The 70,684-nt window shown below is 49.3% G+C and overlaps 2 protein-coding genes across 3 annotated transcripts; one reads left to right on the forward strand and one right to left on the reverse strand.

Annotated features, from left to right (window-relative positions):
• The first annotated feature begins 8,828 nt into the window (after positions 1-8,828).
• On the forward strand, positions 8,829-39,621 carry TCF7 (transcription factor 7). Its single transcript, XM_042983925.1, is given in 13 exon segments — positions 8,829-9,166; positions 9,342-9,408; positions 9,912-10,036; positions 31,763-31,874; positions 32,715-32,805; positions 35,626-35,745; positions 36,351-36,513; positions 36,612-36,719; positions 37,245-37,293; positions 38,089-38,161; positions 39,270-39,438; positions 39,440-39,493; positions 39,495-39,621. Coding segments are annotated over 13 exon segments (1,500 nt in total). The 5' UTR covers positions 8,829-8,914; the 3' UTR covers positions 39,612-39,621.
• Positions 39,622-47,453: 7,832 nt separating this feature from the next.
• On the reverse strand, positions 47,454-63,544 carry SKP1 (S-phase kinase associated protein 1). 2 transcript variants are annotated; one of them, XM_042983932.1, is made up of 6 exons: positions 63,351-63,544; positions 60,375-60,471; positions 54,624-54,697; positions 50,642-50,785; positions 49,046-49,186; positions 47,454-48,350 (listed from the first exon to the last, which is right to left on the reverse strand). In XM_042983932.1, exons 2-6 carry the CDS (start codon positions 60,469-60,471, stop codon positions 48,315-48,317), a joined length of 492 nt encoding a protein of 163 aa, XP_042839866.1. In that variant the 5' UTR covers positions 63,351-63,544; the 3' UTR covers positions 47,454-48,314. The 2 variants fall into 2 exon arrangements, with proteins under 2 accessions (XP_042839866.1, XP_042839872.1); XM_042983938.1 differs by lacking the exon at positions 63,351-63,544 and adding an exon at positions 63,093-63,111.
• Between the last annotated feature and the right edge of the window lie 7,140 nt (positions 63,545-70,684).

Here is a 70,684-nt window from a genome sequence, read left to right on the forward strand (position 1 = left end):
ACTTCATTAGCATTTTGTAAAGGCTAAACAAGACGATTGCTGTAAATCTCCGTGCATATAACTAGGCTAGGCATACATGAGTTGCTCAATTAATTTTTACCGTTTAACAAATATTTACATGGTACTTAATATGGACCACAAACTATTTCAAGTACTTTACAAACAATAACTCGCTTAATCTTTACAAGAACCTAGTGAGATAGGTATTATTATCATTCCATCTTACAGATAAGAAAACTGAAGTGTGCGCACAGGCACACACACGAAAACTGAAGCACAGAGAGGTTAAGTGACTCGCCCAAAATCACAGAGCTAGCTAGTAGCAGAGCGGAAACTGAAACCCAGGCTCTCCTCTCCTCTGCTTCTTCCCATCTTTCTCCTTCCAGCCCATGGTTTTAGAAGTTGAAGCAAGTGAGGGAAAACTTATTTAAGAACAAGCCCCCTCCTCATCACCAATCTCTGTCTTCCTAGACCTCAGTAGGCCTAGGGGGAGCCTTGGCACAGATTGGGCTCAGGCTCCGTGCTGTCAGCCACTAGCATTAAGTTGCCTCCTGCAAAAAGTGATGTTGTTATTACCCTCCCTTGAGATCAGACCCCTACAACAACACTCCCCTGCAGCCTCCAGCCTCCAGCCTCCAGCCTCCAGCCTCCAGCCCCAATTTGGAGCCGGAGATGTCCAAGCTCTGCTCTCACATTCACCTCAGAGGCTGCCATAGCTTGGATGCCTGCTGTGGGCTCCACCGAGCCAAGTGAGGACCAAAGCTACATGGAAGTATAAGGGACTGACCACAGCCTCGGAGGAGCCTCAAGGGTAGAAACCCTCCTCAGCAGCTTCTCTCCCTTGGGAACTCCCAGCCTCTGCTCACACACCTCTGGTGACAGGGAGCTCACTGCCTCTGTTGGCAGCCTGAGCAGGCCACGGTTGGCCAGCTGTGACTGGTAGACGTGTTTCCTCAAGCTGAGATGAAATCTCTCCATGTAATTTCCTCCCATTAGTCCTGTCTCTGCCCTCAGGCCGCGCAGGCCAGCCGGCTCCCTCCAGCCTGTAGACATCTGGAGATGGCCATCTTTTGGCAGGAGGAGCCTCCTCTGGAGCTGAACACTAGGCAGCTTCAGGCTGGCCTCAGAAGGCAAGGTTCCTGGTGCCTTCCCCCACCCTGGTCCCCACTTTCTCACACATAGCAAGACTGTAGGGTTGAGGGACAGTCCCTTCTAAGGGTCTGGTCCTAAGCACAGCACTTCTGGGTGGGAGCGATAATAATAAATGACATTGCACACCACTTAGAAAGTACCTACTCTTCACTAGATCCTGTGCTGAGTAGTCTGCAAGCAAGAACTCATCCCATCTTCCCGGCACTTTGACTCAAGTATTATTATTGCCCCCACTGAACAGATGAGCAAACAAGGGCTCTAAGAGGGAGGTGACTGGCTCAAGTTCCCAACCACAATGAGAAGGTGGAGGATCCCAAGCTTACACACAGGCTGTGAGCCTCAAGTCCAGCTCTTGACTACCAGACGACAAAGACAGATAGCAGTGGAAAAACAGGAGACTCACTCCCAGGAAACAGAGATGGAAAAACTCAAGAGAAGTTGAAAGACTCCAATTCTAAAGATGATGGGACTCTGGAAGGGATAGAGATCCCTGTGGACAGGAGCAGGTGGGAAAGTTTGCCAAATGAGGGAGAGACCAGAAACGAGCCCTGAAAAAATGAAGCATCCAGCCCCTTTGGAATTCCCAAAGAACAAACCAATAGGAATAGCCACCTCCCCCTGCCAGCCGCCTCCCCTCCCCACCACCCGCCCCCCCCCCCCAGCTTGAGGAACCAAGTTGGGTTGGACCTTTCCACAACAGCTCCACCTCATGAGCAGCAAGCATTTATTAAGCACCACAGCATGCTTGGTCCATGTGAGCCCTCAGCAAGGACACAGATGAAGGGTTCATGATCTCAAGAAGCTGAGAATGAACCCAGTAGGGCAGGAGTGAAGCCCGGTTAGAGTGTGATGACCAGTGTGGGACTCCACTATGGCTAATTTCTTCCATATCGGGGACACAAGTTGGAGTCTGTTTTGGATAGGGAGTGCTCTTCCCTGCCTTCTGAAACCAGGGATACCAGCATTCCCCAAAAGACTTCCAGAGGAGGGGGGCACATGGGTGCCTCAGTTGGTTAAGCATCCCACTCTTGATCTCGGCTCAGGTCATGGTCTCACTGTTCGTGGAATTGAGCCCCACGTTGGGCTCTGTGCTGACAGCATGGAGCCTACTTGGGATTCTCTCTATTCTCTCTCTGCCCCTCCCCCCACTCTCAAAATAAATTTAAAAACTTAAAATATATACATTTTTGAAAAGACTTCCAGAGGAATTAAGTTCTTGGGAAAATTATACATCAAAAAATAGTTTTATGGTTAAATCAGTTTGGGAGACACTTGGCTAAAGGAGGCTAGGCAGGACATTGCTGGTGCATGGCCTCTCAGAATCTTTACTGGCTGTGCACATTGGGACTGGCAGTGACTGAGGATCTGGCGTAGGCTCTCCTCAAGTCCTCCATGCCCACCGTGTCCCTTCGGTCTTTCTAGCAACACCCCAGGTTCTAGGAATAAAGGGGGTACTCTCCAAGTGGAAGATGGCAGATTATGCTCCCAGGAGTGTGTTCTACAAGAGAGGACAACCAAGGAGAGCTAGTGTCTGGGGAGGGGCTACTTGGGAGGAATTGTCCCAGGTGGCGGGGGTGGGGAGACCATGAGACCTGGAACATGAAGATGTGACATTCTGGGTAAGGCGCCAATAGATGGCCAAACTCTCCCCCAGAATCCTGGCTCACCTAAGCTCCAGAGACCCTATGGGGTCAAAGTCCATCATAACCCAGCATATGCTACCGCCTTGCTTTATCAAGGCTATGTCCTCTTTTATTTTTTTTTTTAAGTAGGCTCTACACCCAACATGGGGCCTGAATTTACAACCCCCAGATCAAGAGTCACAGGCTCCACCAACTGAACCAGCCAGGTACCCTAGCCCTGTTCTCTTTAATTCTACTTGCCTCCTAGCTTGACCTTCCTCCTCCAGGAAGCCCTCCCTGACTGCCAGGTATGTGGCAAGACATATACACAATAGCCATATTTCTGAGCCCCTGGCTCCTAGAAACTCTGTCTGGCTTGATGTCTCCCACAAGAATTCCTTGAAAGCAGGTACTCAGCCTAGTGCCTCCTCTCCGGATTTTAAGTGATCGTTGCTGTGAATGATTCAACCATCCATCCATCCATCCATCCATCCAGTCCAAAAGTTTCCAAGCACTGCAATTTGTCAGCTCTGTAACAGGCCCAGGGAATAAGCAACAAAGCCCTTACAACCCTGTCTCAAAACTAGATATCTAATGGTATTTTCCTAGTAAGACATTCCTATGTCACTGTGGCTAGGGCTGTTCCTACAATCCAAACACAAGTTAATATGGATACATTCCTCTGTGAAACTGCAGGCAACTCCCACATGGACACTGGGCCTCAGTGTCCCCCACTTCCTGCTGCATTTGTGAGGCTGCTTTTCTCGCCTCTGGTCTCATTGTTGTGGGCTCCTCACTGCATCCCTGAAACTAGGTAAGGGGCACTGAGCCCAGAGAAGGCAGAGGACTTACCAGAGTTCACCCAGCAGGTCAGGGGGTGGTACAGTGACCAGGACACAGACCTCCCACTACCAAGCTCTTTGAAGACCCATTCACTGATGGCACAGAGCCTGGCATATGACAGCCACTCCTGGCTTGCCTTTGCTGCTGACACATTGGCGCCTCTGAGTCCAGACCCTTTCCTGTGGAAACCCAGGATGATTTATTCCTCCTGGTGAGTGAATACCATCGCCACTCGCTGGGAACAGTGGCTGGCACACTGTGGGACATTAGCCTGCAGGAAACTGCCGTAACAAGCCCTCTAAAGCTGAGGGGCAGCTCTCTGTAATCGCACCACCACCCCTCAAGCCAATTTCACCAAACTTCCCTGGGGTGTCATCAGGATTAGCTAATATCCAGGTTTATCATTAAATTTTTTTCATTAAATTTTTATTTTAAGAGCAATTCTCAGTTATTGCATAAAGTCTAGGGATTGGGGTGGGGGGAGAACCCAGGGAAGGTTATAAAGAAGGAAGAAATGACCCCAAACCCTTCTTGCTTCATTTTATTTTATTTTTAAAAATGATTTTTATTTTATTTTTAAAAATTTATTTATTTAAGTAATCTCTCCACCCAACGTGGGGCTTGAACTCAAGATCCCAAGATTAAGAGTCGCATGCTCTACCAACTAAGGCAGCCGGGTGCCCCCTTGCTTAATTTTCTTTTCTTTTTCTTTCTCTCTCTTTTTTTTAAGATTTTATTTTTACATAACCTCTGCACCCAACGTGGGGCTCCCACTTACAACCCTGAGATCCAAAGTTGCAGGCTCTACCAACTGAGCCAGTAAGATACCCCCTTGCTTCATTTTAAAGGCAGCTGCCTAGTACCTGATCCAGAGCAGTCGCACCACAGAATTGTGTGTTTTTGCCATTCTGCAGGCCACAGCCACCTACCTAAGAACACACACACACACACACACAAACACACACACAAACACAAACATACAGTGAAACTACACAGTTTCCAGAGAGCAAACTGTGTTTCTAGTAACAAACCACAGTCTGCCTCTAGGACGTGTGGCCAGGCTTTGCCCTGAGAGAGGAGGCTTGCACGGAAAGTGTTCCCGCCCAGAGCCAGCAGCCAGGCCTCCAGGCTGCACTCGGTAAGCCCCAGCAGGATGCCAGGAGGGCTGGCAGGCAGGAAAACACGCTGCTCCGAACCTCTCCCCGTTGTAATTGACCAAACCCATCTGGGGCTCCTTTGAGTTGTTTTCTGGAAACACCACATTTCAAGGGTCTCCCTGTTAGAAAAGGTCATAGAGTTCACACAGGCCTTTCATGTTAAGGAACTTAAAAGAAAAGGAAAGGAAAAGTACATTTTTAGCCTTAGCTGTGATGAGGTGGGCCCGGGCCATGAGAACACTTAGATGACTTACATGACGTTACATGAAGAGCCAATTAGCCTAACAACTTCCGAAAACTGTCTAGCTCAAGAGCACCCATTTATTAGAGTGCATGGAATGTGCCCGGCCTTGTACTCAGCTCTTTTCCAGGGTGCGGAAATCATCTCAATCTCACTCAGTGCGTGGCAGCCTTGGATGTGATACTCATTTTACCCAAGAGGAAGCTGAGGCCCAGAGAAGGTCAGTGATTTGTCTGAAATCCCCTAGCTGGTAAAGAGTAGGGCAGGGAAACTCAGATAGGCCTGCCTAAATCCAAGCTGGCGCTCTTGTACTCAGACCCTCAACCCTTGTGAGCTCTGACTTTGTCCTATCTCCAGCCTCTGAGGAGAGCACACGTCCACCTGGTTTGATTGCATGAAGATGAAGACTCATGCTATCTTCAGCTCTGACCTGAACATCATGAGTCCAGAAGAGTCTGGGTCCTCCCTCCAGAAGACTCTGGCCCTCCTCCGGAAACTCCCTGGTCACCCCCAGAGGGGCAGCCGCAGCAGAGCTCACCCCCCATTCTGTGGAAGAAGCCCATAGTCACTGTGTGTGGGCCCAGAGGAGAGATGGTACAGACTGAAGTGTGATTCAAGGGAGATGCTCTGGGCCCTCCTACCTAGCAAAGGGCTTGAGCCATCTTATATGGACCAAGCAGGGAGATTCCCCAAACCTCATGCACCATGAGCCACCCAGAAAGCCAGGACTCTATTAGTAGCAGTTCATTCATCAGCATTTGCAGAAACCACAGAGCAGATAAGAACCGCACCCCCCCCCCCCCCGCCCCGGGACTTTAGAGGTCATGACAGAACACTAGAGTGTGGTAGTTAGAGTGTGGGCTCAGGATCCTGTCACTGTCAAGGTTTGGAATTCTGATACTCTCACTTCCAAGCTCTGAGATCCTAGGTGGCTTATTCAACCTGTCTGAGCTTTGCTTTCCTTGTTCATGAATGAGGATAATAGCTCCTATGTCATAGGATTTGTATGATGATTAAATGAGATAATGTGTGTGATGCTCTTGACATGATGCCTGACACACAGCAATCACTCAGTAAGATGAAGTCATTGAGAAGATGATAATAATGATGATGATGATGCAATCAGTGCCAACCAGACAAGGGGCTGCTGAGGGCCACACCTGCCTTCTTCCCTTTGTGGACAAGCCTGAACTCCTTTAACTCTCTACTGCTCTGAGCCCTAGAGAGCCTTCCAGGTCCAGATGAAGTCGGCCTCCTCCAGGAAGCCCACCTCACCACCCCAGCCACATTGATTTCACCATATCTGAGCTCCTTCTGCCCATGGTCTGTGTAGATGAATCACCAACAAGCTTGGCTCTAATAACTTCTCAGCTTCTCAAGCAGTGACCCCTGGAGAACAGGACCCCCTCCACTGTCTCTCCCCTCTCCACAGCTTGAGTCCGGATTAGGTACACACACACTCGATTCTCCCTAGAAGGCATTCAACCTAATTTCAGTGTAGCTGTAGATGTCTGATACTCAGCTGGTTTGTCCCTGCCTTACTTCTCCTCCTCACTTCCCTATTCTCCCCGCTCTCCTGCCTCCTCCCCTGGTTCCACACCACAGGGCAAGAGGTTAAAGCCATGACCTTGTACAGCAGTGGTTCCCAGACTTTGGGATTTCACAGCTCTATAAAATGTCCAAAGAGATCTGGGGTGGGGGAGCGAATAGAACGGCCAAGTATTTCTTTTGCCAAATAAGAACATTTTAAAAAATCAATTTTCACAATTATTTTAGCAAAGAAAAGCTGTTTTTTACACCAAGAAAGCAGAAAATCCATAATCTCTGATTAAAAGTTAATACTTTAAGCTGAAAAAATTCAGCCTTATTGAGAAAAACAAACCACCTCACTGTTGCCCTGACTTCTCTCCTTTCTCCATGGACTGGAGATAACAACCCCCACTGTTCTATGTTCACTCATGGGTCTGGGGACCTTTTTGTCCTGGAGGAGGCTCCTGCTAAGCTGGGATCACTCTCAAACGCAAGAGGACCCCCAAAGCCTTTGAGTTGGGCAGATTCATCTTCCCATACAGCTTTCCCAAAGGAGGCTCATCCAAGCCAGATCCTATAATCTCAGAAGCTGAAGTGGGGGGAGGGGGGGGGCATGGGCCCCTCCTCCTGTACCCTTTCCCCTCCCTACTGGGCTAAGACTTGCTGGAGCCTCCCCCCAACCCCCACCGCCCAATGGGGACAACGTGAGACAGTAGCAAGCTCATATCCAGAAACGGAGACTGGGGGAACATAATGGGCAGGACCTTCTCCACATCTCCGTCGCCAAACTGAGCACTAGGAACCCCCAGCCCCCAACTCCCGGAAGGGAGGAAAAGTGGGCACTCCAGTCGTGAGGTAGGAGGCCGAGCCGCCCCGCTGAGCGGGCGCAGATAGAATCTGAACGCCGAAAAGGACGGCCCTGGCTCTTTGATCCGCAGCCAGCCAGGCTGGGCCTGGACCGGGAGGGGCGGGGCGGCCCTCTTCCGGCCCCGCTTTGCGCTGCTGCCAGGGGTCTTGTGGGGCTCTGAGCGGGAGAGGCGTCCAAGACACCGTCCCTCCCTAATACTCTCTGCCCCTGTGCCCTCGGGAGAGGTGGGAAAGTCGACACTGAATCCAACTCAGAAACCTGCTGGGGGCTGCGGTTCACTGCACAACGATCCTAAAGGATCTATGTTTTAACCAGATACAGTGGCCGAGCCAAGGCCAAGCGTCCTGTGGAGGCCCGAGTGGACATGACCCCGGGTGCCTTGTAGATGCGATGGAAGCCGGCACACGTTCCCGCGCTCCTCTGGCTCTAATAGAGCCTGCTGCTTGGATCTTGCGAGAGTCCGCCTGCGTCAGGCTCGGGGTCAATTGGCCCCATGGGAATACGACTTCCCGTGTTGAGTTGCTTCGGACGACCCACCCCTCGTCGGAATCCCGCGGCCCACGTGGCTGCCCAATGCCTCGCATCCCTGCGCTGCAGATTCTAGGCGTGGAACTTAGTTTGGAGGGAGGGAGGGGTGGGGGGCTGAAAGATCGGCACCGGGTTTGGGGGATCCTTCCTCCTCGTCCTCTTGGCTGTTCCACGCCTCAGAGATGCCACAGGGCTGAGAAGCACGTCACAGGGTGTAATGCATTAGCACCGCATGCAACAGGCGCTCAGTAAACGTGTGAGGGGCATAATGCTTGTGTTCGCACTGTATGTGGGCAGCCTGGAAGGAAGTGCCAGATTGGTTTAGGGTTGCAGAATAGGGCAGAGAATGGGACTTTGAGGAACCTTAACCCTGCCAGCCGGTGTTGGAGAACAGCTTCGAACAGCCTTCAACCTCTAGAAGTCCCCATTTTCAAGCCCTTGACGTACTGGCCGACGCAATTCACACCTTGGCTTGCGTTCCAGGTCACCCCCACGGCCTAGGTGGAGAAACCTGGGCGCAGAGCGGGGAATCCCATATTGTAGGTGAGGAAGCAAGGTCAAGAGTCTCGTTCAGGGTCCCCGCGTTTCAGAAGGGTGAAGCCTGTCGGACGCCTCACAGCTACGCCCGCGAGAGCTAGCCCTTTAAGATTGCGCGCGCCGGTCGCGTCCCGGCCTCTCCGAGGAGAGGAGGGGCGGGGCGGATGGCCACGCCCCCGGCCGGGCCCGCCCCCGGCGTCCCCGCCCCGCCCCCCGCACTGAGCCGGCGGCGCCTTTGATGTTCGGACCCGCCAGCTCCCGGAGCCGCTCAGCCTGGCGCCCGCGCCCCGCGCCCGCAGCCCGCCCAGGCGGAGTCAGCCCGCGCTCCGCCCGCCGCGCTTCGGGCTCGGAGGTCCGGACTCCGGGCTCGCCGCCTGCCGGGCCGGCTCCGCGCCCCGCACTCCCGCGCCCCGCGCCCCCGCGGGCGGAGCGCACCATGCCGCAGTTGGACTCGGGCGGGGGCGGCGCGGGCGGGGGCGACGACCTCGGCGCGCCCGACGAGCTGCTGGCCTTCCAGGACGAGGGCGAGGAGCAGGACGACAAGAGCCGCGACAGCGCCGCGGGCCCCGAGCGCGACCTGGCCGAGCTCAAGTCGTCGCTGGTCAATGAGTCCGAGGGCGCGGCGGGCGGCGCGGGGGTCCCTGGGGCCGGTGCCGGGGCCCGCGGCGAGGCGGAGGTCGGGGCCGAGGTGAGCGCCGGCCCTCGCCCTGCGCCTCTCGCTCGCCAGCCGCCCCCCCGTGCCCTGCTGGCCCCGCCCCGCCCTCCCGGTCCCCTGGGGTACCCATCCCTCAGACCCCTCCTGCCCCGGGCCGCGAGCCCCGCGCCCCTCACGCCCCTCACGCCCCCTCTGGATCTCCCCGCAGGCTCTCGGGCGGGAACACGCTTCGCAGAGACTTTTCCCCGACAAACTTCCAGAGTCTCTGGAAGACGGTGAGTTACCGCTCGGTTCCCCTCCAGCCGCTAAGGCCCCGGTGGGAAAGGGGGTGGCACGGAGGACGAGGGTGGCGGGGGGGGGTGCACCCCGCACGGCAACTAAAGGAGGCGGCAAAACCGGGGGGTGGGGTGGGGGCGGGTTTCCCGGGCGCCGCCGGGCTCGAGTCACTTCCGGTGCCCTGACCTTTATAGGAGTAAACAGACCCCCGCCATCTCCGCCTCCCCTCCTGCCCAGGTGACTGACTAATCCCCAGTCTTGAGGAGAAAGCGTTGGCCCAGGTTCCTTGGCCGGCGGGCGGGCTGGGGGTCAAGTAGGGGCCGCCCAGGGGAGGCCTGGACGCGGGGTCCTTCGTCGGAACTCGGTACCGAGGCACTCCCGGCGCTTTTTTTCTCAAGTCCCACTTGAACGGGACCCCTCGGCAATTCTTACTCTGGAGAGCAGACCCCTCCGGCCCTGACAGCCCCGGCGGGCGCGTCTGACCCAGCTGTGGTTTTTCCAGGCCTGAAGGCCCCGGAGTGCGCCAGCGGCATGTACAAAGACACCGTCTACTCGGCCTTCAATCTGCTCATGCACTACCCACCCCCTTCGGGAGCAGGGCAGCACCCCCAGCCGCAGCCCCCACTGGTAAGTGGCCCCGGCATCCCGCAGGCCTTGTGCCTGCTACCTCCTTGACCAGGTAGGTGAGGCATGGGCAACAAGTGTCTTGTGCCTAGAACAAAATAGATAAGTGAGAACTCTTTTCTGGTGTCTTTTCCCATATACACCCAGTGGGATGGGAAGCAGGAGAACTTTGCTGAAGGAAGGAGAGACCGCCCTAGGCACCCCCTTCCCTCCAGCTGTTGGCCTTTGTCCTCCCAGCTTGCTCACAAGCAGGTGCAGGCCCTGTCCTGATGCTAGGTAATGCCAGGGTAGAGTCTTTTCCGAGAATTTTTGAGCTGACACCATTCCCTCCCCTCCTGAGGTGCTGGTGTTCTGGTGTGGTCTGAACTGTGAGCTTTGCAGTTGGCCTTTTCCCGGAGCCTGAGCCCCAAGCCTGGGTGTTTGGAGGAATGGGCAGAAATGCTGGTGTGCTTCAGAGCTCCCGGCTGTGCAGGACAAACAGACTCAACTCGCTCTGTCCTTCTTGCCATGAATGCACTATTGCCAGAGAAAGACCACAAATGCAATGTGTAGAAAGTAGGTTTTTATGAGGCTGGTTTGCTTTCCTATGCACCAGGAAGGGCCTGCAGAGGTGTTTCAAATCAGTGGTGTGGGTAAGGGACCTGTTGAATGATTTTGCTAATTAAATATATTTAAGCGCTTTGAAAGATTCCATGATCGTTACAAACCATGCTTTTCTGCCTCATTGGTACAGATGACCTGAAAGGTAGAAGAGCCTATTCTGAGTGCATTGGAGCAGTACAGCTGCACTTAAAAAAAAAAAAAAAAAATTGAGATTAGTGTTTCAGACTGTCCTCAGCTGGCCTAAATCAGGGGTGAGATTAGAGGTCCTACAGTACACTAAATGTTTGGGGGCTTGGGGCTGCAAGTGGAGGCCTCGTGCAGGAGGGGCCGGCAGGTAGGAGGCTCACATGGCTAGTGGGGGTCACCCTGAGGGAGGAGGGTGACTGCTGGGCCATTTCAGATCAGAAGTGAGGAGAGTTGGTTCTGAAAGCTGTTTTGATGCCAGAGCCGGTGGGAGGTGAGAAGACAGATTCTTCTCCCCAGAAACCCAGAATGGAAAACCTGGTAAACTGTTGACTCTAGAAATGAGCTCCTTGGCCCTTGGACTCACCATTTTCTCAAATGCAGAAGGAGCGTGATGGTTGAATGGTCTCTCTGCTCTAGGGTGGCTCCGTCTCTGAGGTGTTTGCTTCCTTCACGTCTGTGAGGGAGGCGGTTGCCCTTTGACCTCACCATCTCAGGCAACACCTCTTCCTAGAGACCTCCACCCTGCACCAGCAGATGCTTAACATAGATTCTTTTTGGGTCTCCTACAACAGGTAAACTCTTAGGTTTTGGGGCCAACTTGACATAACACAGCACTGCCAAACCACCGGCAGGTGAATTGCTTGGACAGGGCGCTGTGGTCACTGTGACAACCATGACTAGACAAAAGACCTAAGACCAAGAACAGTCCTAGGAGGGCAGGCTGCCCTCCAGCCTCTTGTGATTCCACAGTGCTTCAGGAAGGCGGTTGGATTTCTGTGTTCCTTTCATGGCCTGCGTGAGTGCAAGAGACCCCAGAGTGGGAGGGCCCCCTTCTCTGTAAGGGTGTGGTGATGGGACCATTTGGTCTCCTTTAGCTCACACTGGTCAGAGTGTAGGCGGACGGATGGCCAACTCCAGCAATCAGGATTCTTGGTGGGGGGGGGCGGGGAGAGGGGGCTGCTGAAGCAGGCACATCACTCTTCCCCTAGCCTGGGTCATTTGTTTTTTCAACCTCGGCATCTTTCTTTAGCTATAGCAGATGCTTTTCTGTGTGTTATACCCTCTCGTGTAGAGGTAAGTCCCCTTGTCCTCCTCCCCACCCAGCTCAGCCTCCCACTGCCTGGCTTCCGGGAACACGGGAGGAGGAAGACAAGGTCTGGAGATGACTTTCTTTGTGCTGGTATCAGCTGTTCCATGGGGCTGGGAACAAGGACAGAGGCATGGGCCTAAGTTGGGGTCACACTGGGTGAGGAAGATGTACATGAATACAAGGGAGGAGCCTCTTTTAAGCAAACCTGATAGTTAAAAATGAATAGCAAATAGAAGTAATTGTTGGTGTTACCCAAAAAGTTGTTGGACATTTAAATTAGGGCTGGTTTTAAAAGCAAAATTGATTGACTCCATGTTTTGGGAACACATTTATCAGAAAAGATACCCTTACAGTGGGGCAGGAGTCCATTGTAGGGGCCCTGAGGAAGAACTGCCTTGGGAGGTTTCTTCCCAAGCTCTGCTTTCCTGAGCCCATGGGACAGATGACACGCTGCCCAGCCCCTGCCCTTGAGCCTTAGAACTAGGCCCCCTCCCAGCTTTGCCCCCTCTGAGGGAATCCAGGTGGTCACCAGTTGTGCCAAAGAGCTTTTAAGGCCAGTTGCTTAACCTCCCCAGACAGTGGGAAGAGCCCATGCCGGGGTCGTCCTCTGCGCATGAGTGAGTAGCTACCATGTGGGATGCCTCAAAGCATGCAGACTCAAACCTTGCCAGGAGCGATGGACCAAATGACCACCTCACAGCCAACTGCCAGTGGGGAGAGGGGGATCTTTTACCTAAAAGGGTGCTTCTTTTTAGTACATGGCTTCTTGTGAATTCTTGTGAATTCTCCTTTTGGGAAAGGAGAATTGGTCAAAGTTTATTTCATGGCTGATGTTTGGCAGGCATCTAATGTAGGCTTGTAGACAGATCCTGGCCTAGACCAGTAGCCACGGCTTGTTTTTGTTTTGTTGGCTTTGTTCTGCTCTGAGATTGGGAGGGGGAAGTGGGAGGGCCAACTCTGGGCCTGGCTTTAAGGGAATTCTGGGATGAGTAAGGCTTCGCTCCCTAGGGAAACTCAGATTCTTGAATGTGCGTGACTGCCAGTCTGGTGCAAATCCTCTTCTCAAAAAGGATAGGAAGCCCCGTTGTTCTTGTGGCCCCTTCCATGGCTCCACTTGGAGTCTTGGGCCTGGAAGATTGCTGAGCCTTTTGCCATTTAGGTGAAGTGTCCAGAATAGGCAAATGTATAGAGATGGAACATAGATGAGTGGTTGCTAGGGACTGAGGAAAGGGGGGAATGGGGAGTGGCCGCTAATGGCTATAGCGTTTCTCTTTGAGGTAATGAATGTGTTCTGGAATTAGATAGTGGTGCAAGTTATACAACCTTGTGAATATGCTAAAAGCCACTGAACTGTATACTTTAAAACGCTGAATTTTATGATATACAAATTGGATGTCAATTGAAAAAACAAAAAAACAGCTGAGCCTTTTGGCTCTTGCAGGGACTGGGGGCTGTTCCCCTGTGCCTGACCTCCACGGCCATCCTGGTGTCTGTGCATGCCCCAAGCCAGGGGTCAGGCATCCGTTCCAATGTTGGGGAGCCCAGTGGAGGCAGTGGACTCTTGCTTGGACTCCTGACCGTGGAGCTCACATTTCTGGACTCCAGGGTTTGGGGTTAGATGAAAGCTGTGCTAATGAGCCCTGGGGGGATTAGGAGGTGCAGGTTTGAGCAAGACTTGAGCAGGGGAAGGAAGTGCTGCTGACCCATGGCCACTATGTCCAGTGAAGCTCTGCAGAGATACACTCAGCCAGCCCTCTATAGCCTCAGAGAGAGGGAGCCAGTGGGCCTTGCTGGGGAGGGTTAGTGATGGTTGATCACCAGCCCGGATTGGAGTGAAGCCTGTTAGGAGGAGTCTGGCACCAGGCTGGGCACCACATAGGTCACAGCCAGCCTTTCTGTCTCTGGGAATGCCTCACTGAGTAGAAGAGACAGATGAACAGACTGGAACCAGGCCCTGGTCAGAGGAGTGCTGTCTCAGAAGGCCCTGCTGGGGCATCTTGGGTGGAGCCGGCCCTGACGTGGGCGGTGGGCTGTGGAGAAGGATCTGCCGGGCAGCTTTCTGAAGGTGCAGAGTTGGCCACCAGATAAGGACAGGGTACTTGGGCTCCCTTCCAAACATGCCAGATCTCCCACTTCTCTACCTCAGTTGCCACCCTAAAACCCATACTGTCGCCGTCACTCACCCAGAAGGCGGTAATGGCTGCTTCCAGCCTCTCTCTGCCTCGACCTTGGCCCCCACCTGAACCCATGCCCTCACCCCCAGTCCAGGTTCCACATAGCAGCCAGGCATCAATCAGATCTCATTTCTTGCCTGATGAGACCCTGTAGTGGCTTCCCATTGCTCTTGGAGTAAAATCCAAACCTCACACCACAGCCTGAGTGCCTGGGTGGTCGGCCTCTGCTGACAGCCCCTCCTTCTCATCGCCATACTCTATCTCCATAGATAGCTTTAGTGTCCTGGCCTGTTTTATTTTATTTTATTTTTTTTTAAATTTTTTTTTTAACGTTTATTTATTTTTGAGACAGAGAGAGACAGAGCGTGAACGGGGGAGGGTCAGAGAGAGAGGGAGACACAGAATCTGAAACAGGCTCCAGGCTCTGAGCAGTCAGCACAGAGCCCGACGCGGGGCTCGAACTCACATACCGCGAGATCGTGACCTGAGCCGAAGTCGGGCGCTTAACCGACTGAGCCACCCAGGCGCCCCTGTCCTGGCCTGTTTTATACCCGTCAGGTTCTTTCCCACCTCAGGACCTTTGCACTTGTTTCCTCAGCTTGGAACTCTCTTCCCTAGCTCTCATGTAGCTGCCACCTCCTCATTCCTCATTTGGGGCCTAATTCAAATATCACTTTACCAGAGACACCCCCTGTGAATATCCAGGTGAGACCTCTCTCATCCTCCCAGGCATCAGCTGCCTTGCCCACCTTGGCAGGTCTTCAGGCCGTGGTGGTTGGCATTGCTTTATGATGTACTCGCTAGTTATGCTTAGACCAAAGGCAGCCCATCTGCCAAAAGTATCTCTCAGCCTTAGTTTCCTCATTTGCACAATGGGGGTGGCGAGTCCTCTTCCCAGAGTTGGAGTGTAGACTGGAAGCAGCAGTGCCAGGGAAGTGCCCATGAAGGTGCCAGTGTGTCCGGGGCTTGAGAGGTAGCGGTTTGGTTGTGAGCGGTCCCTTCTTGCTCTCCTGGCTCCTCTGGGTTAGTGGTGGCTCACTGGTAGGCCGGACATAGACTCATGTCTGGAGGGCCGTATCTCTACTTTGGGCCACAAAGCTCCAGGAGTCTGAACCCTGGGGGCCGGCTCTGGGGCGGGGACTTAGGTATACAGGCCCATTGCTTGCTGCCCTACCTCATCTAGGGATTCTTGGGAGGGGAAGTACCATTCTTGGAGCCGGGATGGGAGCTCTCACTACTCACTCTGTCCTGAGATCCTCTCCTGCCACCTCTAGAGATTTATCTGAAAGAGGTCCCCCCTCCCACAGCCATGTGAAAGCCCTTTATGTAAGATGTCTGGGGCTTAAGCTGTTTTGTCAGAAAAATAGGGAAAAGACCCATTTGTTTCTTAGCCTCCATGCCTCGCTCAGACCTTTTCTCACACGGTCAGCCCTGCATGCTCCCCCTCATGTCTTGACCCAGTGTTTCCCTTTCCCCTGGTGTGGGGGTGCATGTTTGCAGGCCCTCAGACGGTGCCCACATATAGCATCTGTGTCATCCCTCCTGTAGCTTATAGTTTGCTCAGAGCTTGCCTTCATTACAGCAGGAACGATGATGTGTACAAATCATTTCTTAGTTATTTTTTGATTTTTTTCCTAGAGCAGTACATTTCAAGAGAGTTATGGGGTCAAAAAGGAAGAGGAATCAGGGGCACCTGGCTGGCTCAGTTGGTAAAGCATGCAACTCTTGATCTCAGGGTTGTGAGTTCGAGTCCCACCCTGGGGGTAGAGATTACATAAAAAAATAAAATCTTAAAAAAAAAAAATGTAGCAAGAACCATAGCATTTTGCTCCTCTCTCTGTACCCCAGTTTGCAGCTTGTTCCTTGCAGTGCCTAAGTGTGCAAACCCCAACATGGAGTTTCTTCTTTGTTGTTGTTCGTTTAATAGGTTCATGGTGGGCAGTGGGACTTCAGAGTTCTTTTGACTTGCATTCCTTCCTGACTTGGAAGGCTGTGTGGTATTGGCTGTGGTGTTTGGAAAATCTGCAGTCGCACCCAAGGTGCGACTACCTTCAGGGCGCCCTTTTGCTGCCTTTCAGGTCCAAGACAGCAGCACCAAGGAGGCTCATCCCAGAGACTCTCGCCCCACTCTATCCCCAGGGGCTGGAGTTAGAAGACTGCCTGCCCACTCCTCTAGCTCAGCGGGGCGTAGGGACTGACCCAACCCTAGGTGACCAACCTAGGCCCAGGAATTCTTCATCCCACTGTACCTGGGTCTCACCACGCCAGTTTCCATAGCCAACAAATGGGGATGTTCCTACCAGCTCTGCCTACCTCCCCACGTGCCCCAAGACAGGTGTGAGTGGGGTTGAAGAGGGGAGGGCTTGGTGGTACCTTCCCTGAGACTAGCAGCTCGTGGCCTCTTGGTCTCACAAGACCATACCCCACCCCTTGTCTGTGCAGGAAAAGCGGTTTAGCTGAGCTCTGAGAAGGGGCTGCAGGGGCCCTGGTTGCAAGTCAAATGCCTGCGGAGGTCAGGCTGGATTAGGGTGGGTACAGCTGCATGAAGGGATAGGGGGATGCCACCGCCTCCCTGTGAGCCTCCTCAGGCAGCTGTGATCCTGAAGCCATAGTCACACTCTCTCATGCCTTGTGACTGGCTGCTTCCTGCCGCTGTGTACAAACAAGACTCTGGTGGAGGAAACAGGTGTTTTATCAGGTCACAGGGCTCCCCCTTCCCCAACGGTATAGTGCACAGATCTTTGGGTTACTACTCTCCTTCTACTGGTGGGGACAGGAAGGCCAGGTCAGGGAAGAGATCTATCCAAGGCCAATTAGAGACATGGAGAGGGAGGGCATTGTCTGGAAGTTCCACCCTCGAACACCGTATCTGCCACTCTTTGGCCGAGAGGCCCTGAGTAAGTTACTTAACCGCCGGGAGGCTGAGTTTCCCCATCTAGAAATGAGGAGAATGAGGGTTCTGACCTCCTTGGGTTCCTGGGGCATGGAAGGAGGCACTCACTGTATATGGGTTCCTGCTATGTGGCAGATGTTGTCAGTGCAAGCACTGGAGTGAACAGCTCTTGCAGAGGGTGCCGTGCCGGGTGGGTGGAGCACTTCTGAAGCCCCCACGTTTGCTCTTCCTCAGCTCAGCAGCCAGCCCCCCTGCAGCAATGTGGAGCACAGCTGTCCAGCCTTTCTGGCCTCATGGCCTCAGCTGGCTGGTGACAGAGTGCCTGCTGTATCTAGAACCCTGGTTCCAGACCCCTACTGGAGTTTCTGGGCCCCTGCATGCTTGGCCTTGGCTTAGCAAGAGGGGTGGCAGTCTCTACCCTCCCAGAGGATCTCAGTCCCAATGAGGTAGAGATGCCCTCCGGGGCATTCACAGCTGGCTTTGAGGTTCTGCCCAAGTTGGATGAAGGGCAGTGAGGAGGGAGAGGCCAGTGGTGGGTAACCCGGAAGGCTTTTTGAGAGGTCACGGTTGCAGCTGGCCGGGACCTGCATAGGTGAAGTGAGAGAACGCTCTGCGGGGCAGGGTCAGAGCAGAGCAGATCAGGAATCAGTATGTTCTTGGTCATTGGAAGGGTGGCCCAAAGCCCAGGGTCTGTGAAGACTACAAGGTGAGGCTGGAGAAGAGCCAGCAGGGAGGACCCAGCAGGTGACCTTGATATGCAGGCAGCTCTGGTCCCAGAGCCTAGGAGTGGCTGGTAGGCACATGCGTGTGTTGGCAGAATGAAGAGCCAGGTGGTGACCATTGGCGCATGGTTTGAGTTGGGCATGGAGGGGGAGGCAGGCAGAGCTAGCAGCTGGGGCAGTGTGGATGCTGGGAGGCCCAGAGCTGATAGGCGGAGTGCGAGCAAGGCCAAGGCAGGGGGTGGGCTTTGGGCAAGGGAGACCCAGCATGCTGGCACATGCAAGGCAACAGAGACTCAGGGGTGGAAGTTTCCATTTTCATGTTATTTCATTTGTCTTTCAGTCTCTGTCTAGAGTCGTGGGTCCAGGGTCTTGGCCCCCTGTTTACTGAGAGGAACTGAACCCCAGAGGTCAGGTCCCTCAGCACATTGGTGATGTAGCCACAATGTAGAGAGTGCCTCTTACCAGCATCATCTTTAAAAAAATTTTTTTTAACGTTTATTTATTTTTGAGACAGAGAGAGACAGAGCATGAACAGGGGAGGGGCAGAGAGAGAGGGAGACACAGAATCTGAAACAGGCTCCAGGCTCTGAGCTGTCAGCACAGAGCCCGACGCGGGGCTCGAACTCACAGACCGTGAGATCATGACCTGAGCCGAAGTTGGACGCTTAACCGACCAAGCCACCCAGGCGCCCCGACCAGCATCGTCTTTAGCAAGACTGTAAGGCCCCAGCAGTCTAGGGAGGGTCTCTGAGAATCCAGGACATTGTTAGCTTCTTCCTTCAGGCAGTTTGATGCCTGTTTACAGGTCCACGAAGCCTGGGGTTTGGACCTGTCATCACCTCCCTCCCTAAAAAAATGTGGCCCACACCAGCCTTAGCATACACAAAGTCTCTGAACTGCAGCCTGGGTGGGTTTGTCTTGGTCATAGCGTTGTTTCCTGGTGCTGCTAGAACCTTGGGCTCCCCTTGGCACAGTCCCCTCATATGTGAGGGATGGTCCCTGCTGGGTAGGGGTCATGGCCAGATGCAGAGCCAAGATGGGTGTGAGTCTGGCCCTCTCCTGTGGGGAAGCTGCCCATGGGAGTTTGTCCCACGGAGGTCGACTGCCTGGGCTTTGCCAGTACACACGGCTTTACCGCCCTGAGGAAGATGGGCATCACGGCCGATCCACAGCCAGAGTTCCCTGCAGGGCAGAGGAAGCAGACGTTCTGCCAAGTAAGCTTGCCTTACCCCTCACCCCTCCCATTAAAACAACCAGTTGTTTCTCTGTCCAGAGACAGGAAAGTTGTCTGGGCCCTACACTATCTTCTTCTCAATGACGAGTGTGTGGCTGAGGCGTGGACAGGCAGGACGTGGCCTGCCCCAAGAACAGTGAGCTTTGGGGGTTTGCGTAGTTAAGCTGCCCCAGCCCACCATATCCGGGCTGGCCCACATGGGGCTGACAGATTCCCCCCTCCCAGAAAGCCCAGTTAGCCCGTGAGGGCAGGGAACTGTGATGGGCAGGGAAGCCAGAAGGCAGGCCCAACTTTTCTCCTTGGTGTGTGATCTCCAACAAATCTGTTAATCTCTCTAGGTCTCAGTTTCCTTCTCTCAGTCAGGAGTGGGGATCCCTGGCCATGAAGGATTGCTGACATTCAGATAAGTGTTGGCTGGAGACACTTGCTGCTCAGGTGGGCATCAGGTGGGGCTTGCTGGGCATTGCCAGGACTGCTCCAGGGCCAGCTTCCCCATCAGGCAAGAAGGTTGGGAGGGACAGAGGGACAGGTGATGGGAGTTCAGGCTGAAGGCATTCTGACTAACTCTGACCTGGCTCTGGTGGCAGAGGCCCAGCCTCCCGATCTGCTGGGCCGCCATCTGAAACGCATTACCGATGCTTTGTAAACTCTACATCATTTGGCCACATGAAAGCCTAGGATCTAAAAATAGCCACTCCCAGAGGACGCCCCGCATTGGTGGGGCTCAGCTGACCTCTGCACGCACACCCACCACCGGGCTGTCTTCCTTGCCAGGGAGCCCCGACTGGCAGGGCCACACCCACCCACCCTCCCAGTGTGGGCAGCTACTGCCTGGGGCCACTTTATCTGGGCACAGATCTGATCCAGCTGGTCAAAGCTTTAGGCCCTGAGGCTTTACCCGGGGCAGAATGTCTGGAGGAGCCAGGAGGGAGGCAGCTGAGGTTGTGTTGGTGGCCCCGGGACCCCTTTCCTAGTCCTGTCACATGCCTGGAATGGCTGCGGGAGGCTCATTGGGAAGCCAGCAGAACCGTCTTACAGATGAGAACACTGGGCCCCATGCAGGGGGAGCACGGGAAGGCAGACTTGGCCACTGTTAGGTGGTGGACAGGAGGGCTGCTGGCTGATGTGCTGGCATTTTGGAGGTCAGGGGCCTACCCAGGGCCCTGTAGTGTCTGTGGAGAGCCAACCCCAGCAGGAAGGCAGGATGGCTGTAGATCTCCAGGCTGCTATGGTTGACTCTTTGCCCTGCTTTCTGTGGGTTCCCTCTCCCTATGGTCTCTATGACCAACTGCAAACCACTCTTTTCCCTAAAAATAAACATGCTTATGGGATTGGGGGAAGCTTTGTAGCTATCAAAGGAAATAATAGGGTGTTTAAGAAAATTACATTGCGTTTTAAATAACCAGCATGAAAGTCATTAAGTTTGAAGTTTCATTCAAATCAGATGGCTCTGTGGCTGGCCCAGTGGCCAGGCAGGCAGAGGGTGGGTGGGCCCTCAGGGATGCATAGAGGCAGCCTGTGGAGAGATTTGTGCCAGCAGCAATGAGGTCTCTGTTGGGTACAGCCGGGGTCCAGGCAGGGCGGCTGCTTCGTGTGTGCCAGGCTGCGGCAGCCTCCCCACAGCGTGCTGGCCAGCTTTAAGCATTGTGCGGGTGGGAGCCGCCCAGCTGTGGTGGGCAGCCCCATGGGTGGGGCTTGGGGGGGACTGTAGTCCACAGGGTGTAGGGACAGACGACGCTGGGATTGCCGAGCCCACAAGGGGTGATGGCCATGTTGAGATGGGGTTTCAGGGATGGTGGTTTGGATCAGAAAGGGCTGGGGAAGATGTACTGGGCCAGGCCCATATCTGGCCTCCTCGCTGCGGGGATCTCAGTGCCCCACACAGGGTGTGACACAGAGTAGGTGCTCAGTAAATAGTTGTTGGGAGAATAACAACGGCGACAATTGTGTATGTGTTGAGAACTTCCCGAGTGCCAGGTCTGTGCCTGGGGCTTTCAATCCCAGTATCAAGGTCCTTGCAAGAAGCTGAGAAAATAGATGCTATTACTGCTCTCATTTTACAGATGGGGGATTTGAGGCTCAGAGAGGTTTAAGAACATGCTAGTGCCTGGCATCAGGGCTTGGACTTAGTCTTATTTTACCTCAAAGCCCATGTTCCCCATTGCTGTGCTCCTTTGCTCTCAAGTGTGTGGTGATGGGGGCACTGCAGGCCTCCAAGCTGAGTGGTACTCCCACTCCTGTTGTGTTCAGGAGCTGAATCCAGCTGGATTCTCTGACCCCAAGGACAGACTTGGCCCTCAGTGCCCCTCCTGGGCATGACATCACAGCTCTGGGCCTGGTCAGGGATGGATACTTTCCTCCTTGGATGTCTGACAAGGCAGGGCTTTTAGGACCAAAAGGGTTGTGTTTCTTGGTTGGAAGCAGGAGCCCAGGGTTTCCAGAATAAACATTGCCCTGGAAAATGTTTCCACATAACAGTTAAGATTGATCAGGTTTGATGCCTGGCAAAAGGATGCAGGATGATGCTTAACTGTCCATTGGTGGACCCCCTCTTCCATTGCTGGTCCTGGCTTAGGTTGGAGCTCACTGTTGGGTGTGTCTGTATCAGGTGCCCTCCTCTCTGTGACGTGGGGTTGGGCTGGAGGGTGTCCTAGGCCCTGAGTCACTGGGAATGGGCTGACTGAGGAAGCTGAGGTGTCCCTGGGGGTGTGTTGTGTCTGTTGTCATTGTGTCGTCTCACACCGCACCATGGGCAAGCCCTCCCGGGGCATTTTGAGAGCAGTTTTTTCTTGGATCGCCGCCCTTCTTTGCCTCCAGTCCCCTGGCTCTGGTCACTGAAGGCCGGTCAGGAGCTCAGCAGTCTGGCCTGATAGCAATCAGGCAGGAGTCCAAAGGAAGTCAAGGACCGCGGCCCCAGCCTGGCACAAAGTTGGCTTTCCTGAAAAGCCTTGGTCTTTTTTTCTTTTATTTTGTTCCTTATTAATTTAATCCCAACGTCAACCCCATGAGATGTGGACGGCCTACAGATGGGGAGCCAAGGCATGGGGAGACGTGCACCTTAGAAGTGCTGGTGGAGTGATTTGAACCCAGGCATGTGTTTCCTGCCCTTACCTCCATGCTCCCTTGCCTCTTAGACAACATATCTGTGCACTCCTTTTTGAAAAAAATGGGTTTTATAGCTCCAGCTGGGTCCCCTTGGCTGCCCCTATCCCCTCCCTCCCCACTCCTCACCCCCTCGGAATTTGGTATTTCCCTGTCTCCCATGTGTTTTTATTCTGTTACACCCAGGTGAGTATCTGTAAGAACTGTTTGGTGTGGTTTTTGGAACCCCCTAACTAATCTCATTAGGGGGCTCTGCCTTCAGAGGGCCGCTGTGGCAGGTGGAGCAGCCCTGCCTCCCTCCCTGTGCGGACCCTGGGCCTGCAGGGCTTGGGTGTGAGCAGCGAAGCCTGCAGCAGCTCCTTTCCGCTCTGTGCCTTGTTTCCCTTTGGATAAACCGCTGGATTCGGTCCAGGCAGAGCCCCAAGGGTCTTAATTGGCAGTAGCTGTAAAAGTTAGACCCAAATGAGCTTCCTGACCATGGCCCCAGGGCAGGACTGTCCTCCTGGGGCTGGTACAGAGAGCTAGTACAGACCAGAGACCTCATCTTGTCTTTGCTCCTCAGAAGCTGGTTTGAATTCATCAGAGTCAGAAATGCAGGGCTGAGGCTGGGGACAAGATCTCCAAGTCTCCACCCCCGCCTGCCTAGGAGGTACCATCGCCCTCCGCCTTTCTGGGCTCTGCCTAGGCTCTCCGGCCTCTCCCTCCTGGGCAGTGCCAGGCCCTCGTGAGAGCCACCTCAGTTGCCAGCAGCTATCCTTACCCCCTGCTTTCACATGTGGAGGGATGAGCACAGGCCAGACCCTGTGGAGAGATGACCTCTCACATTTCCTTTAGTCATTGATGACTGAGAAACTGAGTCACCTCCTGTGAGGACAGGGTGAAGACATCCTTCATACAGGCTAGGTGGAGGTCACAGCCATACCACTAGTCGGCTTGTGCCAAGAAAGTTTCTTGGCGGGGTGTTAACTGGCAAAGTCAAAGATCCCAGGCCCCTATGGGCTGGACGTCTGCGTGGGGAGACCGAGTGGGGGAAAGGGAATCTGGGGACCACTGGGTTCACATGTGTGGTCTCCATGCTGGCACACTACCCCTGGACTGTGAGGCCTCTTGCAGAGTGGTGAAGATCTCTGGCCAGGAATCCCAAAGGGCTGGATTCCAATCCAGATCTGTCGCTACTTGCCATGAGGCGTTGGGCAAGTTGTTTAACCTCTCTGGGCTTCCCTTTCCCCGTCTGCAAGATCTGCACGTGTCTTAAAGTGACAAGGGAAGACTGGTCAGACTCTGGTCAGGGAGTAGAACTCGGTGTGCTGGGCATACAGCAGGCTGTTCCTAGTGAGGGCTGCCATCTCTAAATGAGCATCTCTGCTCTTTTCTTCCTACCTTTCCTACACAGCCTGTTGGTTTTGCTCCTATGGGGAAAAACATCCTTGAACTCCTCTAGTGCCCCTTCTGCAGAGCCTTGCTTTCCCTACTGCCTGAGCTCTGAGATTGTCCTGGCCTGCCTTGGCCCACGGTGGGCTCCTGAACAGCTGGGCACTGAAGAGGAGCTGGCTAAGAGACCTCCCCGGGGCTGGGAGGGCTGAGGGGGCAGGGATGCCCAGCCCCAGGGCTGCTGTAGAGTCACCACATACGGTGTGTCGTAGCATCAACTAGCAGCTCAGCTGCAGCAGCTCCCGGAAGCTTATATTTTCCTCTAAAAACATCCTGTCCTGAGGGGCGTTCACCTCAAAGAGGAAGAAGGAAAGCGCAAGTAAACGAATGCATAGAAACCACTGGAGGCTGTGGGCCAGGCCACTCAGCTCGGTGAGGTTCAGCTAGCTCTGAGGGTGCCTTGGGGCCAGGCTAGGTCTAGAGCAGGCCTGTGGTTTGCCAAGGCCTCATGCAGGGACTCTGGTCCCCACCTCTGCTGTGGCAAGGCCCTGTTATCTGATGTTGAGGCCGGGCGACTGGTAGACTGGCCACACGCACCTGGCAGGGCTCTGTGCAACCATGGCAACGCACCGTGCTGGCAGGTGGGACCCAAGCCTCCTGGTCCACAAGGGTGTGGCCCAGCCACCCCCCAGGCCTCCAGCTCAGCTGACCAAACGGCCACGGCTCCGTGCTCTGCGGCGGGTGTCTGGCACAAGGCGTCCGGCACGCTGTGGGCGGGGAGCTCGCGGGCCGTCCTCTGGAGAGCACCATGTCCTGGGCATTAGGGCCCAGAGCGGGGGCTGGGGATAAAACCGCATGAGCCCTGCTGGGGTGTATCTGTAGAGGGAGGGTCTGCAGGAATCCAAAAATCCGGGCTCAGTTGATACGTAGACAAGTCTCCTCTGGAAAGTCTTGGGGGGCTTGCTTTCTTCTGGGACACTCATCTTCCAGGTCCCAGGCCTTGAGGGAGCTTCCCACCAGCAACTGGCCAGACTCCTTGGGACTTAAGCAACCACTGGTGCTGGACAGTGGGTCCCTAGCTCCACACACAGGTCTGAGGGAGCTGTGGGGCTACCTGGTGGGCCCTAGAGCTGGGAGAGGAACCAGGAGGAACTGATCGAGGTCAGAGTGTATGCTTAGGGCCAGGCCCTAGCTGGAGCCTGGCTCTTGACAGTGTGAGGAAGAGAAGGGAGAGCTATAGGGGGCTCTGAGCACGGCCAGTGTGTGGAATTGTGCAGGGCCGCTGGGCCACGGAACTGAAGCCCAGGCTATACTGTATCAGTAGCCCACCTTTCTGTCCAGTCAGCTTCTGCCCAGGAATGAGCATGAGGCTTGAGGTGTGGATCTGCCACTCCTGTGGGCTCGTCCCCACTGGCCTCTCTCCAGCTCCAACACAGGCATAGGGAACAAGGAGCCAGGAACTGGGTGACTGCAGTCGGCTCCGTGGCGGATGAGTGGGTGGGGCACGCAGAGGTTCTGGAGCACCAGGGACTCCAGAGGCCTTCCCTCTGCCGAGTACGGAACCTGGACAGGTGGAGATGACTAACAAGCCAGTGCTGCCCTCCGGCACCCCCAGGCCCACCTCTGCACCATGTGGGCACCTCTGCCTGCTGGGCTGTGGATCCTCTGCCAGTCGTTTGCAAGTCTGACCCTTAGACTGAGGTCAGAATGAGCAGTGAGGCTCGCAAGGAGCCGGAAGAAGCATGGAAAGTCATGAGGGGAGGAGGAGGGGTGGGTAAAGGCGCTGAGGCAGAGAGGAGCTAGGCACCAGGGCGGGAGAAGGGCAAGCCAGCGTGGCTGGATGGTGGCTGGTCGAGGATGAGTGGGGCGCACGTGCACTAAGGCCGGGGAGCCATGTCCAGCTATTGCCACCAGGCGGGCTCTTGGTTGCCAGCAGCCCTGGCAGGTAGGTAGGCAGGTGGTGTGGCCAGAACTCCCAATCCCAGGGGTCCCGGAACCCACTGAAGCATTTTTAGGGTCAGGGAGGGAGGCACTGGTTCAGGGAACTCTGACCAACCAGGCTGGAGAAAGGAAACTGGGGTGAGGACTGGCACGCCGTCCCCTCTACCCCCAGGTTTTGTCCATGACCAACCATAAGGCCTTTGTAGCACAGTAGGTAGAATCCCAGCTCTGCCACTTATTGTGTGATCTTGGGCAAGCTGTGTGACCTCTTAGTGCCTCAGTTTCCTCATCTACCAAATGGGTGTAATATACCTATATCCTAGGTTTGTTTAAAAGCATAGGAGTTAAACTCTGTAAGGTGTTCAGAACTGTGCCTGAGACATGGTAACCACTCAGTTATCATTGGAAAATGTTTTTCTCTCAGCCTGAAACATTTTTTTGGCTGGCACACAGGCACTCAGTGATGAAAGCGGACTGAATGTGTCTGCCAGTTGTAATCAACAGAGAATCTGGGTGTGTGTGTGTGTGTGTGTGTGTGTGTGTGTGTGTGTGTGTGTGTCAGTGGGTGGGGGAACAGGAGGGCGGGAACTTCTGGCACCATCTCTGCCACAGGGAGGCTTGCTGGAGGTGGCCAGCGCGGTGGGGGGGGGGGGGCATTCAGGTCTCACACACTCCCCCACCCCCAGGCGTGAGGCCCGAGGAAGCAGCAACTTTCTTCACTGGGAAAGTGTTGTGGGGCTCAAGCTTTTGGGGGTTTTCAGAGTCAACCGTCAGAGGCGAGGGAGTTTCTCTGCTGGTGGTGGCAAGGGCTCTCAGGGTGCACACAGCCTGTGAGCAGACCGCTGCGGTCTGCAGGGAAAATGCCGACTGTGTTTATTTTTCACCTGAGCCTGCAGGAAGTAGGGGGGCGAGGGGGTGAGGCAGGGCAGCCCAGCTGGGCCCAAGCTCAACCTCAGAGCAGAAGAGACCTATCCCGGAGTCCCTTATTTCTCCCTCCTCCTGTCCCACCCTACCTTTGGACCCCCCCCTTTCCTGGTTCCTGCCTACTCAACGAGAGGAATTTCTAGCCATGGGCTAATGAGAATGTCCTGGAAGGCTGAGAGTCACCTTTGGGACAACAGATTGGGAGTTGGAGTGGCTAGGAGCAGTCAAAGCAATGCAATAGCAGGAGGAATAGCAGACACAGCCTCCCAGCCCTAGGGTCTCCGGGTCCTGGCCCCGCTCTGTAGTGCTGCAGTCTGGCTATGTGTTTGGGGGGGACAGGGTGCAGACACAGGCAAAGAAGGGGATCCTGGAGTGTCCTCACCAAGGAGTATGGGCTGCTGTTGAGTCTTTGATTTGCTGATGCATTCCACCATGCTGCGAATACTTCCTGAGTGCCCAGGTCTATCCTTGGCCCTCTACCCTCACATAAGAGAGGTGAGGTTGTATAGTCGAGATGCTCAGGGCCCCATGGGGACAGTCAACCCAGGCCTGCCAGGCAGGTATCATCAGAGGGAGGACAGGAGAGGAGCTCCAGTCATCAGGTTCCTCATGCACATGCTAGTCCCCAGGCAACCCCACCTTGTCTGGGCAGCCTGGCCCTGGGACAGCCTTGTGCTGAGGCCGTGGAGCGGGACGTTCCACTGGCTGAGGGGGGTGTGGGGCACCGGGCCCTATGCCCGACATTCCCCCTGGCTACCACCACAGACACAGGGGGCCAGGGAGTGTGAGGCTGGGGGGCAGCATGCATAAACGTGGGAAGGACTGGCCGAGCCAGTGCCCTCCCCTGGATCCCTGGCCACCTCAGGGCCTCTAGCTGCTGGCATGTTCTCTGCCCCACCCCTGCCTACCTGGCATCTCTCCTGGGGTTTGGCTGCAGACTCCTGTTTAATTAGAGGCTTTTCCCCAGTTCCCAGGGAAGGCTGGTGGACAGGATAAGCCCTCTGACCATCGGGCAACGCCTCCTACCTCCCACCCCCTCCATACCCGTTGTCCACCTTCATCCCAGGCCAGAGACCGTAGGCTGAGCTGGATTCTGAGATTTCCAAGCCTGGCTGTGCTGCAACCTGGGGCTTAACCAGCCTGGCCAAGGAGAGTCAGCTCTGGTCCTCCCTCAGGTGAGGGGGCTCTCCATGGTTTCTTGGCCAAAGCTAGCCCTCCCCAAGAAGGGTGGTTTGCTGAGAAACGTACTGTGGAGGTACCCTCTCCTGCCTGGAAGCAGGCTTCCCTCCACCCGCCCCCCCCCCCACCACCACCCTTTTCCTGGGCAGAGTGGGACTGTCCTCCTGTAGCTGGCACCTTGGACCCCAGGCTCTGGTTCTAAGACTTCCTTCCCACGGTCCCACTCCCCAGCCAGGCTTACATTCCTGGGGGCCAAAGAGCCAGAACCGGGACTTAGATGGCAAGGCCTTCTCTGAAGCAGGAGCTTACTTACACTCAAAAGCCCCCAGGCCGGAGGGATCTTTGGAGGAAGTTCATTTCAACTAATGGGCCAGGGCTCCGGGCGTGGCAAATGGTGGAATGCCTTCTACCAGAGTCCCAGGTTCTTGAGGGAACGGTCTCTGACCTGTCTCCCTGTCCCAAGGCCTGGTCAGGGCTGATGCTGTCTGGCTGCTACTGTCCTGGTTGCCTATCAGGATAAATTGGTCCCAGAGGCTTCCAGGAAGCTTCCTAGGCCTTCGGCTGCTGCTCTCCAAAATTCTAACATAGTTTTTGCATCTGTGATCAGTGAGGTAATCAGGGCTGATTTGCTCATCGCTTTTCAAGGGGCATAATGACCCAGGATTCTGTAGTGAAGAAGTTGATGTAAAGGTCAGGGAGCCTTAGAGCTAGGCTTCCCAGCCCACTTCATTGTGGCTCACTTAAAAATTATCACTAGACTGGGGTGCCTGGGTGGCTCCGTTGAGCATCCGACTCTTGGTTTGGGCTCAGGTCATGATCCCAGGGTCGTTGGATTGAGCCCCACATCAGGCTCCATGCTGAGCCTGGAGCTTGCTTAAGATTAATTCATTCTCGTTCTGTCTCTCCCTCCCTGCCTCCCTTCCTCCTCACCCTCCCCCTCTCTCTCACCCTCCCTCCCTTCTCTCCCACCCCGCCCCTCTCCCCCCACTTGCATGTGCATGTGTTCTCTAATAAAAAAATTAAAAATACGTATCCTTACACTAACTGGAGAAGGAGGCTGGAGGCTGGAGGCTGAAGCACACATGGGAAATGCTGGGCATAGTGAGCAGGGAAGAGAGGGAGGCATTCAGGTTAGGGAGAGAGTGGGCCTCACCACACACAGTTTTGTAGGTCATCTAAGGCTGTTTCTGGCTCTGGGCAGGGGAATGGTGTGATCTGAGGCACGGGTTTGCTGGATGGAAGAATGGCGAAGGGCAAGAGGCTACTGGAGTTGTCTGAGTGGGAAGCGACTGGGGCTTGGACTGAGTTGGGGATAGGAAGAAGTGGTGGGCTCTCAATTATCTTGAAAGTAGAGCCATTAGGATTGCCTGACAAATTGGAGACGTGTGTGAGAGAAGAGAGTCCAGGATTACTCCAAGATGTCTGAGCATCTGGAAGGAGAGCATTGCCAGTAACTGGGGAAGACGGAGAGGAGCATTTGGTGCAGCACACCAGAGGCTCTGCTTTGGCCATAATGGGTTTGGGCAGCATTTCTGACTTTTGGGTAGACTTGGTGAGTATGCATTCGGGGAGGGGTGTTCCCTAGGGGAAGTAGGGGCTGAGATAGAAATGTCAGTAATCAGATGAGGACATTTAAAGCTACCACTCTGGATGAGAACACTCTGGAAAGGATGGTACATGGAAAGCCAAGGGCCCATCTTGGGTGGGGTCAGGAAGAAGATGAGGAGCCAGAAATTAGCCCAAGAAAGAATGGCCTCTGAGCTTGGAAGAAAATAGGTCAGTGTGGCATTCTGGAAGCCAAGCAAAGGAAGTCTTTCAAGGAGGAGGGAGAAATCGGTTGTGTCCAGTGCTGCTGAGAGGTCAGGTAGGAGGAAGACTGAGAACTGACCATTGAGTTCAGCAGCGTGGCAGTCACTGGGGACCTTGACAAGCGCCATTTGGTGAAGTGATGGGGCAGGGGATTGGCTAGGCTGACAGGAGCACAAGACTAAGAACAGGAAGCCGAGGATGGCGATGGCTCTCCTGAGGTTTCCAACAAAAGGGAGCAAGACATGAGGTGGTGGCTGAGCAAGATGAAGATTTACAGATGGGAGAAATGGCAGCCTGTTGGTACCCTAGTGGGAATGAGCCTGGGCTTGCAAAGTGCTTGGCACAGTACCTCACAGGTTGCAGGCAGTCAACACGTGAAGGATTCCACAGGTGTCCACATACCCCACAGCCTTTCGAACCCACTCTTGCCAGCCCGAGGATCCTACTTTCTACCTTCCATTCCTACACATACTCTGACTCTGATTCTGCGGTCACTTCTGGGGATAAAGAAGGCCAGAGTGTGGCATGAGCCTCTCAGCGTGCTCAGGAAACCTTAGAACAGGAGCAGTAAAGTCCCAGTACCCAGGGCCTGGAGACACCATGGCCTCCCCGGGTGATGTTGCCAAGTAGGCTACCAGGTGGGTCTTCCGTCCCCAGGCAAATCCCCTCCGGTGGATTCAGACCAAAACCGTCTGGCCCATGTGAGGCTAGCACCACAGGGCCAGGGAAGGACTGTGAGTAGCATTTCTTTGTGCAGGTAAGGGGCTTCCTGAACGTCCCTTCCTCATGACTCTACACCTGGGTAATAGAGCTCTTGGGTATCCCGTGGCTTTACTCTTACAACAACCCTATGATCATCTCCATTTGACAAGAAAACAGATGCTCCGGTATTACAGTAAGTTCTTAAAGGCCACACACGTTAGAACCAGGATCTAAACGTGGTCAGCTGACTCCTCCTCAGGCTCACAGTGGGGACTCCTTCCTAGGCTGCCCCAGGAAGCCAAGAGAAGGCTCCAGGGAGAGGTGCTCAGGAAGGGGTTGTGGTGCCACACATCCATGCCCACCACAAAGCTGCCACTGCTTTTGGGACACCAACCCCTGTCTGAGGACAGAAGGTCCTGGTATGTAAGGTTCTCAGTGGGCAGATGAACGAGCTCGGGATTGAACAGGTGGGCGGTGTTGGTAACTTCCCCAAGCCCTGCCGGGAGGGATGCTGCAGCTTGGAACCCAGCCTCAAGCTCCCCTGGAGGCAGGAATGTGGGGAAGAGGGCAGCCAGGGCAGTTGCCAGGAAGTGTGGGAGCCTGTATCCCCCTGAAGCCTCACACCTTGGCTGAGTCACAATTCATACCTGGCCTTTTCTCACCTCACCCTGGACCACAGACTGCCAAACCCAAGGGACCTGTGCCTCACCATAAGCTACCCTAAGCTTCCCCAAACCTAGTGATGCAGGGAGCGTGAACCCCATCCATTACACAAGAGAGGAAACTGAAGCCCAGAGATGTTAAGGAGTCTGGCTAAATTCACCCACAGGATGGGAAGGAGCCCAGGCCACAACCTCTCATGGCTGTCGTGCTCCAAAGCTGTCCCGTTTCTTCTGTGCCAGGAGTCAAGACACTTATCTGTGCTCCTAGCCAGCAGAATCCCCCCAGGTGAACTTTTCCAAGTGGAAGCTGAGCCTCAATTGTAGATGATGTTTCCAGGGTCCTGGACTGTGCAGATGTGCACTGGGGATGTGCAGAGCTGTGCCTTGGCCCCAAGCAGCACCTCCCTGTGGCTGGGTCGTACGGGGAGCCCCCTTCCCAGCATGAGTCATCTCCTGACAGATCCGTGTGACTAGTGAGAAAAGTAAGAGTCCTGTATTGCTGAGGAGACAGGAAGTGTGGGGGCTGGGTGGGTCGGCCCTGGAGGAAGCCTGGCCCCACCTGACCCACCTGCTCTGAGTTAGAGTGCTAATGGGAACCTTCCTTGTGCCCACAAATCCTGTTAAGCTTGAGGTGGAACAGAGGGTCAGACTTAGGACCCCCAAGTCTGGGGGTGGAGAAGTAGGAAAAAGAACTCCAGGCTGTCTTGGGGTAAGCCAGGTCTTCAGACCATTACCTGGTGTCTGGGGCTGGAGGGTATGAGAAGCGCCCCCATACAAGCCACAGGGCCTCAGAGAAATGGTGGCGGGGTGGGGGGTGGTCTCAGACCTAGAGGCAGGAAATTTCCTGGACAGGAGAGGTGCACCTCCTGGAACTGAGTATACAGAAACCAAGAGACTCTGTAGGTGATGGGATTGCTTGAGCAAAGTCTGGGGGGCTGTGGGCAGGGCCACTAGACATAGGATGTCTTGAGTGGTGCCCCTTCCCCTGAGGCCTGTGGTTTTAACCACCCCCACTTTCCTTTGACATTTGGGCTACCCACACAGCTAAAAGGGGCTCTGTTTATATGTATGCCCCCAGCCCTGTGCCTTCCTCCTTCGGGTCTCCCCACATTCACACCCTCCCTCCTCATTTTTCAGCACAACAAGGCCAGTCAGCCAGCCCACAGCGTCCCACAGCTCTCTCCTCTCTATGAACATTTCAGCAGCCCACACCCTACACCTGCACCAGCCGACATCAGCCAGAAGCAAGGTATGGATCTGGGAAGGGGAGGGGCCTGCCGGTCCCAGAGCCTAGGGGCCAAGTCCTAGGCTTCTGGGTCCAGGGGGGTTAGCCCCTTTTTAACAACTGGAAAGCCTGGGGCTGGGCAAACTCAAAACCCCAAGAAAAATGCCAGAAAGATGGCCTGGGAGCCTGAGAGCAGGTGGTACTAGGTCAAACTTGGAAGGTTTCCGGTTGAGGTAGGAGCCCACATCCTGAATGACCTCCCAGTGCCAGTATATGGGAGCAGGAATCTGTGTAAAACTGAAGACTGTAAAACCTGTATCCTTCCCTCCCTGCCCACCCCCCTCAATGAGAAAATGGAAAGTGGTGGTTGTGATGGCTGATTCACCTCAGCCTCAGGGAAAGTCATTCTGAAATCAGCCATTGTCGGCTGTGGGAAACCTGCTGACTCAACTCTGGGGAGCCAAAGGGGGTGGGTGGAACCCTGGCTGTCCGGGCCAGGGGGCCTGCCTCCTGCCCAGAAAGCCAGGCCAGAGCCCCCAGCTTAGAGGCCCCAGCTGAAGACCAGCAGCGGGCCGGGGCATGATGAGGCCCAGCCATCCCACTCCTGAGTGACTCCAGCTCTCCCACTCTCCCACTGGCAGCCTGTATCCTTAGGCTAGTCACCCTGCCACTCTGCCCTTGCTTCCCTAGCCTATAAACGGGGTACCATTATCACACTGGAACAGTCCTCAACAAACCAGTATGTCTGGTCCTCTAGCTAATGGGAGGTGGGAGAGGCCCCACAGGAAGGCCTAGGAGGCAGTAACTAGCAGAAGTGGCTTCCAGGTCAGGATAGATCATTTACTCGGCCCCTCTCCACTGTAGGAGTTCACAGGCCTCTGCAGACCCCTGACCTCTCTGGCTTCTACTCTCTGACCTCAGGCAGCATGGGACAGCTTCCCCACACTGTGAGCTGGTGAGTGTGAACCCAGTGGGAAGAGGGCACCTTGCGCTGGGGAAACCCGTACCTGCCGTTTCCTTTTCCTTCTCCGTCCTTCTCACAGCACCCCGCTGCCAGGTCTTGCGTCTGTACCAGGAGCTGCCCGGCAGCTCTGTTCATTGCCCATGTAGCCCAGCACGCTGCCCTTGGCTCCTGGTCGAGACCTCCTGCATTCAACATCTGCCTCAATGTCTGAGAGACTTGGTAGGGGTGGGGAGCACCAAGCCACTCAGGGTTAGGAGAGTATGTAAGGAAGAAAAGGCAGGCCCACCTGAGCAGGGAGGGGCATTATGAATGGTCCCAAGAGGCTGTTGCCTCTCAGCCACCTGGTGGGCAGGGGGGATACAACGCTCATCCCAGTGCCTACTGGGGACTGGTCCCCTGGCTGAGCTTCCTGAGGAACAGTGTTCTTTGCCCCCTCTGGTGCCTGCCTGATTCCAAGCCCCTGGCCGGCTCCTTGAAAAGCTTGCTTAGAGGGTCAGTGAAGGCTGGGCCAGCAAAAGCCAGCCTGAACCTCGAGTCAGTAGACCTAGGTGTGGGCCAGAGGGCTGGTCTGGAGCTGGAGCCAGGTCTTGGTGGGCTGGTTGGTCCTTTGCTCATCAACCACAGTGTGTTCTGGATGCGTCTCTAGCCTCTCCAGGGTGGGGCAGCACCCCACAGCAGGAAATCTTGGTTTCCCGGGAAGGTAGGGAAGCCCAGAGGTCCAACCTGAGGCCCACCTGCCCTTTTCCACTTGCTCTTTATCCATATTCAGCTCACTCTTCTATTCCCATATTCTCCTTGGACAGTGCTCCATCCTCAGTACCAGTCAGGAGTATACCCACAGATACTCCCAGGATTGGGGTTTGCCAATCCTTGGGTGTACTACCCAGGTCAGGGACCCAACAATTACAGGGCAGTATTAGCAGTGCTTTTATTGGGGACTGTAAGAGCCCAGAGGGGTGCCTCATCCAGCCTGGGATTTCCAGGGCTTTTAGGAAAAAAAGTCATTTAGCCAAGCAAGAGCTGAACAAAGACCAGGAGTTGAAAGGGAACAAAGCGGGCAGAACAGTCAGTGTCAACAGTGACTGCAAAAGCCCTAGGACAGGTATCAATGCTGTGCTGATGAGGAAATTTTAGGAAGTAAGGCTGGAGGTGAGCTGGAGGTAGGGGAGGTGGGGGGGGGGGGGTCTACTGAGCTGGGTCCCAGGAGAATACTGCCATTTCTGCCCTTTAAGCACCAGTACAAGTCTGTAGAGGGAAGTACGGGCAGCACAGGTTGCCCTCTAGTGGCAGATGCTTCATATACATGCTGGAGGAGTCCTAGTGGAGGCCAAATTGCCATACCCTATGGGTCAAGCAAGGTGGGGAAGTCTTTCCCTACATCTGGCCAGTAGCCAGACTGCTAACAGCTGTCTCTCCCAACCACAGGCCCAGCCCTCCTCTCTACCCCCTGTCCCCTTCCTGCGGATATAGACAGCACTTCCCTGCCCCCACTGCAGCCCCTGGCGCCCCCTACCCCAGGTGAGTCCCATACCTTGCAGCCAGGCTCCTGCTTCCTGTTGCCCAGGCTTCAGAGCCCACATGAGGCCGTGCCCAGGCCCGTGCTTGCCCTGTGCTAGTTGTCTGTCCATCCGTCCGTCTGTCATTCTGCAGCCCCCTGCTGCCCTGTGCCTGAGAATGAAGCCGGTGGGAGAGCCAGAGGCCTCAGCCCAGGTCAGACCATGCAGCCGAGCACCCTAGAGCAGCCAGGGCCAGTGAGTGCACACCCGTGCTTGTGCTTCTGCCTCTGCACGCGTGAATCAGCCCATGTGCAGGTGTGTGTGCACTCACCTGTGTTGTGCATCCCTGCTGAAGGGCGGGACAAGCCAACTCTCCTGGGCATTCCGTGAGCTCTGCCCAAGCTGAGGCATCACCTTTTACATGGGTCTGCGACAGTAGGCCCTTGGGGACTGCCTGCTCAGAGAAAGGAGCAAGGGCAGGGTGGTTTCCACAGAACAACAAAAAAGTGAAGTAAAAGGTATGTGTGTATACGTTTGTGTCCCTTCACTTTGCACACTCCCTCAGTAACAGACTCAGACCTGGTGTGGAATAAGGAACTCAGCAGACAGTTCCAGCCCTATTGGAATTTACAGCCCAGGGTGGGAGGTATGGACCTAGCACTGACAGCTGAATGGGCTATCTGGGAGATGGGAAAACCCTAACCAGACCCCAGCCAGGGCAGGGACACAGATTGGAAGAACTTCATGACATCTGAGCACAGGGGACAAAGGGAACAGCACTAGTTGGGGATGGCTAGGAATGGAAAGCGATGGAAAACAGGGGAAAAGATGGAGCTAAGAAGTGTCAGCAGAGATGTTCATTCAAGGCAGGGCAGGTCCTTCGGAGGAGCCTGGGTTTTATTCTGTGAGCAACGGGGGGAGTTTCAGCAGGAGGGGCCAAGAGCACTCAAGTGTTTAAAAGGTCACTCTGGGAGTTGTGTGGAGGCCTGCAGGGCTCAAGCAGGAGAGTAAGGAAGCTCACGGGGTAGCTACAGGTTCAGGAGGTTGAGCTGGTGAAAGCACAAGGTAAGGGAACAGATTCAAAGCTATTTAGGACTTAGTAACCACCTGAATGACATGTATACAGATTTCTGCGGTGTCTGTAACATTCTGGAAGCAGGTGTTTGTGTTGGTGTGTATCTGTGTACTCGTGTGCCAGCCACTGGAGGTGGGGTGTCTGTTCATCTGTCATTGTGTACTGTGCAGGCGGCTCCGTGTGTCCAAAGCTCTGGACTCTACATTCCTGGCTCAATTTTAACTCTCCTTCTGCCTGTAGGTTCACCCACCCATCCCTGATGCTAGGCTCCGGTGTGCCTGGTCACCCTGCAGCCATCCCCCACCCGGCTATCGTACCTCCCTCAGGCAAGCAGGAGCTGCAGCCATATGACCGTAGCCTGTGAGTGAAAAGGCCCACAGTGTGGAAGAGGGAGGGGAACACGCGAGCAGATCTCAGGCTCCCATCTGTTGATCTGCCAGGGAAAACATTCCTCCTGCCAGGCTCCATGCCTGCTGCCTAGAAACTCCAGGGACTGCCAGAGAGGGCCTCTGGTCAAGCCATCTTGTTCTTGCCACTGACCAGAATTTTATTTTGTTTCAGTTTATTTATTTAAGCATCTCTACACCCATTGTGGGGCTTGAACTCAAAACCCTGAGATCGAGAGTCACACACTCGTCCGACTGAGCCAACCGGGTGCCCCTGACCAGTGTTTTTTGATCCTTAGAAGCAGGAGGGAATGGATGGGGTGTGGAACAAAGATTTAGTTTGAGCCAACAGGGGAGGGGTTGTGAAGTCCTTAAACAGGTTTTTCTCACTTAGGTGCAGTATTTCTGTAAGGAAGTTACTTAGTTTTGATCACCCATTTTGGAGTAACTAACAAAGATACCATTTACAAAACCCTAGTTTCTATGCACTGGCACACACATTGGACACATGCTAGAAGAAGGTAGTAGCTTTAGCTGGATACTGGGGGCTCCTGTGTGATCTGGACTTGTGCCTCTCAGGAAGACACAGGCAGAATCCAAGGCAGAGAAAGAGGCCAAGAAGCCAACCATCAAGAAGCCACTCAACGCCTTCATGCTGTACATGAAGGAGATGAGAGCCAAGGTCATTGCAGAGTGTACACTCAAGGAGAGTGCTGCCATCAACCAGATCCTGGGCCGCAGGGTGAGGCCACGGGCAGGTGGGCTGGCAGGGTTGTCCCCTGGTGCTGCCTGTTGACTCCCTGATGCACCACCATCTCTACCCCTCCTTTCCCGCTGCAGTGGCACGCGCTGTCTCGGGAAGAGCAGGCCAAGTATTATGAGCTGGCCCGAAAAGAGAGGCAGCTGCACATGCAGCTCTATCCAGGCTGGTCGGCGCGGGACAACTATGTGAGTGTCCGATGACAGACAGGGATGGGTAGGGGAACCTTCAAGATGCCATGCCCCGGGCCACAGTCTCAACGGGGAAAGGCAGACCACTGTCCTGAAAGCACAGATACAGAGGGCAGGTACAGTATAGGGCTCAAGGCCTCACCTGGCCAGCTCCAAAGCCAGCTAAACAAGGGAAGCTGCCCTAAAAGGCAGGCCCATGCCCTCTTTTCCACCTAGGACATACTCCCCCTCAGGGCTGTTGCGCAGCATTTGGCCACAAAGGCAGGAGGGGCGTATGGGGCCCTGTAAGTCTTCTCCATTCAAAATGGAGACCAGCATGGGAGAGGGAGGAGTCGTCTCTAACTCCCATGGTACCCTGGTAAAAATTGCAGTCAAATACTAGGCCTTCCATGTAGAAGGGATCATGTACCCAGAATCTCAGCAACAGGCAAGCAAGGCTGCAGGTCTTCCAACCACTCACTCAATGGAGTTATAAAGGGACCACCTGCCAGATCCAAGCATCCCTCCCTTTATTCCCTGCAGGGGAAGAAAAAGAGGCGGTCACGAGAAAAGCACCAGGAGTCCAACACAGGTGAGGCTTTCCCTCAGCAGTGCACACTCCCCTCCAGGCCCACATTTCATGAGCACCCTGCTCTGGCCCAGAGGGAGGGACAGAGTACTGAGCCACATACCTTCAAAGGCCTGGGCCCTTTGGAAACAAGGCCAACTTCTCATAAGTCAAATACCCTTGTGAAGAATAGCTGTACCGAGTTCTTTGACCAGAGTTAACACTGGTGTACTGCCTTGCCACACGTCTCCTACCTTTGCTAGCGCTGCTAGGAGAAATGGACTCTACGATTCTGCCACAATGGGCAGCAGTCTGTATGGGTGGAGGTGCAGCCATGTCTAGGTCCAGAAGTCACACAGCTTTAGTTTCCATCTGAAAATGTGTGTAGACTAGGTTTAAGCTACAGCAGGAGGGGGATGTGGGTCAGGCAGATTGCGCAGGGAGTTGGGGGAGGGGGGCAGTGAGGCAGAAGAGGCTGGATCACCGTGGGCCTCCCTGGGCTCCTCTCCCACTGCTCCTGTGCTGCAACCTGAGAGGAGCCAACATGATAGGATCCCCTCCTTCCCCCACCTCCACCATTCTTCCCACTGCCTCTACCGCCTAGCTAGGTGTCCACCTTTCCTGATACCTTGGCTCTGGGTCTCGGGGCTCCCACCGGGGCTGGCTGTGCCATGGCAAGGCCCTGTGCCCATGGGACCTATGGGGTATCTGTGACTGGCTGACACTGATGTTACCTCTTCTTTCTGGGCCCTGCTCTGCCCTGCTGCCTGCCTGCTCGCCCTCTGCCCTGCTCTGCCCCTCTGGCATGGCTGTGAGCAGACCCTGGCTCGCCTAAGAAATGCCGTGCTCGCTTTGGCCTCAACCAGCAGACGGATTGGTGTGGTCCGTGCAGGTGGGTTTGTCCCCACCACCATCCTCCCTTTGCTTCAAGCTGCTTCCCCGATTCTGCACATGTTCTGCTAGGCCTGTAGCCCTCATTTGGTACCCCGTCCCATCACATACCACACACTGGGGAGCACCTGCCCTCCGGAGGATGAGGTGGAGAGACAGATTCAAGAAGGTAGTTCTGGTGCCTAGTGCCTGGAGTCCTCTGTTAATGATGGTCTGACGCTAAGCTTAGCATATCCACAGCAGGCCTTATCATCCACCTCATTCAGGTGACCTAAGCCCCTGCTACCAGGCCTAGAACTCACCATGGTCCACCAGTTCCCTCACTTCTTCAAATTGGGATTCCTGCTTGTATTATCCGGAACGCTTAAATCTAAGAAAATCAAGGTGACTATAGTAGAGAACCACCTGGCTTGTACTGAGACCAAAGGATGGGAGAGGCAGGGAGACAGGAACAGGGGTACACCTGGGCTGTCCTATCAAAAGGGCCATACCAGGCTCTGGGGCACTAAATGTGTGTTTTGCCATACAACAGAGAAATGCCTGTGTGAAAAGAAGGTATGCTTACCACATGGCAAAAGTTTGCCTCGTTGAGGCCAGGCCTGGTAGTTCCTCATGGACTCTAAGAAATATTGTCCAGTCCCTCAAAGTGCCTACATGCTCCTCTCCAAGGGCAAAAAGGAATTTGGGGAGTATGTGTGTATATGTACACACGTCGGGAGGCTATTTGTGTTGCTCTGCCTGAGCACTACTATGAGCACTGCAGTCCTTTGCCTTAATGCAGATATGAGCCCCACAAACACGTGAAGCAGGGGCTCAAAGGCCCAAACTAGGAGATGGCTCCCCTGGAAAACAGGAGGGAGCCCACAGGGCTAGCCTACAGAAGGTTCCTGGGCCACCTTGTGGCTGCGCTGGGAACTGCACCTGTTCCAGGTTTGGGCCAGGCCCAGCAGAATCACAGTGCTACTAGGTGTGAAGGCACAGGCACATCACCCAAGTCCTGGGGAGAGGGGACAAGAGGTCAGGCCTGTGCAAAGACAGCATTTTCTGGTTGTGGTGTATGACTATGAATTCACCCTCTGTTTACAGATAACTCTCTTCACTATTCCTAGGAGGAAAAAGAAATGCATTCGGTACTTACCCGGAGAAGGCCGCTGCCCCAGCCCAGTTCCTTCCGATGACAGTGCTCTAGGCTGCCCCGGGTCCCCAGCCCCCCAGGACTCGCCCTCATACCTCCTGCTACCCCACTTTCCCACAGAACTGCTTGCTAGCCCTGCGGAGCCAGCGCCTACATCACCGGGTCTCTCGGCTGCTCTCAGCCTCCCAGCCCCCTGGACCCCAACAGGCCCCCCACAGCGTCCTGCAGAGTACACAGCTGCAACGACAGGAATCTCAGAGACAGGCAGCCTAGCATGTACAGGACACGTGGCCGCCACCAGGGGCTCATCCTCTGAGAGGAAGCGACAGAGCCCCAAAGCACGTGGGAACTGGCCAGAGGCCCTGTTACCTCCCTCTCAGGGACCGGGCCCAGGAGACTTCCGAGGCTGCACAACTTCTGCCTGAACCCCGGGGCCATCAGTTCAAACTACGCCAAATGGTGGGAATCATCAGATCTGCATTGTGTCATCTAATTAAGGGCATCCCTTGTGCCTACAGCAGCCTGCATCTGTTCCTTTTACCCTCTATCTTGCTGCCCAGATGCCCCTGCCTCCCTTGCTTTTCTACTATAGGTCACAGATAGGCTGGACTAAGCCCAGCTGCTTTCCCCACCCTACACCTCCTTGGTCCCATCACTGCCACGCCCTCCCCATACCACACACTTCAAGGACCAAGAATGAGCTGGTTTACAAAACCACATGTGAGCATGGTCACAACCACATGCTCAAGACAATAATGCTTCTCTTAACCTGGAGAAGCCCTGTTGACAGAAAAGGAGTTATTCATAAACTGGACCAGAGTAAGCCTTTTGTCCTCAAGAGCTTACAAGACTAGGAGGAAATGGAACAGGTTAAGTTTAGGCCTATTACCACAGGCAGTAGGAATAACCTGACACTACCTTATCAGGCAAGTGTGGGCAGTGAGAGGTATCTGGCTCTAGTTCGTATTACTTGGATATGTTTCCAAGAGCAACTCAACCTCCCAAGAAGCTCGGATACCAAGGTCCCATGCCTGTTACTAGTGACTGAACTCAAAAGAAATTATGGCCCCAAATCCAGCATGCATCCCTCCCTTACACCAAGAGCCTCTGTCACAGTTCTAGCTCCTGCTTGTCCAGGTCAGTCTAGCCAGCTCTTGGGCAGTTTTAAGAGGGCAAACCAAACCTCATGACCCCCAATGCTCACCTTACAGCACTGAAATAGCTTCAGCTTCACTTTCCCAAAGGGGCTGCCGGAAGGAGGACCATCAGCATCCAAGCAAGGAGCCCAGAGAACCTCTAGTGGTGGTCAGTGGGTTTTCACCACCACCTAGTTTAACCCATTTCTGAGCCAAGCTTCAAGCCTGAGCCTTAAAAAACAAACTTTTAATTTAACTTTTTTGTCTCCTCCTCACTGTATATAGCCTGAACCCAAAGAAAAAGGGCTGTTCCTATACCCACACACCCCTCAACAAAAGCCTTCATAGTTCCTACTTTAGCCACTGGCTTCTCAGAATCCAAAGATCATATATTCTAGTATAGTGTTGCAAGAAGTCTTGAGAAAAAGAAAAGGACTATTGTAGTGTTCAAAATATTTTTGTATTGTTAATGCATCATCATACAAAAACTTTTTTTAACATGAGAATAAAGATACTTTTTACTGGGTTTCTTTTTCAAAGTTGACCCTGAGGAATATGCTGTTTCAGTAACAGAGCATACAGACTACTTTTCTTCCCCACAGCCATAAAACTTGGGGTTTATTCTCTATTATGCTACACACATTCTAAAGACTTTCAGTCCACCTCACCTCCCTGCTGCAACCCCGAGAGCTAAGCTCATTCTAGGTGTAAACTAATCCAAGCCTTGGTCCTAACTCCCCAATCCTCGGACCTCACAAGTGATGCAGGTGCAGGCTAGCCTGCACAAGAGATTGCGCTGGAAACTGCCACCACGGACCCACATGACCACCAGGCTCCATCTTCCCCTCCATTTTCCTTCCACACAAAGACTGAACACAAGTATACATCCTATTTCAAGGAAAACCAGAACAGGAGTCTTCTATAATTTGGGATCAGAAATTTCAAAAGGGCATTTTAACAGCACCCTTTCTTCCCCAAAACTATTAAGGTGCTTGAGATATCTTGGTATTTTTTATACAAAGCCTCTCCAGTTTGCTAAATCTACAGACTTTTATACAGCAGTTTCCATCATGTTTAAGAATACAGCTAACTCCTAAAACCCAATATGAATGTAAAAGGTGTCATAAAGCCACCTCAATAGGTCAATCAACTGTTAGATACAAATGCTGGACAAGAACATCACAACAGCCAGCCACTGGGCCACGATCATGCATTGTACTTTTCACTGAGTTCTATTTTTGGGATTTTATGTTTGAAAATATTTATAAATAAAGTAATCTTCCAGAGTAGTGTCTATTTAAAGTAGGCCACTGGAAGCTGTAATCCCAGATGGGCTTTTTTCTCCAAAGAGTGAGAAGAAACCATTCTCTCGACATCTGTCCCATTTAAAGAATTCCACTCTGGCTAATGGCCTAGTTGTTTCAAAAACTACATTTTAAGGCTTATGCAAGACTGGGTTGCTGCATCTGATTTGGTGTCTTATTTAGAGCACACTGGGTACAGGAACAATGCACCCTTTGTGTATGTGAGGGTGAAGAGGGGAGGCATTGGCAACTTTGTTACAATCAAACCAGCCTTTTAAAAGAAGTGATTTCAAAGAGGAAACAAATCCTCCCAGATCACACCAGCAAATTCCTGAGGCCACAGGTGACTTGAGAGTGAAGCCCTAAATTCAACTTCAAATAGCATACCAGTTCCATCTCACTGCGAGCCAAGAACTAGTCATTTTTAAGACCTCAGACAAGATACCTCAACCTCCCTTACACATTTCCCAGAAAACAAGCAAGCGGGCTTGGCATACAGATCTTGACCCTTCCCGTGTTTCAGCTGCCCCTCCTGTGCTCATAATACGGTGAAGGCTCAGCTCAGCAAGCTGGCAAGACCTGCCCAAGTCTCTCAGTTTGAACATGTTTCCCCTTTTTATAGAGAAAGCCCTGTGGCTATACTCTTCTAGCTGTGTGTTTTGAATGTCCCCAAAGCACTACTGCCCTGCTCTATGCAGTGTACAGGAAGTCTGGCTAGGAAAGCCACAAGTGCCGGGCAGCAGACTGATTCTGTGCATTATTCCAAAGAAGAAATAAAATTGGTTCCTGCATGCATTTCTAGGAAAAAAAAAAAAAAAAAAACCAGCATAGAAAGGGCAAAGGTAACAAAGACCTGCCAGGTCTATATATCAAGGAAGATTTGAGACCAAAAACTAATTCCTTAATAAAAAAAGCTGACTGGCTTTTGTTTCAAGTTAGAAAGGCTACTTTATCAGGACTTTCTCAGGTCTACTCAGAGCTTACCACCCAAGGAGACCCTGGTTCCCAGGAACTCCCCCAGATCTCTAACTCAGGCTCTTGGGCTCTCTACTGGCCCAGGGCAGCTAATGGACCTTCACTGGTCTACCTGTACACAATGGGCAGGAGGGGTCTGAGAGGAGCCCTAACTGATGTAATTAAGACAGTGGAGAGACGTTAGAAGGGGATATTCCCATAGTCAGTTTGCTAGAATAAAAGCCTAGCTCAAGGCAGGACAGATTATGAAATTAACGCTAGTGTAGGCACAGAAGTAACTGGAAAAAGCAAATTCTGTGCTAGGGGTAGGAACTATCCTATCACTAGCAGTTGTCAAGAATTCAGTCACTGGCAATACAAGGTAAGAGGTATCTCATCAGCTATGAATTCTATAGCAAATAGTTACTAGTTCAAGTTGACACATTTTTCAAGTTCACCTGGGGCTCAGGACCAGGTCTTTCTTCTCCATTCAGATGTTCTTTCATTTCTTTATCTGAAGACTTGTTCTTTTGAGCATGTACAGTCAATCTCTGGGGTATGGGTGAGGGAAAGGGAGAAATGTGGAGGGGGAGTAAAGAGTAGGAAATGAAGGAAGAGAAGGAAAGGCAGGCCACTCTGGAAACTCCTCTTAAATACAGTTTTGTGACAGTGTAGCTCTCTGTATTCCCACCCATCCTAACAGCCTCCTGGGACACAATTATCTGCAAAGCAATTGAAATAAGTAAAAGAAGTTGTAGAAAAGCACACTCAGCACAGAAAGGTGCTCAGTAAGTACTTCTGAAATTTTTAAGTTAAGCAGTGTCAAAAACTCATGGGAACCACAGAATGTAGAAATAGATACTGTTGTAAGCAACTATATTCTATATGCTTCCCACAAAATGCCTCTCGGTTTTGGGACACAGATCAGATGTAGCCAAGGTGTAAAATACTACAAGGCAACAAGTATACCATCCAGGAGTTACATAAACTATCACTCAAATCAAGTCCCACACTGGAATTCCATCCAATAAGAGCATCCTGACCAAGTCTTTTATGCCACCAATAAGGCTCATATCCACTGACAGCTCAACAGTAAGGACAGCATTCAGTCTACACTGCTTAGATGTCCAAAAGGCACTATGTTGGGCCAAGGATTATGTTCTAAACTTCCCACACCATCAGTCTTGATATGCACATCTCGTTCTCACTCTGCCTTGCAAAGAGTCATTTTTAACAGTAAACAAAGCATCAAGTAGGACTGTCAAGCTCCCAAATTCACAATCCTTTAGTACAATACTAAAAAAATGTTTTCGTTCAAATACTCAAGAACTGCACTGCCTGACATGGGTCTAATTACTACTCTTCCCAGAGTATCACAAAATTCTGTCAGCCCTCATGTCTCTTTTCAGCCTATATTCTCCAGCAGACCTACTGACACCCAACCTTTTGCTGGTAGTTCCACACTGAACACTGCCTTCCCCTCACCTTGGCATCACTCCACTCCCAACCAAAACAACTTCTGAAACCAAATTAGTTTCTCTCATAGCACTTTCGTAGACTCTTCCAGCCCTGGGGCCCCCATTTACTCATTAATCTTGTTCTGTACAGGAACATTTTTAATAGTTACTCATCCCCTCCTAGCAGTATTTATGCCTTGCCTCATGAGCTACGCCAAAAGCTCCCAAGAGGGCAACCATCTCTTACACTTCCTACAAAAGAGAAGCCAGAGGCTACACTTCAGGGATTCAATCATTTCATATGTTTTCCCTTTACTTGCAGTCTTCTCCCTTACTCTCTTCTGTCCTAGCGTGGAATCAGTTTTCATACAAACCAGATAACTGAAGATTACCATCTTTATAAAGCTCAAGTAACTTCTAGGGAGAACATTTGTTTGATTCCATTCCATTTAAATGTATAATGAGCTTTAGAACAACAAAGACTAGAAAGATCTTCAAATGGAAGTGGTGGCACAAGTTAAGCTTGGAAAGATGAAAGCTTCTTAGGCCATGGATATGGTAAAGGGTACTGCTGTTCTCTCAGTTCTTTCCTCTTGCAAGCCACTTCCTATCCCTGTATAAACTGCCCTAGTAAGAGTCTAGGCAACCTATACCTCATTTCATTTTTTTTCAGATATGGTATATATTCTTTTTTAAGTTGGAGGGAGAGGGAGAGGGAGAGAGGGAGAGAGGGAGAGAGGGAGAGGGGGAGAGGGGGAGAGGGGGAGAGGGGGAGAGGGGGAGAGGGGGAGAGGGAGAGAGGGAGAGAGGGAGAGGGAGAGAGGGAGAGAGGGGGAGGGGGGGAGAGGGGGAGGGGGGGAGAGGGGGAGGGGGGAGAGGGGGAGGGGGGGAGAGGGGGAGGGGGGGAGAGGGGGAGGAGAGGGGGAGAGGGGGAGAGGGGGAGAGGGAGAACATATCCCAAAAAGGCTCCACACTGGGTGTGGAGGGGCTCAATCCCACAACCAGGAGACCATGACCTGAATCAAAACCAAGAGTTGGATGCTTAACCAACTGAGCCACCCAGGCACCCCCTAATTTCTTAATTTACCCTGGATCAGCCAGCTATAGGACTGGCCAGTTTTTAAGTAAGCTAAGAGACCATGTGGTTTGGAGTATCTGCCCGCTCTGAGTCACATGTTCAAAGGAATTCATTGTTACTCTCCTCCTCCTCCAGCTAGTTCCAGTCTAAGCTCAGCATTACCATTAACTTCATATTACAGGGCTGCAGTCCTAACAGTGCACCAAATTACAGTATAAATCTTAATTCCAGGAGCTAATGTGTTCAAACAGTTGCAGAATAAACAAAGCACAGCTATAATGCCACTCAATCTGTAACAATGTTAGGATGTCTCTGTGCATCTTTGGAAAAACATAAAAACTGCAAAGCAGCACCTACCTTTTGTATTAAAGATAGATTTATGAAGGCAAGCTAATAAAATATAGCAGCACTTCAAATGACATAACTTCCTTCTACAATACAACAATTATTAGAATCTGTTTGAGGAGGCATATCCTTAATCCATGGCTATGTCAGGGAAAAAGGAGTAAGTGAACATTCAGAAGTAGTTTGGTTTACTCTCAATCCTAAGTAACACGGTCAATGAAAAGCTGAGAAGCCAAAGAAATTACCATTTCGAACTTACCTAAGGACAGGTAGGCACTAAGAGGCAGAAACGGGGTCCGGCCTCACAGTATGACTTTATTCCACAGTTTTAGTTTAGAAAAGCTGGGAGAGTGGGAAAGAGTGTATCTCTGAAGATAGGTTTGGTTACTGTGGATAAGGAGAAAGGGCCACTTACTTTCCCTGCGTAAGGTAAGGACACAGAAACTCTTAGTAGGCATATTAAAGAAATATTTATTGAGTGGACAGCAGGTTAGAAGGAGTAAGGTAGGCCGAGTGCTGCAGCCAGCCTGAAGTGCCTCTGAACACCATACCTATGACTTCTGTGGGCACGCAATGTCCACAAATGGCCTATTTTCTATTGGATGAGCTGTCAGACTTCTATTAAACCTGAGAGTTTAACATTATCAGGATATTTTGTTTAAAGCCTAGGGCCATAATCTACACAAAATCAGGAAGGCGGCAAAAATCTTTACTATATTGTCTACTCGAGTCTTACCTATTCAGAAAGATCCTAGTGTCCTTTAAATATGGGTAGTGGTATTATTTAGTCCTGTAATTCCAACAATTCTTGGGGGTTATACAGACTGAGAACAGGTTTTGTTTCCCAGAAGCGGGTATGTTTCCTTCCCAAACTAAACATGGCACATGTGCTAACAATCCTGAACTTTCAAGAGTTTTGTTTTTCATAATCTTGCTAGGGATAGAATGGGGGGTGGGATTAAGCTTTTTACAAGAACTGACAGGCAGGAATTAGCAGAGGAGACACTGCAGCTAGGGTTCAATTCTGCCACCTTCCCAATTAAAACTAGGACAAATGGAAAACAAGTTTGATCCCTGGAATGAAGGGAGCCAGGGAGCCAGAAGTAGTCACAAAGGTTGGCAAACTTTTTCTCTCAAGGGCCAGAGAATAAACTTTTTAGGCTTTTTGGTCAAATACAGTCTCCTATATTGATTTTTTAACAATACTCTAAAAACATAAACATTTTCAACTCAAAGACTGCAAAAACAGGCTGTGGGATGGATTTCACCCACACATGGATTGTAGCTTGCAATCTCTGGTACAGGCAACGAACAGGAATTCATGTAACACAGCATACGGGACTTTATTAAATAAGACAGACTTGGGGCAATGAGAGGTGAAGTATAAGGGCAAATTACTGTCAACAAATAATCTGAGCCAAAAAAGCTCACAGTAAACATGAAGAGAATGCAGGAAGATTACATGTGAATACAGGTGATGCTAAATGGGAAAGGAAGAAAAAAGGGAGCACATGGGAAGAAAGAAAAAAGATGATAAAACAATTTGTGAGCCATCTCAAGCCATCAAGAAAACATTCTACTGTAGGGCAGAGGCTGGCAACAAGATCAGGACATGCAGTCCTGTGTGGCCATGTACACAGATTAAGAACTAAAGCACTGGCAAAAAATAAAATAAATAAAAAATAAAGCATTGGCTCTAGCAAACCCTGTCATTGGCAATCAGAAAAGACACAAGCCTACCAGAACCCAATTGTTTTGTGAGCAGCCTCCAGTGAGTCAGGACACAAACTGACTATAAGCTGTCTCCAGCTACAAAACCATTCGTATATTTAACTCATTTAATAACAAGTGAAGAGACACAGTTAAGTACACAAAAGCAAACCATTTACCATCTACTATGTAACTTACTTTTTATTGAAAGTATCTTGCATTCATGATGGATACCTTCTAGGTTTTGCCAGACATTTTAATGTTAAAGGTTAAATTATTTTTACATGCAAGTAGTGTGACGTTTCCCCCACATGGGATCACTGATTATAAAAAGATGACATATCACACAGGTTATTTGTCCTTTTTAATTGAAAAGCTAACAGACCATCTAGTTATATTTCCCCCAAAACCACAAACTGAGGAGTAACTGACTCTCTAGCCAACATAGTCAAAGCTGAGGATTAAAAATGCAAAAACAAGTCCTTAGATCCAATTAAAGGAGCCCTGCTACATACAGGCTCATCAATACCAGTGGCACTCTTTGATTCCAGGAAGCTGGAAGACATCCTAATAATCCCACTCAAAACATTTACCTCAAGTAGCCTTTTTCCAGTTTCCAACTCATGAATAAAGATAATACGTTGTTAATTCTAGTTCAGAAAACTTTTTGCAACTTGTTTTATTTACAATGCCAACTTTTAAAAGGTTATTAAACTAACGTTAACTGACAATAAACCAGGTGGAAAACATTTTACAGAGAGGGAAATCCCAAAATGCCACCTTCTATAGCGAACCCACAGTTGAGTTTTATTCAGAGTGAAGAAACAAAAACTTTTGATCATACTGGAAGAAACTCAGCCATAAGTTTGGAATCTGTACTCAAACTACACATGCAAGGAGGACAATATTCTGCAAAAACAACTGATTTGCTGCTGCGTTTGTCTACGGTTCGTCTAATATTAACAATTATAAACAGAGCAGTGCAACTAGTATTTGGAACAATCCTTACAGTGTTACAGTGTCAGGCATAACATTTCACTTCTCTTCACACCACTGGTTCTCTTTGCGTACCTAGAAGAGACAGATATAAGGAAGCACCTTAAGAAGTCTTTCCTCAGACTACTACCTAATGATTCATCAACAGACTATGAAGAGGGTCAGAAAGGGACAGACAAAAAACTGGAAAAATACCAGGTTGCAAGTACACTTCCTGGTTATCCTTCTTTGCCTCCCCAGGTTTTTATTCTACCCTGCTGAAATTATCAAAAAAGCAAAGGCAATGGGCATTAAAGCTTCAGTCACCAGACAGGACAACAAATTCAAACAGTTCATGCACATTATTTCAGTTTGTAGCTGTGTCAACATTCTGATCTTTTCATTCATTTCTTCCCCCACTCACTAAGATGCTCATAAGTGTCCTGGCCTAACACCATCCACAGGGGTTGCTTTTCTGAAGTCAAATATTTATGGCTTGCTTACATGTAAGGTCCCAGGTGCCAAAACTAGTAACTGCAAAGGAGTAAATATCAAAGAGCACCTATGATTGAAAACTAATCGTTCTTATGCTTAGGCAGGAGTGGTATTGTGCAAGTGTTTAGACTTAACAGACCACTCTCAAAACGAGTATTTTTATAACACAGAAGGTACCTACTAACCCTCAAGTAAAAGTCAGGATTCCCTGATAGACACACATCTTTTCTGAGCATGTCTGCATTTCATTCTTTTTTAAAAAGTGTGTGATCAAGAACAAGCTGTGAGCAACCTACCTGGGCTTCCTCTTCTTCAGTAAAATCATTTTTGATATTGAAGGTCTTGCGAATCTCCTCAGGAGTTTTCCCCTTGATCATATTGGCAACAGTCTTGCATGTAACATCAAGCAAACCTTTAATGTCTAAGTAGTTCGCAGCCTGTAAAGTGATTGTTTTCATTAAAGAATTATTTGAGGTTGTAACCTAAATCTGAAGGTAGTGACTGCCAATCCATATCTAATTAACTAAAATGCTAATTTTATGAAATTAAAGGGAAAATAAATCAGATTCTTTTGTGAAATATTTTTGTAAGTTCTTCTGTTATACCTTCTATAATATGGAGTCCTGCTGCTGCCTTAAGCGAACTACACTACCTCTAATGCTAGAGAAGAGCCGCTACTTATGGGCGTGTATGTTTGTGTTCATGGGTGCACAAGCATATGTCAAATCTTGACAAAAATATTTAAAGAGGCAAAAGCAGTAATAGCATTACATTTTACTGATCTCAAACAATTTCTTTGGTTTCTTTGGTTTTCTCTATTTTCTACTCTTACCTTCAATATTCCCTTTCTTTGGCTTTAATTTCATCTTTCATTAGTTTAAGGTAAAAGCTTAGATCAGTGATCTTTTCCAATACAGGTGGTTTAGTGCTATCAACTTTTCTCTGAATACTACTTTAGCTGCATCTGCGATTTTTGTGTGGTGGGTTTTATTTCCATTCAGATCAAAATACTTTCTGGCATACAATTTTTAATTCTTTTCTAATTTTTCTTTTGATTTCTTCTTTGACTCATGGGTTACTAAGAAGTGTTAAGTTTTCAAATATTTAGATTTTCCAGATAGCTTTGTTACAGACTTCTCATTTAATTTCACTGTGATCAGATCACACAGTGTATGTGCCTTGACTCCTTTCAAAAATTTGGACTTTTTTCCTACCATTAACAGGTCTATCTTAGTAGTATACTTTTGAGAAGAGTATGTATTCTGCTGTCATTATATTTAACATACTAGAAATGTCCATCAGGATAAGTCAGTCAATAGTGTCGTTCATGGCTTCTACATCCTTACTGATTCTACTTGTTTTATCAATGAAGTAGAGACACGTGTTAAAATCACTAGGATTGTGGATTTGTCTATCCATCCTTTGAGTTCTACTGGTTTTTGTTTCACTTTTTGGAAATTCTTTTAGGCAATAAACACTTAGGACTATAATGCCCTAATAATGAACTGATCCCTTCATCATTATGTAGCAACCCTCTTTAATCCTGGTTGATATTCTTTGCTCTGAAGTCTACTTTAATATAGTCACTGCAGTTTTTTTTTGATTACTGTTATCATAATTTAATCTTTTTCCACCCTTTAAATCTGTCTCTTTAAAGTGGGTGTTTTGGACACAGCATAGCTGAATTTTGCTTCTTAAAAATTCAATGTGACCATCTCCACCCTCTGTTGCATTTACATTTGATCACTTATTTAATATGGTTCTTAATATATAAATTCAAATATAGCACTGCACTGGAGTATATAGAGAATTAAAATTCAGTGTCAATGAATTTAACAAATTTAACTATTAGAAGTGCTAGAAATATCTTAAAGAATGTATTAAGAACATACCAGAATAAGTTCAAAAAGTGTTCCTTGGTCAACTTTCAGGAATTCTTGGTCCCAAACAGGGATATCATCTGTTCGCTTTTCTTTGTTCTCATCATCCTCAGGAGGAGGGGGGTCATCCTTGTGGTGGGTGCACCACTGAATGACCTGTAACAATGAAAGTTTATTCCTCTGTGGCATTACATCACAAGGTACTCATTCCACTACTGGGGCAAAGCTATTTTTACACTGGGCTAAGAACTAGCTAGAAGTTGACTTGAATAACCAAGTTAGTAGTCAAACTTGAAAAGCAAAACCGAAGCTTGAGGAATCTTCATAACCCTAGGGGTTAGACGATCTTAAAAGCAAACATGTAGATAATTATACTTGACCACACTAAAAAGTTCCTGTGCAAAAAATACATAAAGTCAGACAGGACAATGACTAAAAAATACAAGCAACATGAGCAACCAGCAATGGATTACCCTCTAGAATATAAATCTTAAAAATCACTACAAAGTGGGGCACCTGGCTAGCTCAGTCAGTAGAGTATGTGTCTCTCTCTTGATCTCAGAATAGTGAGTTTGAGCCCCACACGGGGGATAGAGCTTACTTGGAAAAAAAAAAAAAAAAAAAAAAAAAAAAAAAAAAAAAAACACTAAAGAAATGAGCTACAGATATGAACAGGCTATTCACAAAAGAAATCTCAGGAGAAAATGCTCAGTCTTATTAGATGCAAAAACCAATACTACAGTTACTACTTGAGGCTGACAAAAAAAAAAAAAAAAACTCAGGATTTTGATACTAATCTCTGGCAATAGTGTGAGGATAACATGAACCTTTATACTGGAGAGTGAGGTAATAACCCCTTTGAGGGGTGCCTGGGTGGCTCAGTCAGTTAAGCATCTGACTTCGGCTCAGGTCATGATCTCATCGCTTGTCTCTGCTGACAGCTCAGAGCCTGGAGCCTGCTTCAGATTCTCTGTCTCCCTCTCTCTCTGCCCCTCCCCCACGTGTGTTCTGTCTCAGTCTCTCAAAATTAAATAAACATTAAAAAAAAATTTAAAAAAAAAAACCCTTTGGAAAGTAATCTATCAAATACTAGTGAGGATGAGGATGTGCACACATTATCACCAAGAAATTCTAAACATTCGTGACATGCGCACAAGACTACTGGGCATAAGAACAAAGCAAGAAAAACCCACATGTTCCCTTAGAAGGGGAATAAACACATATAAAGTTTCAGAGAGTTGGTTAGACTCTATGTACCATCATAAAGACCAAAATCAACACTGAAAGAGTTATAGGCTACAGAATCTAGGTGGTAAATGGGTGTTTGCTGTACAGTTTCACTTTTCTGTATGATTAAAATTTATTCAGTATAATACTGGAGGAATAAGCAATGCTGAGAAAAAATGGCAGAACTGACAAACTATACTGCCAGGATGTAAGAAAAGGAAAGAACTATTTCTAGAAGGGAAAGTCAAGCTATGGAGTTTTAATGAAAGAAACAATAGTTTTTTAAGTATTCCAGTTGTATAAGAAAACAACAGCAGTATTTGCTTACGTAAGCATTAAAAAAACTGGTAAGTATATGTAAGAAACTAATGTTGACTAGTATTACTTGAGGGGGTTGCAGGTTAGACAGAGCCAAGGATGAGAGGTTTTACCATATACTTTTTTGCAGTTTTGGATCATGCAGTTATTCAGTATGTAAGTTCAAATATTCCTAAGAATAGGCTTAAAAAACTTATTCTCTGAAGTGGCCCCGTATCACCCAGACCATTAACTCTGATCTTCTGTACTAACTCCTTCCTTGTTCATTATGCTCTAGTCACCACAACTGCTGCCTTCCCACCTTTCCTCATAGAACATGCTCTTGTCTTAGGGTCACTGCACTTGCTCCCCATGCCCAGAACTCTATTCCCCCACATAATCATATCTTTGTTCAAAGATCGACTTCTCAGTAAGGCATTTCCTAACCACCTTTATTTTAAAAATAGCTAACTCTCCATCGACCAACCCAGTTATGCTCCACAACTTTCTCATCTGACTTATTTATCTTGTATGTTTCCCCCACACCTTTAGGATGTTAATTCCCTAAGGGCAGACATTTGGTCTCTGGTTACTGCTATAACTCCAACACCTAAAAAATGGCATTTGAATAAAGTCCTTTTAGATGCATTTTACATTAGGATAAAACAGAATGTTTATTGCAAGACAATACCCAGAAAAAAAAAATCTAACTAGATAAAATATAAAGCTTCTAAACCATAAAACACTATTAACTGACTTAAGTCAATGCAAAGTGATAGAAACACCACATAAACAACTCCTATAAAAAGTCCACTAGATTACAAAATGGATGAATCTTGAAAACATTATGCAAAGCCAGACACAAAAAGACAAATATTGTATAATCCCATTTATATGAGGTGCCCACAACAGTCCAATTCACAGACACAGAAAACAGTGGTTAACGGGCTGGAAGGGGTTATTGAGGAGTTATTGTTTAAGGAGTACTGAGTTTCAGTTTGGAATGAGGAAAAATTCCTAGAGATGGTGAGTCGTGGTGGCTGTACAACAGTGCAAATGTACTTAACGCCACTGAGCTGTACAGTTAAAAAAGTTAAAATGGCAATTTTTAAAAAGAAATTTTAATGTTTATTTTTGAAAGAGAGCAAGCAAGCATGAGTGGGGGAGGGGCAAAGGAAGGAAGACACGAAATTCGAAGCAGGCTCCAGGCTCTGAGCTGTCAGTACAGAGTGTGACGCAGGGCTCAAACTCATGCATGAACCGTGAGATTATGACCTGAGCCGAAGTTGGACGCTTAACCGACTAAGTCACCCAGGTGCCCCTATTTATTTATTCTTGAGAGAGAACAAGTGGGAGAGGGGCAGGGGGAGAGGGAGAAACAGAATCTGAAGCAGGCTCCAGGCTCTGACCTGTCAGCAAAGAATCCAACACAGGGCTCAAACTCACCAAATGCGAGATTATGACCTGACCCCAAATCAGACACTTAACCAACTGAGCCACCCAGGCATCCAAAAAGGGTAATTTTTGTTATGTGTATTTCATAACAATTTTTTTAAGTTTATTTTGAGAGAGGGAGAGCGCATGCACGTATGCTAGCAGGGGAGGGAGGGAGGGAGGGAGGGAGGGAGAGAGGGAGAGAGGGAGAGACAGAAAGACAGAGAGACAGAGAGAGAAGAGAGAATCCCAAGCAGGCTCCGTGCTGGTAGTACAAAGCCCAACACAGGGCTACATCCCATGAACCATGAGATCATGACCTGGGCCAAAATTAAGTCAGACACTTAACCAACTGAGCCACCGAGGTGCTCCTACAACAATTTTTAAAAAGCCCACCAGAAAGACACGCAAAGGAAAACAGACCAAGCAGAAAATACAAATGGCCAATAATACATGCCAAAAAATGTTCAGGCTTAGAGAATCACTTTTTACCCAGTCTAGGGCAATTAAAAGAAATGCTAATCACTAATTGTGGTAGGATATGGAAAAATACGCAGCACAGCTGTATCTCACACCAGGATCAAGAGAAAGCATTAAGATGAAACTGCATATAGCCAATGACTTTTGAAAATCTCTGAGCAAAAGGCCAACTGGAACCAACCATTCTCATCTCTAAGCCTAACTAGTTTCCTCCACTTTATAAAACTCAGTGCTATTTCTTCAGATGAGCATCCAATTAAATGGCTGGCTCTGTTAAGGAGCCATGTACCCTGAAATGCTAAAATTCTATTCAGTGTGAAGAGCCTTTTATGCTTAGACACAAGGTAAGGTGGTCAATGGTGTGGGTATATTTATTCTCAAGCTCCCCTTGCAGCGTATCTAACAAATAATCACAGGACCTAGTTAAATAAACATAACAAATATTCAGAGTCATAATCAGTGGATGTAAGGAAGCGATCTATGTAGCAGTACAATAAGATCACAAGGGTGTTCAATGAAAAAACAAAAGCATATATACAAATATATAGTTTGTTACCTTTTTTAATATTGCTGCATTAACATTTGGTAGAGGAACTGGGTCATCATCTCCTTCGTCATCCATTCCCAAATCTAAGAAAACCAGAAGAGAGTTGCCATTATTCCCATTATTTATACCAAGGAGGCTATGTCTCAAATGAGTAAGTTGTAAGACGCTGTCTATGACTATGAAAACTACTCTACTAAAAATAGTTCTCTTATGAGCATTTAAAGTTAGTGGTTCCCAACAGGTCCATAAACCACCCAAAACTATAAAAAGTTGTGGGAATAGACAATTTTAGGATTATTACACAAAAAGGATCCTTAATGAGAAAGAAAAGTCACTTAATAAGTGGGACTGAGATGACTGGTCAGCCATTTAGTAAAAAATTAAAGCCAGACCCTTAGCCATACTCTTAATACCAAACTCTCTAGATGGGCTGCATTTAGAAAGACAGAGGAAAAAGTATTCAAGTAACAGAATCTCAAATCTGAAGCCCAAAGATGTATATATACACACACAAATCATGCAACCACTGACAAAAATAAGGCAGGCAGCTCCTTATGTACTGGTATGATCTCAGGATTAAAGTTTTTAAAAGCCAGGTGTAAGAAAATAAGTGTTATCTGAATAAAAATGGGCATATACTTAGATATTTAGATTTAAAATATCTTCACAGGAATACAGAAGTATTAACAATATTCTGTGTAGGGAAATTAACAAGAATGTGGGTTGAGGGACTCAGTTTCAGTGTATACCTGTTAAGAGTTATTCATCACGTACATATTACCTACAATTTTGAATCTACAGGTTGTCCTGGTAAAAACACCTAACTTTCAGATTCTCAAAGTAGTTGGTGAACTCCACGGAAAAACCTTAAAAATAAAATCCCTACGTTAAAGATTCTAAATAAGAGTATTTTTCATGCCAAATGGGTCCATCCTTCAGTCTCTACATGACTAAAAGAACGGCCAAAGTTATTTACTAGTTAGCAAGTACCAAGATTAGTGTCCCAAAGTTACTTCAGCACTATACTGGTTGTAGCAAAGAATCAGTTATGCTGACATGGCCAGTGGTGAATCAAATCATTTCAGTTCCTGATAAGTTAACAGGCGTCCTAGGCAATGGAGAGTCAGCAATGAACACAGGAGGATGCAAAGAATTGCTGCAATTTTAGATAGAACTGCTCAAACATGTCTTATTTAAAAGATGACACCTGAGTAAAACCCTAAAGGAGACAGAACACCTAAGCAGAGGAAATGGCAAAGGCAAAGGTCTTCTGATAGGAAGGTCTAGCATGTTCTAATAACACAGAAGGGATCCAGTATTACTAGAGCAGGGTTAGCAAGGGTGAAAGCAGATGAGACCAACAACAGAGGACCTGATAGTAACTGGGTACTGTGCATTTTGGCTACTGTATTGGGAATAGGTGGCAGAGACCAGGAGAAAGAAGAAAAACAACTATGAGGCTGGTGGCTTGTACAGGTTTACAGCTATGGAAGAATGATCCCAATTCTGTATGTATTTTGATGGTAGAGGCAAAAAGGTTTGCCAACAGATGGGAAGTAGAGTTAAGAGTCAAGGAAGACAAAAGTTTATGACATGAGGAACTGGATGGATGAAAGTGCCACTGGAGTTACCATTAACTGATATGAGCAGAGAAGTGTTCTCTGATATGTCAGAGAAGTGTTATTCTGAAGGGCAGGGAATTAAGAATAAGAACAATCTAGTTAGTTGTCTAACTAGACAAAGTTAGTCTAGTTCCCTAACTTTGAGGTACCAATTAGATCTCCAAGCGTAGACCAACCAGTTAAATATGTCAAGTGTAAAAATTAAAACAGATCAGAATCATAGGTAGTTTGGGGAACTGGTGTACAGACAGCATATAACTCTATGAGACTAGATGAGATGACCAAGGGAATCAAGGAGTACATATATTATGAAAAGATCCAATGATTAAGCCAGCCTTGAGGAACTACAGACTTTAAAAATGGGAAGACAGAAGGGTGCCTAGGTGGCTCAGTTAGTTAAGCATCCAACTCTTGGTTTCAGCTCAGGTCATGATCTCAGTTTCTTAAGTTCGAGCCCCACACATCAGGCTCTGTGCAGTCACCATGCGGAGCCTGCTTAGGATTCTCTCTCCCTCTCCCCCACTTATGCTGTCTCAATCAATCAATCAATCAATCAATATTTAAAAATGAGAGGATAGAAAGCTGTGAGGTAAGTACTAAGTAAAGTATCCTGGAAGTCAAATGTAGAAGGGGATGATCAAATGCTGTCAACAGGTCTAGATGAGAAATGAAACAGATCACGCACTTGACAACATGGAAGTCACTGAGCTTAACAAGCAGTTCCAGTGGAGTGGTAAAGATGAGAGTAGACTGAAAAATTATCTTAGTTTCCTGTACAGATGGATCAATCCTGTCCCCTCTCCTCCTTTCTACCAATGTCATTCCCTGATCCCATCTCGACCTAGAGTAAAAGTACAAAAATGACTATCCCAATTTGCATTAAGCCACTTTTGCTTTTCCTGTTCTAGTATGAAGTATTTTTTAAATTAATTTATTCAGGGGCACCTGGATGGCTCAGTCTGTTAAGTGTCAGACTTCAGCTCAGATCATGATCTCATAGTTCAAGAGTTAAAGTCCAGCATCAGGCTCTCTACTATCAGGAAGAACCTGCTCTGGATCCTGTGTCTCTCTCTCTCTGCCTCTCCCCAGGTGCTCCGGCACAGGCTCTCTCAAAAATAAACATTGGAAAAAAAAAGGAAAGAAACTTAATGCCTTTTTAAAAATTTATTTACTTACTTACTTAGTTACTTACTTATTTATTTAAAGTAGGCTCCATGCCCAATGTGAGGCTTGAAATCATGACCCTGAGATCAAAAGTCACATACTCTACTGAATGAGCTAGCCAGGTGCCCCTAGTGTGAAGTATTTTTAATCAGAAGGGAGAAAAAGAAGTTACAATATATAAAATACTTGAGGAACCATAATACAGAACACCAACTTGTTTAGATCCAAATGTTATTTGGAAGAAGGTTTAAGCCCTGTTAAAAACAAGGGCCTTATTGGGGCACCTGAGTGGCCTCTGGCTCTTGATTTCAGCTCAGGTCATGATCTCACAGATCGGTTTGTGGCATTGAGTCCCACATCAGGCTCTGTGTTGAAGGTGTGGAGCACGCCTGGGATTCTCTCTCCCACTCCCTCTGCTCCTCCCCATCTTGTGCGTGCACAGGTGCTTGCTCGCTCTCTCTCTCAAAATAAATAAAACAGTTATCAAGGATCACCTCCCTAGCATTTAAACTAAGGATGTACAATGTCTTTTCCACTTTTAGACTAACTTCACAAGTAGCAACAGTCATTCCTTTAAGCTATTTAGTTTCAAGGACTTCTGAAAGACACCTGTATCCTGATATCACATCCTGAACCTGAACAAATCAGTAAGTCCACGTGCACACATGCCAAGATTTTCAGTTCTGATTATACTGTGATTAGGTTTTATTTTTGTCTTCTAAGTCACAAAAAAACCCATAATCAGAGATACTGCAGATGCAAAACAAAGAAAGCAGTAAGCTGCCAAATCCAATGGGCTCCAATCCTGATGAGCTAGAATTTTATATAAACGACTGGTACTTAAGATAAAAACAATTCACCTATGATGCCCAAAGGCTATGAAAGCAAAGAATCATTTAACTGTTGCTATCACTCCACTTGCTTCAGTGATCAAAAGAGGCATGGATAACCTTCACGGAGCCCTATGTTCTTATATGGGCAAATGCTTTTTGAAGCAGCACAGGACAGATTAGTGTGCCAGACACTACTAAGATGAAATAAAGAACACTTTCATCGCCAAAGCAAGTATTCAGGCAGCAGTTTTGGTATCAGTTCTACATCTTCTAGATAAAGCCTTACTCACCTGCCTTTAGGGACACTTGGAATGCTTTCACACTCTTTATTAGTGACCATACCATAGTTCTTCATTCAACAGGTACTTGATGAACAGTGACTGTGGGATGTACCAAGGGGTTTACAACTTAATAGAAGTGATCTATGTATGTATGTACCAGGATACAGGACCGTAAGTGCCACATGATTGGTACCAATTACCAAAAAGAATTACATGTTCAGCTTTTATCAGCAAACAGAAATTACCAGCTTAGAAAACAGAAGACACACCCTCTGTAATTTAGCTTTTGCCTCTACCAAACTTAATATGTGCAGGAAGAAATCCTCTTACTACGAAATTCCAAATAACCAGTCTGTAGATGAATGTGATAATCACTCTGGTCACCTCAAAATGCCTCCCTTGACTTCCACAAATCTTATTCCACTCATTCTCCACTTCTGACTTCTACTCTCTTAACTCCACCTGTCTCCCATTCCAATATGGCTGACTGCCAACCTCAATTTACTCCCACAGATAAATACTCCTATAACCCACCACACAAAGTCTATGTATCCCTAGTAGTCTACAGCTCAGGGATCAATCCACACAGTCAACTGTCTAGTAGACTGTTACAAAACTCTTCTGGGCGTGGGGTGGGGAGGGGACCAAACATACATAACATGTTCAAGCTCCAAAGTCACATTCTTTCCATTTCTCTCAAGCCCATTCTTCAGCTCTACCAACTAGAGTATCACAAGCTCACCCCACACCAATAAACCCCAACTAAAAGCTTCAATTTTACTTTTCTCTAACACACCTTGTCCACTTTACCTCAGAATAACCTCCCAAAACATCCTAATTTTACTAAATTTGAAATATTGCCTCACTAGTACCACCCACTATAGTCTCTACCCAAGCCTGAAAAATAACATCAGCCAAGATATTTCCCCAGCACCTCTTGGCACATTTTATCAATGCACTAATTATACCATGTGACAGTGTGTCTTGTTTGGTGTCTTTCTCTCTTCCCAGTTTATAAATCCTTCAAGGGCAAAGACGGTTTCTCACTTAGCTTCCTTTCCCCAACATACAGCTAGTGCTTGGCATGTAACTTTTCTCTTAGCTGAAGCATAAGCTACATAAAAAACCTTTGATATTTGAATACAGAACAACATTCTTCTTACTATTAATTTTTTTTCACCAATGCAAGAAATTGATTTGCATTGTCTCCATATACTATTAACTAATGTCTACCAACCCACTGGAATAGTAAGAAAAGATTCAAGTGAACTAGTACAAGTTTCAAAATGTTTCAGGACCTGTTTTGTAACCTTACTTCTTTAACGTGCGGGATCTATGCTTTGCAGCAGTTTCAAAGGAACGACAAAAAAGACAAAAAGGAAAACGTGGTTTAAAAAAAAAAAAAAAAAAAAAAAAGACCAACATCTCAGTTTACCATCTACTCAGCTTACTCCCCTGCTGAAACAAAGTACTCTATTTAGCTACCATATAGGGAGGTATCTCTTTTTCCGGAGGCTTTTATTTTTCTCATTACAAACAGCGAACCCAAATTTACTTCAAAGAGAATTGGGCGGGCCATTATTGTCTGATGCTGGGAAATCACTTCAGTATTAGTTTATGGCCTTACCTATTTAGCAATGGGGAAAAAAAAAAAAAAAACCTCATTAATTCAGACAATACAGCAAGGATGTCCTGTATCAGAAAACTGTAGTTTTTAATTTAAAAAATGTAAACTTTACCCCTCATACTCTTGTGCACTTAATGACAAATCATGCCTTGTATAAATTCAATGTTCACAGGTTATCTCCACCTAAATATTACTTCTACTTTTCCTTCACCCAGGTTTTCTAATAAACTTACCTTCCAACATGGTCTTGATAGTCACAGACTGTTTGGCAATTTCAACATCAACTTCAAATATCTCTCCATCAGAACTCTGCAACTTAATTGAAGGCATCTAAAAAAAAAAGGTATTATATTGAACTTGAAATTTAAGAGATATTAGTTCTATGCATTTGGTCAACTATAGTCTGTTAGAAGACCTCTATCTTACTAACTACAAAATCCTAAGGACCCGTACTATGTAAAACCCCTGTTAAACACTTCAAGTGGTTATTCACAGGCTAGCATAGAAGTGTTGACAGAAAATTTTTTCAAAGTTTCAAATTTTTTATAACTCATAGGAACACAAGCTTTTAAGGCCTGCCCTAATGAAATTATTACTGGAATAAATTTAAGAGTTACATTCTACACTTCTAATGCAAAATATACTTTAAATAAACTTGTTTATTTTGTCTTTGCCTGCTTTTCTGCTCTTACTAAGTACTCATTACTCTCATCTGAATAGTTAACTGCCACAAAAAACTGCAAACCTGAGGGTGGTCAGTCCTAAACAAACAAAGCTAATAACGTACTCATTTTCCAATAGTGAAACTTAAGTGAAAAATGAGTTCAAATCCAAGGAGTATATGAGAATATACTTACATATGTTTGCATCAATGTAAAATATGCAAGATAATGAAATATTTAAGGATAAATAATCAATCTAATTTACAAAACCAAATAAGGTACCTAAATTTAACAGTACTTCTTAGCTTTCATTACAACTGTCCAGGTTTCCAAGTTTGAGTTCTGCTAAAATCCTCAAAGAAATAACCCATTACTTGCTCCAAAAATGTATTTATTACCTCAGATAAATTATGAGTCATTGGGAAAAAGACACTTCTTAGATAAAAATTAATTAAGCAATTAACTACAAAGGACTTGAGTTCTGACAAAAAAACAACCAAACACTTCTTTAAAATTAAAAGTTCTAAGCCATCAATTTCTTATTTTCAGATTGTTGGCAAAGGCACTTGGGGGAGGACTCTCAAGATTAATCCACGATCTCTCCAAGTTTCAAGTACAGAATTGAAAGGCCCTTGCTTCTGAGTATTCATAATCCTGCAATGTCACTATTAAGTTGAAATTGCAGAGTTTGGCATTTAAAACGTTCACTGCAGGGCGCCTGAGTGGCTCAGCTGGTTAAACGCCCAACTCCTGATTTCAGCTCAGGTCATGATTTCATGGTTTGTAAGTTCAAGCCCTACATAGGGCTCTGTGCTGACATGGAGAATCTACTTGGGATTCTCTCTCTCTCTCTCAAACACTAAAAAAATTTCAACCATTCACTGCACCTATTTTAGGATCAAAGACTTCAAACCCATGAAATCAGTTAAAATATTCATTCGCCTTTTCCCAATTATCTCCATTCCTCCAAATAAACAAAAGAAAGGAAGCAAAAATGTTTTAAAACCAGCCACTGAAATATCCTGCTCTCACTCATCAATGGTTAGAGACAATCTCATTTCACTTTTCAGTTCACAAAGATGTCTGTTCCTCCATGATGCTTAATGCTTGCCAATAATGCAGTTGTTCTGTTCAACAGAAAAGGGCCCAGTACAGAGAACCTTCCCTGTGACAGGGCAGTAACAAAAGGTAATCCCAAAGGAAATACTTCAACGTTTTTTAACATAACATTCTACATTCTTTTTACATTCGATAGTACTGGAATGAACACTAAAGAATGACAAGTCTGGGACTTCGTTGATAAAATTAGTTTTAAGGAAGGTGACCATTTCGTATTTCTCTCAAATAACTCTTGGCAAATAATTAGATCTGCTTAGTCATAGTCAAATTCCTGTATTAGGTTACTCTTAAGGGAGTGGAGATCTTATTAAATAAGCAGGGAGGCAATCTGTTAATCTGTAATCGGATGCACTTTGTGATGCCAAACTTAATACTTAAAGAGAACTTTTTTTTAATGTCTTAGAGCTAGAATTCGGTGCAAAACTGCAATAATAATGGACGAGATTTTGATTTGACAGGTTTTCAAGCAATTCTTTAAGTTCCTCATCTTGAAAATTAAATCACCCTCCATGACTGGAATGAAGCAGGTTCTGTCAACAACATAAAGAAAAAGCTGTTTTAAGGGACCCGAATTCTGGCACCTCCTTTTGGAGAGGAGAGCGAAGTCTGCGTTGCTCTGTGACAGATACATTCTATTGTGACGCTCTGATACATTCACTATCCCAAAACCCAAACGTGAGGTCCTATCCAGGTGAACATTCTAACCCTGTAAACCATGACCCAAAGCGTCTGGCTTTTAATGAGTTAGGCCTCCCTAAAAGTCACACCACCATGACGAGGGCATCTGCTATTTCAACAGTTGTTTCAGCAACTCCAAGCTGTGGCAAAAAAATGGCGAGAAATATTCTGAAGGAGCAAGCGGCTATCTGCAAGCATGCGGCCCAAACACAGCCAGGACCCGGGACTAGTGAGGGCAGATACAAGGGAGAGAAGGAACGCGAGCCAAAAATCCAGCGCTCCCAAACTCCCACCGGCCACGCTCCCTCCGGACACCAAAACAACAAACACGCACACCACGCCCACGCCCGCCCAAAGACCTGCACTGAAAGCCCCGCCGCCACCCACGCCCAAGAGAAGCCCAGGGCCGCAGCCTGGGCCTCGCAGCCGAGCTCTGCGCCGACTGACGCTCGCCCCGTGCGAGGAAGGACCAATCCCGGGCCCGGCTCGCACCTTCTCCCGCCCGCCAGCCTGGGCGCCCACGAGGCGTCGTGAGGACGCGCGGCCAGGAGAGGCCTCGCCGTCGGGGGGGATGGGAGGGAGGGGGAGGTGGGGCGGGAGAACGGGAGCCAGCGACAGGTTCCACTGGGCCTGAGGGACGTAAGGCCCAGGTGCCTCCCGCCTCCGGCAGGCCAAAGCACAGCGGTGCGGACACCCAGCTCGAAATCCACGGCACTACCGCCCCATTCCGCTCGGCCTGCGTCTACTCACGGTGCTCGGTCTCAAGGAGACTGCGGGCCGGAGGGTGACAAGAATAGGGCAGGGGGGGGCCTCCGCTACGAGAAGAGAAAGGCAGAGAACAAGGCCACTACGGCGGCGCGGCGCGGCGTCGGCCTTTATAGAAGCGGGCGCAGGCGCCGAGGACCCCGGAGCCGGAGGCGTCACAGAGCCGGTGGGGCTGGCCGCCGAGATCGCCTGACGCAGGCCGAGGACGGTGGGGCGGAGAGGCGGCGGGCGCGAGGCGCGGGGGCGGGGTTTCGTCCTTACCCTCCCGCTCCACCCCACCCCACCCCACCCCACCCCCGAGAGCGCGGCTCGCTGTCCTGAAAGCAGGAGCGCGGGCCTGGCTGGGGTACTCCGCAGCCAGCCAGGGTCCTTCAGGCAGGGGCTGGCCTAAGCCGAATTAAAGACCCCAGTCCTGAAAAACCTAGAAACTGCTTGGGGGGGGGGGGGAGGGGAGGGTTAGTGTTCGGGAGCCTTTCTGGCTTCCCTTTCCTGAAGGGGAAAGAAGGCTCAGGCGAAGAATGGCAGATGGGCGTTGCAGTCACCGCCCTGAGATACCGCTGGGTGCCTCAGCGTCATCCCCTGTGCCCAGCATGCGTTAGTTCTCTCTCCATAACAACCCATGAAGTGAAGTTCTGTTACCTTTTCCCCTGCTGTATACCTGAGAACAAATTCAGAACGACACAGTTTAGTGTTCCTAAGCGTTGTTTCCTACTTGTTTTCTGAAAAGGCCTCCAGGCCAAAAATAACCATCGTTGCAGGGAAACCGCAAGTCCAGGCCCCTCCCGCAAACGTGTATTGAGCAAAATGTGCATGAAGCGGTGCTGGGGGATTCTGCGGTGAACCAGGCAGTCAGGGTGCAGCCTGCGCAGAACTCTGTCCGGGTCCATAGGATGGAACCAACGCTACAGGAAAGGGGTTAGAGCTTGGCAAAGCACTGCGCCCAAGCCCCATGCCACCCAGTCAGGGCCTTTTCTGGGCTCCACCCTTTTGCTGCTTCGTGAACCTTGCCACCCCTCCCTAGGAGACTAAGGCGCCTGGCTCACCTAACCACCAGGCATGTGATGGGATTCCTGACGCCAGGGAGACAAAAGAAACTTCCAAACAGGGCCCCCTAAAGAAATCAGAGGCCTACAGCTCTTCTGGGATGGGACTGGGCAGGGAGGCCAAGCAACTTCTTGGGTTACCAGGCCTTTGTCTACAAGCTGTGGTATCCAGTGTCTGCCAGGTGCCACAACTGATGGCAGGGAGATGAAAGGACCTACAGCCCTCATACTTTTTTCCCGAAACACAGCCCTGCCCTCAGCACCTCCAGCCTCAGGTTCCCTAGGCGTGTCCCACTGGAGCTCCTTTGCCCCCTTGCCCATGGCACACAAGGTGGAACCTTGTAAACTCTTGTTAAGCATCCTAAGCGGGACTGAGCAATGCCGGGTCACACATCTAGCCTGAGGACCCTGCATGAAGTACGTGTATGTTTTTCCAAATATGTCTGGGGACCCCCAATATTAGAATCATCAAGGTATGCTTGTTTTTAAAACGCAGATTTCAGTGGTGCCTGGTGGCTCAGTCTGTTAAGCTTCCAACTTCCACTCGGGTCATGATCTCCTGGTTCGTGGGTTCGAGCCCCGCGTCTGGCTCTGTGCTGACAGCTCAGAGCCTGGGGCCTGCTTCATATTGTGTGTCTCCCTCTCTCTGCCCCTCCCCTGCTCATGCTCTGCCTCTCTCTCTCTCAAAAATAAACGTTAAAAAATTAATAAAAACAAAATAAAACCTAGCTTTCATGTATTCACATATACTCTATTATATTCATAGATTATCTCAGGAAACATACACAAGAAATTGCCTTGTTGGGAGGGGAACTAGGTGACTGGGGGACAGGGGTTGGGGTGATTTGTTCACTTTATAACCTTCTCTATCTTTTGAATTTCAATTCATATAAATATGTTACATATCAAAAATGTTTTACCTCAAAAAATAAGTTGGCATCAAGTCAAGAAAAACAAAGATTCCTGGGTCCACTCTTGATCTAATGACTCCGATTCCCTGACGGCAGGTTTTTCTGCCTTTTAAACAAGTTTTCCAAGTGATTCTTAAGCCCAGGCTAAGTTGAGAAATCTCTGTAGTAGGGTCTCAGTGATGAAGGACTGCTAAGAAGGGGCCAGCAGTGTCTGTCAATGGTGACTCATTCAGCTCCACACTTTCTGAATCAACCCTACCCTCCTTCAAACTGTCCTCTCAGGATCGACAGGGCAGCTGCAGGACCTTGGGGTCCAGGCTGGTGATCCTTCATCCCCTCTCATGTACACATAATCACGAGCCCGGGTCAGAAAGGACTGGCCCCCACATATTCCCTTTGGCAAGTAAGAATGCGAGGAGAAGGAGATTCCTCTGGCTTCAAAGCTGGCCCTGAAACAGCTGCGGTCTTGTCCTAAGTTCGGTTACTCCACATACCACGTAATCAAAGCTCCTTGTTCTATAGATGAAGGAAATGAAAGAGAAGAGACTTTTCTGCTGTCATACAGCCACTGCAGAGCAAGGTTGATGCTTCAGCCCCAGCTATGCTTCTGCCACCAGAGCACAGGTATTGAATTTTAGCTACATCCCTCAAATGCCAGGAATATTTGCTAATTTACTGTTACAGGGAAGCTAAATGGCCCGCATTCAAGTCCAGATAGGAAAACGTGCCTTTAAAAGAAAATTTTTTTATGTTTATTTTTGAGAGGACGGGGGAGGGGCAGAGAGAGAGGGAAACAGAATCTGAAGCAGTTGTCAATGTAAAGCCGGTAGTGGGCTGGAACTCACAAACCCCAAGATCATGACCTGAGCCAAAGTCGGACACTTAACCAACTGAGCCACCCAGGCGGCCCTGCTGCTTTTTTTTTTTTTTTAATATTTATTTATTTATTTATTTATTTATTTATTTATTTATTTATTTATTTTTGAGAGAGCAAGCATGCACACGTGCAAGTGGAGGAAGGGCAAAGAGAGGGGGACAGACAATCCAAGACAGCCCAGTGCTGACAGCAGCGAGGTGGGGCTTGAACTCTTGAGAACCATGAGATCATGACCCCAGCCCAAATCAAGAGTCAGACACTTAACCGACTGAGCCACTCAGGCGCCCCTGAAAAGCTGCTTTTTATAGTGAATTCATTTCCAGAGATGATCTCCCTTTGTAAATCAAGTTTCATGGCTATAAAGTGTTCATAGGAGAATTCCTATGAGGACCAGCTCCCTCAGTGCATCTAAAATGGGACTCTGCTGCCCAGAATTCAGTTCACGCTCCCTTTGTAAGGCACCAACCCATGGGACAGACTCTGAACTCTGGATGTGTGTTCCAGCCTATAGGACAGCATGTAACCTAAGAGATAATCCAGTCCCCAGGAGATCTCTGGCCTTCCTTCTATCTTTTTCCAAACTCCAAGTCTTCTGTCTAAAAATCAGACTACCTTATTATTCCAGAAGAGAGAATGCTGAATGCAAAGAAAAAACTCAAATTCTTGGATCTTGATTCGCAAAGTGAACCCTTAGAATAAATGGACTTTTTAGCGCAAGATTTTTTTGAGCACTGAAAGCCCAAGAGGCTGAAGGACTGAAATCTTAAATTTTATACTAGCAACAGCACAGTTAGGAAACATAAGATGTGATGATGCCAGAACCAATTTTCCAAAATGATAAGTGTGGGGAAAAAATTGAAGCAAAGGAAGCATTGCAGTCAGCTACTGGGGTGGGTGTCTGAGAAAGGACTCTCTCCCACTCTTTCCCCTGATCCTCTCTGCGCAGGGATAGGGAGAGATTAGGACCCGCAAAAAGGTTTGCAGGCTCTGAAAGTAGAGAGAATCTATGCCTCAGTCTGTGAGAAAGGTCTCAAGTCTTCCATGAAGAGAAAATATGGGATCAGTCAAGTAGAAATGGCAGGTGGGTGTGCCTAGGCACGTGGGCCTGGAAGTGCCCACGCCTGAGGTTCATGTGTGTGGATCCCAGAGAGCATCTAAATATGTCCTGAAGCCCTAAAGCAGCATGGAAGTTGCTTGAAGAGGGATAGATGATCAGGAGGAGGCTTGTGGGATGTAATCAAGAGAACCTACATGAACCTAGGTGAACCTACACCGACCAAGTCAGAAGCTATGGCACAAATTCAGCCATCTGTGGGCACAGCAGAAATCAAGGATGACACCTCACCACCGGCGGGGGTAGGATGTGCCTGCCTCCTTGAGCAGTAGAGGAAGACAGATGAAGACCAATGAGCAGACAACCTCCAGCCCCCTCACCTCTCACTCCGTGCTATGACCACATCAACTCTGCAGAATGAAGCTCTGACCCTAGATAGCAGAAGAGGGTCAGACCCCTCCATTTGACTGAGTGTGTACCCCTGAAATGACTGAATGACCATATACTCACTTGACTTACCGTGCCAGGAAGTGACCAGATTACATTTCTGCTACAAAATGGAATAGACAGAAAATAAGAAAATGAAAGACCTATCATTTAGGCACACCCATGTTTTCTGACTTTTAAATCCCATCTGGCCACCAGTGCACAAGGATCGTGCAGATCTGCTGCTGCCCACCTGCTGCTGCCCACCTGCTGCTCACATCCTGTATTATCTGAGCAGGATAGGTGGTGTCCCCTTTCTAGCCTCAGTCTTCTTGTCTATAGAATGGGGTTTATAGTGGTACCTACCTCATAGGATTTTTGTGGTCATGAATTATTTGAGTCACCAGAGGGGTCAAACTGAATACAGTGACAATACCAAGTGTTAGCAAGGACATGGAACAATTGGAACTCTCACATGTTGCTGGTGAGTGTCCAAATTGGTACACCAGGAAGTTGGCAGGATCTACTAAAGCTAAACATACATATACCAAGTGGCTCAGCAATTCCAATTATGGACAAATACCCAACAGGAATAAATTCTGTCCACCAAAAAATATGTTTAAGAATGTTCACGGCGGGGGCACTTGGGTGGCTCAGTCAGTTAAGCGTCCAACTTCGGCTCAGGTCTGATCTCACCGTGAGTTCGAGCCAGTATCAGGCTCTGTGCTGACAGCTCAGAGCCTAGAACCTGCTTTGGATTCTGTGTCTCCCTCTCTCTCTGCCCCTCCCCTGCTCACACTCTGTCTCTCTCTTTCTCTCAAAAATAAATAAACATTAAAAATTTTAAAAAAAGAACGTTCACAACAACTTTGAACAAAGCAAAAAAATAACAAACCCACCAAATGTAAATGAAAAAACAACCTCGTATATTCACAGAATGGAATGATCGTAAACAGCAATGAAAAAGAAACTATCGATGTCAACAACAGCATGGATGAATCTCACAGACATAACGAGCAAAAGAAGCAAGACACGGGAGTATGTACTGTATGAGTCCACTGAAATGAAGACCAAAACAGGCCAAAAACACCCTAATTTAGAGAAGACAACATAATAGTTACCTTTAGCAGATAAGGGAAGCTTCTGGGATGCTAGAAACTCTCTATCTTGATCCAGGTGGTAGTTTCATGAGTGTGTGCATATATAAAAATTCACTGAGCTGGGGCACCTGGGTGGCTCAATTGGTTAAGCGTCTGACTTCAGCTCAGGTCATGATCTCACAGTTCATGGGTTCGAGCCCCGCATCGGGCTCTGTGTTGACAACTCAGAGCCTGGAACCTGCTTCATATTGTGTCTCCCTCTCTCTTTGCCCCTCCTCTGCTCTGTCACGTGCTCTCTCTCTCAAGAATAAATAAACATTAAAAAATTTTTTTAATTCACTGAGCTATAATCATATTTGTGTACTACATACAGGTAATATCTCAAGTTTTAAAAAAATGGGGGGAGGGGTATAAAATGTGACAGTGTGTGTTGCATGCTTAGCATGGTGCCACTGTCAATTCCCCAAAGATCTTTGAGCCACTGTAGCCTCTCCTTGCACATGGTTGCCCTTCACAGTCAAGGTTGGAGGAGTAAAGGAAGATGCTGGGAAGGTGGTGGGAGATAGTTGTAAGGCCCCTGTGCCCAGGGAGGACTTATCTGCCCAGGACCCAAGAGTCCAACTGAGTCCTTGAACAAAGCTGAAGAAAAGGCCACTCATCAGCTTCCTTGCTTCTCCCTCAGGCAGCCAGTGCAGTGCCTCCACTGGAAGGCTATGGACCCATCCTCAGGAGGAAGCTGCTGTGGAAGCTCCAGGCAGAAGTGCCATCCACACCTAAATGGAAGAGGAGAGAACTTCCTGACTCCTATCTGTGCCCAACACCATCAGATCTCATGGGCCTACGCTGGATTGAAAGGTTATCACACAGGGGGGGATTGAAAGGTTATCACCCCAGGCCACATGGCAGGGAGGTGGGCACTGAACCTAGGTCTGTCTGACTCACCACAAGGTGAGTCCATGGATTACCCTCTATTCCAGCCTCTCCAAGAGAGAAAGTCTATGGTGATACGTGGGTACCCTCTGTGGGCTCAGAGTGGCTACACAGGGCCCAAAGAAGGCAGGGACAGGGATGGGTTGCTCTGCAGTGTAGTTCTGGCCAATCCCCAAGCACTGATTGGCTCTGGCCAGCAGATGGTGCCAGAGGGCCAGACAGCCGTCCAAAGAGCATTTCACTAAACCTGCTCCCTCAGAGATGCCTTCAGAAGCTGCCTTCTCTCTTCACCAGGACCAAGAGTTCTGTCCAGATCCCTGGTATGACCATCAGAGACTGAATGCCAGTACAGCTTGACCACATGCACACAGTGTGACCTTGGAAGTAGCCTTCAGCCCTGTGGGCCACAGCATCCCTCTGTGAAATCAAATTCATGCACAAGTCCTGGCAACAGGGGCCGGGTAGGCTCACTCAAAAGTAGGGCAGCGCAGGCCATCGAGGGCTCTTTTATAGATGACATAATCATGACAGGCATGACCTACTATCTCCCACTATATCCTCCTATGGGAACCCAAGGACACCAGCGCCAGTATGGCATCTGGAGCCAGCACACTGGAGCAAAGACCACGAGACGGCAATCTGTCTGAACGGTCCATAGCCCACCCTGCCAGCTGACTGCCCAGGGATCTCCAGGCCAGGACCTGAGATGCTGAACATTCCAAGAGCCAGACTCTGGGCAACATCAATGAGGTGAAGGCAAGTGTGACTTTAATATCTCTTACAAATCAAGTGCTAATTTCTGACTGCTGAATGCCTAGTTAGGAAGGCATGTCTTCCAAGGGGCCACTGATTGGCAAGGGCATCCCCAGGAGAATCTCTTGAGTACAGGCCCAACCCATGACCCACTAACTGGCCCAGAAAGCTGCCAGTCAATCCATTATTGAATATTTACCTAGTATTAGCCTCTCCACCCACCAT

The sequence above is a fragment of the Panthera tigris genome, chromosome A1 (assembly GCF_018350195.1).
Source record: "Panthera tigris isolate Pti1 chromosome A1, P.tigris_Pti1_mat1.1, whole genome shotgun sequence".
NCBI lineage: Eukaryota > Metazoa > Chordata > Mammalia > Carnivora > Felidae > Panthera > Panthera tigris.

Bases quoted from the DNA above. Each gene is read 5' to 3' on its own strand.
- SKP1 (XM_042983932.1), bottom strand. From the start codon at position 60,471: ATGCCTTCAATTAAGTTGCAGAGTTCTGATGGAGAGATATTTGAAGTT. The intron at 49,187-50,641 runs GTATGTTCTTAA...ATCACTTTACAG, and splicing joins CACTTTTTGAACTTATTCTG to GCTGCGAACTACTTAGACAT. The intron at 48,351-49,045 runs GTAGGTTGCTCA...TGTCTCTTCTAG, and splicing joins CTGAAGAAGAGGAAGCCCAG to GTACGCAAAGAGAACCAGTG.